Here is a 72,089-nt window from a genome sequence, read left to right on the forward strand (position 1 = left end):
GAATTGAACCCAGAACCCTGGCATTGCAAGTGCCATGCGCTACAAACTGAACAACACTGGAACAGACATGGTAATTGCACCCAGAAGGTAACCAACTGTTTGAATTGAAAAATAAATCGTAGTCAACTGTGATATTGATTGACATAACTACATACAGTACAAGTCACAAGTTTGGACACACCTACTCATTCAAGGGTTTTTCTTTATTTTTTACTATTTTCTGCATTGTAGAATAATAGTGAAGACATCAAAACTATGAAATAACACATATGGAATCATGTACTATCCAAAAAAGTGTTATATTTGAGAATCTTCAAAGTTGCCACCCGATACCTTGATGACAGACAGCTTTGCACTCTCTTGGCATTCTCTCAACCAGATTCATAAGGTAGTCACCTGGAATGCATTTCAATTAACAGGTGTGCCTTGTTAAAAGATCATTTGTGTAATTTATTTTCTTCTTAATGCATATCAGCCAATCTGCTGTGACAAGGTAGGGGGGGTATATAGGGCTATCTTCTATTTGGTAAAAGACCAAGTCCATATTATGGCAAGAAAAGCTCAAATAAGAAAAGCGTATTTGGGGCTTCCAGCGAGGCATTGATTTCATTGGCATTTTCAGGCTTGATTGTAGATCCTTCAACCCTAGTCATGAGATTGCGATTGACTGAAAGGGAACAGCCATTGGATATTTGCTGCGCGGGGTGCCTAATTGTGTAATTTCCGACTGTAGGCCTATACGCGCTCGTGATGTGACAAAACAATCCACCAATCCACCAATTTGTTTAAAGAAGCTATGGATCCTAAATTATGCTCTCTGGTGAAGTATTTTTTATTATTTCATTTAATTATGGAATTCAACATGTAAAGTGTTGGTCCATTGTTTCATGAGCTGAAATTTAAAAAAAAAAAGCTGATTTCTCTAAAATGTTGTGCGCAAATTTGTTTACATCGCTGTTAGTGAACATTTCTCCTTTGCCAAGATAATCCATCCACCTGACGTGTGGCATTTCAAGAAACTGATTAAACAGCATTATCATTACACAGGTGCACCTTGTGCTGGGGGACAATAAAAGGCCACTCAAATGTGCCGTTTTTTCACACAACACAATGCTACAGATGTCTAAAGTTTTGAGGGAGGGTGCAATTGACATGCTGACTGCAGGAATGTCCACCAATGTTAATTTCTCTACCAAAAGCCACCTCCAACATCATTTTAGAGAACTTGGCAGTACGTTCAACCGGCCTTGCAACCGCAGACCATGTGTATGGCGTCGTGTGGGCGAGCGGTTTGCTGATGTCAACATTGTGAACAGAGTGCCCCATGGTGGCGGTGGGGTTATGGTATCAGCAGGGATAAGCTACGGACAACGAACACAATTGCATTTTACCGGTTAGCAATTTGAATGCACAAAAATACTGCCACGAGATCCTGAGGCCCATTATGAGGCCCATTTTTTGAGGTATCTGTAACCAACAGATGCATATCTGTATTCCCAGTCATGTGAAGTCCATAGACTAGGGTCTAATGACTTTATTTCAATTGACTGATTTCCTCATATGATCTGTAACTCAGTAAAATTGTTTCAATTGTTGCATGTTGCGTTTATATTTTTGTTCAGTATATATTATTTGGCAAATTACATTTATCTGCAGCACTTCCAGCACCCCTTCTTGCGGCACACTATGTTTTCGCTGTGCTCTCCCAAAGTCCAAACAATCAACACTTATTTTTATTAATTCAATGGATTGTGGTCAGTAACCCTATATGAGGTTATTGTGTAGGTAGGCCTACTGTTACAATAATATTTAAAATAATGAAGCCTAACTACTCGAGCAGATGGAGTTCCACACAGCCACCTGTATTTTGTTTCATAAGAGCGTTGGGCCAGTAAATATAAATGTTTAAATCAAAGCCTATGGCGTGTCTTATTGAGTTCTGGCTGCATTTTTTTTAAATACGAATTTCAGCGCTATCATCCTAAATTGTAATAAGAAATGATGTGGTGTTTTTGGTCTAACAGTAGCCTAACATTATCTTTGCTATTATATTCGGTTTGTTATGTAGAATACTAATGAATCATTAAGTGATCTTGCAAGACATAGCACCATTCTGAGAAGTGGCGGAGCGTTGCTCCGTTGTGCACCTTTGCAACACTACACCTCTGATTGTAACGGTTGGATGACTTCAGGAGTTTCATGGAACCACAGCTCTATGAACTAAGCGCCACATTCAGTTGACCACACCATTGCAGCTAAAGCCCCAAAATCCAGTTCCTGGTGACCTCCCTGATGAATAGCAGACAACGTATTGGTGGCATTGCAGACGGCATCAACCAATAATTGTGTGCCGCAGTCGCGCATCACATCGCTATATTATATGTTGTGGTTATAAAAAATAGGTGTTTATATTAAACACCTATCCAAGCATTGTGAAATCTGGGGCTATTGAGGAGAATATTGAATAGGGATATGTCAAATTTAAGGGGTTCTTTTTGAATTAACAATCCAAGGCACACTTGCCTTTCAGAATACATTTTTAAAAATTCAGTCGAGATCCTCTCAAAAGCAAAAGGACACTAATGAATGTTAATCCTGCCTAAATATTTTTTTCTCTCTATCAGGAGTGGAATGAATTGTGGATTTTAGAGGGAGAAAATTCTTTACAGTACCTAAAATGCAATAGCCTATTCATTATAGAATGATTACTGAGCTAAATGTATTTTACTGAGGCAATTTGACAGCGTTAACCCTATTGAGAAAGTGTGTCCCTATCAATTGAAAATCCGAGGGATTATTGGAAGAATCGGGTAAAGTCTATCATTAGTCTATATCAGTATTCTCCTATCCTGATCATGGAGTGCCCGTGTAGTGTGCAGGGTTTTGTTCTAGCCTGACCCTAACGCACCTTATTCAATCATCAAGCCCTTGACGAGCTGAATCAGTTGTGTTAGTGCTGAGCTAGCTTCTTCTGAGTTCCCAACATCCGGATGTTCCGGTTTTCAGTTAAAATGGAAAGAGAGCCTGTGACACGGCTTCCGCTTTTGGACGTTAACAAGGCGACACTCCATTTTAACTCCTCCTCCACATATACTGAATTAGTTAAACAGTGCAGAATAGAACCTCCCCCCACAGTTTTGTTTTCTTCTCGTCAAGACCAGTATGTAGAGGATCTAGTTTCATGCGATTATTTTACGCCTGCTAAGTTAGGTTAGTGCTGAGCTGAAACAAATGCCTACACCTATGTACCACATTCAAATGAAGCAATCCCGAAAAGTTCAGTTGTGGCAAAGAATACACATTAGAATACACATTATTATTAGATGTACATTAGACCTACTACACAAACTCAACATACTGATACATTCATCTAGAGAGCTCTTCTCTAATTCTCTAGCTTTACACTAGCTACTGTTTTTACAATGGCACAGCACATGGAATGAGTCTCATACAAACTTATGGATTTCTATGTTCTCTCACCAAGCAATACAATTAGTCAGAGGACTTGTCCAGAGGGACTTACACAAGTTCTTATGTGTTTTCCGGCAGAACAATTACCTTCATTTCATACAACGGGTGGGTGTAATCTTGAATGTTGATTGGTTAAAACCGCATTCCAAAAGGTGTCTATTCCACAAGTTACCATCGGCTAAATCTATGACGGTAAAATGCCTATCTACTCTGTTCCATCTGACTGTGCAATCCACTTTCTCATCAACCCAGCCAGGCAATTTATAACTTGATCTCCACTATAAAAAGCATCTAGACATTATCTCACATTTCTTTTAAACTAATATTTTGTTTTCAACAGCGGAGATTTATATTAACCGTGCTGTCTGTCTCTCCGACATTTGCAACATTGTTTCAATATTAAAATTAGATATCTAGCTGTCCCATAGTAATGAACATGTTGGGACAAGACAGTCAGGCAGGCAGCGTTTCTCAGACAGTCGAAATCATGAATAACCCGGCATCATTTATATGGATATATACAAAGAAATTTCAATTGGAAAAAAAAGTCCAGCTAGTTTTCAGTCTTTCCAGCTTCAGTTTGAAGTGATTTTGTTAGCTGTGTTGTTGGCTAGCTCCTCTGAGCAACAGTGTCCTGGCGAGAGAGTACATTTTTCTATGCCAGGTGAAAATCACACCTCATTAGCTCATTGTTATGATGTGTCCACATAAAGGCCACTAGAAAACTGCTTAAACAAATTGTTGTTATTCTGGCTGCACTGTTTGCAGTTGCAGTTTAATTATGGGTCATTGCACTGGACAGAAGAACTGTTCACACAGAAAGAATAATAGTAAATGCAAAAGGGTCTCCAAGGAACTTGATTAAAGGTTCAATCCGGAACCGTTCGTGATGGGAGGAGTTACATTGTGAAACAGATGAACAGGAATGACATTTGCACCCATGGGTGGCTTATAGCCACGCCCTTACTAAGCCCGCCTCCAGTCCAGGGTTCCACCATGAACCCTTGCTACATTGAAACATTAGGTTCCTCCAATAACTCCTCAACTAACCAAAGGTGCAAATATGAACCAATGACCCAGGGGTTCCTTGAGGATCTCCAGGGTTCCTCGAGTGACAACTAATTATAATAGTTTAGAGGACAATGCAGGAAATTGCCAACGTAACCTTCTGGGTAATTTTATAGGTCCACAAATCAAAACCCAAGAATCAAAACCCGCTCTCTGTTTTCTGCTGTCCTGCTTTATTTGCCATACAAAAGTGAAATGATTTTGAATAATGCATAGCTATGTCCAATGTCATTCAGTAGCAATCAATTATTCAACGTTGTTTTTCTCCCACTCAGCGTGTTCCCTAATAGCACTAACCACTATCAGATTAACACTACTGACACTTTCCAAAAATATTATTTTCATTTAAGCTTATGCATAAGAAACTAAAAGAGCCACAACAAACACAAGACAAAGGGACAGAACTGGGACATAAATAATGTTTTAATTTTTCTCTGCAGTATGTGCATAGTGATTGCACAGCCACGGAGGGAGAATAGTTTTTATTTTTTTCTCCTGTGCTCGTCTCAACATTGAGTTGTTGGCTTGCTCATAGCATACCAGACTGACAGATCCCAGCTCTGAATTTGATGTATTCTTTATTAAAAAGGGAGGTTGGATGGATGGAGATTTATGCAGTCTGTATCACTGTAGAGAGGAACACACCCGGTTTAAGACAATAATACCATACTTCTCTAGCGACACAAACTCAATTTACTGGAAAGCCATACTTCATTGATTATCCCTCCAAAAAGTGAACATAATGTTTTAGAGTTTAAGCTGAACCTCTGAGCGAAGGACTGACATTGAATTTTCAGGTGGACAACAAGTACTCAACTACAAACTACTCTTTAATCTACACTCTTAGAAATAAGGACAAGGTTAGGGTACAAATTGTTCCCTGGGGTACAAAAGTATCAAAATACACAATGTACCTTCAGAGGTACACAGAATGATCTCACATGGTACTGTGTGGATAATCTAGTATAATGGTACATTTTTGTACCCAATATTTTGAATATAAAAGGTACAATCATCACAATAACTCATCACTCATAAGGTACAATTCTGAATGTTTGCCACTTAAAAGGAACTAACGGCTTTGTCACTGTGGTGGTACCCTGGAAGGCAAATTTGTACCATAATCGTTATCATATTTCCCAGCAAGCTCTACTACAGGGTGATTTTTGAAAATAGTTTTAATGGGCCCAGGGCTGGGTTTCTACTAAGCTAACATATGAAATTGTTTGAAGATGGTCACACCAAGGATCATTTAGCCATTTCATTTGGAATTTTATGACCCCTGTTGGTATAAAAAAAAAACATAAATTTTTTGATGAAACATTGAATTTGGCCTTACTGTTATATCAAAAGGAAGTGCTGTATATTTTGAAGTGTCTGTCCTATATCAAAGAGAAATAAGAAAGATGTATACTTTTTTCTGTGGAATGCTCTATTCACTTCCATAAATTTTACGTCCCGGTACCGGGTTACCTTCAGACGAGTCCTGTGACACGTGTGTGGGTCGTGAGTCTCATCTTTACATAAAGGGGTCATCAGGGCTCCCCCGCAAGGTCTGAGAAAGACCCCCCCCCCCCCCCCCCCCGTCTAGAGCCTGGTTGGCAGATTCCTGGAAACAGGAGGGAATAAGCAGGAAATCCGAAAAGTTACAGGAATTTTGCAACCCTACTTGCAGGCTCATTATAATGTCTGGAATGGAATTAATGGAACGGAGTCAAACATGGGGTTTCTATATGTTTGATACCGTTCCATAAATTCCATCCCAGCCATTCCAATGAGCCCATCCTCCTATAGCTCCTCCCATCAGCGCCCTCTGGGTCGAAAGTATTCCCATGCATAATAGAGACATACTGTATTTGTGAAAGTATACAAATGTAAACTATGTAAATTAATGTAATAATGTAAATTATGTTTCAATCAAATATTATAACCGTTCGGGCTTCTTGCAGTCAATTTGCAGTCTACAAATGATTTGTTATTATGTTCTGGCCCACTGACCAGCCGCTCTAGAAAAAAATTGGCCCGCGGCTGAATGTAGTTGATGATCGCTGTCTTATGAGATATGCACATTTATTGTCATAAAGATTGCAATTTGAATAATAACATTCTCCTAGGAACTCAAATTTAATTAAAAAACCATGTCTCTGTCACTAACAAATACAGTCAGGGGTGGTAACTCTACAATTCACTCAAAAAGGCAAAGTACAGTGGAAAATTATATTGGAGGCATGAATTAGTGGGGGCGTGGCTGTCAGTTAGTTATTTAGGGCCACCCATGAGTGGAAGTGTTGTACCAGTTTAAGTCGTCCATCCTTGCCACTAACAAGGAGTAAATAGCTTTATTACTGTGGTGAAGGTTAAGCTTATGGACAATATGAAAGAAAGTGAAAGGACCAACGCCGGACAGGAGAAGCAGGTACGGGGAGTCAAACATTTATTCAGGAACAGACATAGAACACGACAGGAACAGCATCAGCACACGGATAAACAAGGACATATGACGTGCCTACAAACTTGAATAATGGCATTGTTTACTTCGAACAACCAACGCATAGTAATCTCAGAACTTCTAAATGTTTGTTTTTCACTAATGTTTGTCATCATGCCCGTGTGGTGTTCTGTGCCTGGCTATGCTAATTACAAACAAGCACAAACATGTGTTACCTTTCACCGTTCTACCTACCAGAGATTCACCCTGAGTCTACTAGTAGCTTTCGACTATCAAGAATGATGCGATGACCAAAGATTATCAGAGGGATTTTCAGGCCCTTTACAAACATTTCCCACAGGATTCTTCTGCAGGAGTCCTGCAGGAAATCCCACAGGATTTTCGTGAAAATGTTCCTGTGGGACAGCCATCGGGATTCCTGCAGGAATTATTTTGTAGGACCAATTCTGCAGGATTCTTACTGGTCCTACAGGAATCCTACACATAATTCTTGCAGGAAGTCCCTCAGAATTTAGTTAAGACGATTCCTGCAGGAATGGTTTTGCAGGACAAGTTCTGCACGATTCTTACAGTTCCTACAGGAATCCTACACATAATACCTGCAGTCTGATCAATTCTGCACAATCATTTTATTTCTGCAGGATTCTAACTCAAATGTGTCCTGCGGGCCATCTACTTGTAATTCCTGCAGTCGGCCTATAGTATATATACTTTATATAGATAGGGGGAAAAGACAACACTGCATGAAAACTCAGATTGTGTAACGGTCGTCCTCCTCTTCGGAAGAAGAGGAGGAGTAGGGATTGGACCAAAGCGCAGCGTGATAGTTTGACATAATGAATTTATTAAATTAAAGACGAAACACGAAAACTCTAACACACTACAAAACAAATAAACGATGTAGACAGACCTGGACCTGAGAACTTACAAAATGACGAAGAACGCACGAACAGGAACAGACTACATACACGAACGACAAAACGAAACAGTCCCGTGTGGTGCACATACACAGACACGGAAGACAACCACCCACAAACAAACAGTGTGAACAGCCTACCTTTATATGGTTCTCAATCAGAGGAAACGTCAAACACCTGTCCCTGATTGAGAACCATATAAGGCTAATTACAAACGACCTAAACATAGAAACACAAAACATAGAATGCCCACCCCAACTCACGCCCTGACCAACTAAACACATACAAAAATAACAGAAAACATGTCAGGAACGTGACAGAACCCCCCCCCCCCCCCCAAGGTGCGAACTCCGGACGCACCACCAAAAGTCTAGGGGAGGGTCTGGGTGGGCATCTGTCCACGGTGGCGGCTCAGGCTCTGGGCGTGGTCCCCATCCCACCATAATAAATCCCCGCTTTTTTAGCCTCCTCCCAATGACCACCCTCCAAATTAACCCCACTGGATTAAGGGGCAGCACCGGACTAAGGGGCAATACCGGAATGAGGGGCAATACCGGAATGAGGGGCAGCACCGGAATGAGGGGCAACACCAGAATGAGGGGCAACACCAGAATGAGGGGCAACACCAGAATGAGGGGCAACTCCGAAGTGAAGGGCAGCTCCGGACTGAGGGGCAGCTCCGGACTGGCTGACGGCTCTGGCTGGTCATGGCTCGCTGACGGCTCTGGCTGATCCTGTCTGGCGGAAGGCTCTGGCTGATCCTGTCTGGCGGAAGGCTTTGGCTGCTCCTGTCTGGCGGAAGGCTCTGAAGGCTCATGGCAGACGGGCGGCTCTGAAGACTCATGGCAGACGGGCGGCTCTGAAGGCTCATGGCAGACGGGCGGCTTTGCAGGCTCATGGCAGACGGGCGGCTTTGAAGGCTCAGTACCGACGGGCAGTTCATGCGGCGCTTGGCAGACGGACAGTTCAGACGGCGTTGGGCAGACGGGCAGTTCAGGCGCCGCTGGGCAGACGGCAGACTCTGGCCGGCTGAGACGCACTGTAGGCCTGGTGCGTGGTACCGGAACTGGAGGTACCGGGCTAAGGACACGCACCATCAGGCTAGTGCGGGGAACAACAACAGGGCACACTGGACTCTCAAGGCGTACTATAGGCCTGGTGCGTGGTACCGGAACTGGTGGTACCGGGCTGAGGGCACGCACATCAGGGCGAGTACGGGGAGAAGGAACAGTGCGTACAGGGCTCTGGAGACGCACAGGAGGCTTGATGCGTGGTGCCGGAACTGGAGGCACTGGGCTGGAGACACGCACCACAGGGAGAGTGCGTGGAGGAGGAACAGGGCTCTGGAGACGCACTGGAAGCCTGGTGCGTGGTGTAGGCACTGGTGGTACTGGGCTGGAGCGGGGAGGTGGCGCCGGAAATACCGGACCGTGCAGGCGTACTGGCTCCCTTGAGCACTGAGCCTGCCCAACCTTACCTGGTTGTATACTCCCCGTCGCCCGACCAGTGCGGGGAGGTGGAATAACCCGCACCGGGCTATGTAGGCGAACCGGGGACACCATGCGTAAGGCTGGTGCCATGTAAGCCGGCCTGAGGAGACGTACTGGTGGCCAGATATGTAGGGCCGGCTTCATGACATCCGGCTCAATACTCAATCTAGCCCTGCCAGTGCGGGGAGGTGGAATAACCCGCACCGGGCTATGCACACGTACAGGAGACACCATGCGCTCTACTGCGTAACACGGTGTCTGCCCGTACTCTCGCTCTCCACGGTAAGTACAGGGAGTGGGCGCAGGTCTCCTACCTGACTTCGCCACTCTCCCTTTTATCCCCCCCCCCAAGAAATTTTTGGGGTTTACTCACAGGCTTCCTACCGCGTCGTCGTGCTGCCTCCATTCGCCGGTATCCCTCCTCGCACTGCGCCAGAGAATCCCAGGCGGGCTCCGGCACTCGCCCTGGGTTGATCGCCCACCTGTCGATCTCCTCCCACGTAGTGTAGCCCAAATCCTTCTCCTGCTTCCGAGCTAGCTCCTCGAAACGTCGCCTCTCTGCTTTCGCTGCCTCCAGCTCAGCTTTGGGGCGGCAATATTCTCCTGGTTGAGCCCAGGGTCCCTTTCCGTCCAATATTTCCTCCCAAGTCCACGAGTCCTGGTTCTTTGGCCGCTGCTGCTGGTTCCTCTCACGCTGCTTGATCCATGGTTGGTGGGTGGTTCTGTAACGGTCGTCCTCCTCCTCTTCGGAAGAAGAGGAGGAGTAGGGATTGGACCAAAGCGCAGCGTGATAGTTTGACATAATGAATTTATTAAATTAAAGACGAAACACGAAAACTCTGTAACACACTACAAAACAAATAAACGATGTAGACAGACCTGGACCTGAGAACTTACAAAATGACGAAGAACGCACGAACAGGAACAGACTACATACACGAACGACAAAACGAAACAGTCCCGTGTGGTGCACATACACAGACACGGAAGACAACCACCCACAAACAAACAGTGTGAACAGCCTACCTTTATATGGTTCTCAATCAGAGGAAACGTCAAACACCTGTCCCTGATTGAGAACCATATAAGGCTAATTACAAACGACCTAAACATAGAAACACAAAACATAGAATGCCCACCCCAACTCACGCCCTGACCAACTAAACACATACAAAAATAACAGAAAACAGGTCAGGAACGTGACAGATTGATGAGGGAAACGTTATTAATACAGCTATTTCAACGTGTGTATGAGTGCTTGTCCAGACACCATCTAGTCATGTAAAACAGCAATTCCTAGGAGACCAAAAAAAACTGCATCAGGAAAATTAGATATTGGTTTCAGGCCTTAATCAAATTTCAGTGTAAAAAAAAATGTATCTGCATTTTCTGATGAGATCATCGTTTATCTACTGTATATTTCCATGATGTCACAAGTTAATGTTAATGATTCATCTCTTCGCTTTAAGATGCAATGTCCAGAAACTAACATGCACCACTTGTGATAGACCTGCACTTTGCATTATAAAATCCCCACAAAAGAACACAAATGTGTTTATATAATTCCATTCACACTCCTTCTGCTCTGCAATATGGACACCCAGCAACTCCAGAAGGACGTTGCAGGACGTCATCTGGAACGAGGAAGGATAAAGAATGTTCAACCAGAGAAAGAAGGTAACAAGGTGGGTTTGGGACTGATAATCACTGCATGAGCTTTAGTGAGGGAGCTTTGGATGCTATAAACCTTATTTAGAGAAGATGGAGTGATAGGTCAGTATTGACAGTTTTTCTCGACTTTGTCACGACTTCCGCCGACGTCGGTCCCTCTCCTTGTTTTGGCGGCGTTTGGTGGTCGACGTCACCGGCTTTCTAGCCATCGCCGATCCACTTTTCATTTTCCATTTGTTTTGTTTTTGTTTTCTACACACCTGGTTTCTATTCCCCAATTACATGTTCATTCTTTAACCCTCTGTTTCCCACATGTTGGTGTGCATGTTTGTTTATTATGTTCAGGTTGATTCTTTATGGCTGGTATTGTTTGCCGGGTTCGTTTTTAAGCCCGTTATTTACGAGTGACCGGTATTTTCACGCACCTTCACGCACCTTTTGTTTTATACTGGTGCAGTTCGTGGAATAAACTACCTTGTACACTCATCTCTGCTCTCCTGCGCCTGATTCCATGCACCAGTCACCCACAGCCTGACAGACTTCCTCTCAGCTGCAAGAAGCCCTGTCCTACAAGATGATTGCAAAGTGCTGTTGCTCTTACCGCAGTTCAGACTTTTACTAGACCAGCTCAATCCTTGGTCTGACACCTTGAAGATAAGGTTAAAAACAATGAGTTAATCTGGTGCTTCTCTCTACAATGCAGTTTTCAAAAACTATTGGTACATTTTTTATTAATTATCACATTTTCTCATAAATACATTTTCCATCATGTCATTCTCAACATATCCCTAACAACAGCAAGTTACAATGTTTCCCTTTGTTTCCCTTTTCACACTGCATTGTTCTTAGGCCCAGGCTATCTTGACAGTTTTCTAGGCCTGAAGATATTTCAACAAGTCTGGATAACAGGCTACACTGAAAACTTGAGCTTGGTTCCCAAATTTCTAAACCCATCTTTGGTATAGTGTCGCCATAATATTTGAATTGAGGAAGTGTGGTCATAATAATTAGGATATTTTAGCGATCCACAGCAGAAGACGTCCTAAATACCTCCCAGCATTGAGATGTGAGCTAAACAGCACACTTGATATGCGTTTTTTTAGGCTAAGAATGAGAACGTGAACTCGTCATTTCCAAACATTTAGCCCAGTTGTATGCTGCTGCGATCTATTAACGTAAGGTATGCATTAAAAACAATGTATGATGCATTTGGCGATGTTCAATTAAATCGCACAAAACGTATAAACAAAAGCATTCACTGTGAAAGTTGATACATGTATTGTAGTTCCTTCATATATAGGCTATGTTCAGCACTCCCTTCAATTTACCAAATCAGTTGTTGTTTTCTTGCTCAAACCACGAACACTTGTCAAACTCAGACATTTCTCTCAAACCACAGGGATGTCAATTCGCACGGGACTAGTATTACGAGAGGAGTTTGGAGTTTGCCAAAAAACAGCAGGTTATTCTGACTGGAATAATTACTCTCCTGTCATGTAAAAGTTACTGACATGGCAGATTCAGACAGGACTAAAATTACAGATGTGGTGTTTTGTGCTCGTGCACATAATTATATTACCTGACCTCCTCCAGTAAATCAAATCCTGTCCAAATAGGGCTTGTCGACTTTATGGGAATTACTCTATACTCAATTTCCGCCATCCTAAATGGCATGCTATTCCCTACAGTGCACACTCAATATCAGCAGCCATAAGCCCTATTCACACGGAACTAGTATTACTATAGGACGTTGGTTAAGTAATTATTACCCCAGTATGTCCGTTTTTCCAGTGGACGATTTGGAAAGGATTAGTTTGACCAAACTGCCCCTGTAATTCTTTTTTTTCTTCCTGAAGGAGGCTCTTCTAGGCGAGAAGATATTTCAAATGTCTAGGGATAACCTAATATTGGCCTAATGACCTTCAGTTTGGAGAAAGTCAAAATAATAACGCATATCAATAAGAACCATGAACTGTAACCTATGCAAATCTGTCAATTTATCAATTCATTGGCACAATATCTGTCACACCCTGATCGGTTTCACCTGTCTTTGTGCTTATCTCCACCTCCCTCCAGGTGTCGCCCATCTTCCCCATTATCGCCTGAGCATGTATTCCTGTGTTCTCTGTTTGTCTGTTGCCAGTTCATCTTGTCTTGTCAGGTCTTACCAGCGTCTGTTCCCGTTCGCATGTTTCGCAAGTGTTTGTGTCCTAGTTTTCCCGGTTCTGACCATTTCTGCCTCCCCTGACCCCGAGCCTGCCGTCCTGTACCTGCCTGACTCTGACCTGATTATGAACCTCCGCCTGTCCTCGACCAAATATAATAATTTATTGAGAACTGGACTATCTGCCTCCTGTGTCTGCATCTGGGTCATATCCTCAGTCGTGATAATATTGTCCACTTCATCTTTTAAAAGAGAAGTATGGAACTAGGAAAGTGTATATGTGACAAAACAGATTATTCATCTGTAGGATATGTGCATAGCATTTTGTTTTAAGCATCAATGTGTTCCCATGTTCTTAACCAAACTGGGTGCAGCACCTGTTAAACTCTTTTAATATCCCTCAAAACCCAGGGATGACAATTAGGTTTTTAGGGTTGGGATATTAACCTTTTTTCCCCCCACCTTTATTTAACCAGGTAGGCCAGTTGAGAACAAGTTCTCATATACAACTGCAACCTGGCCAAGATAAAGCAAAGCAGTGAGACACAAACAACAACACAGAGTTACACATGGAATAAACAAACGTACAGTCAATAACAAAATAGAAAAAGTCTATATACAGTGTGTGCAAATGGTGTGAGGAGGTAAGGCAATAAATAGGCCATAGTAGCGAAGTAATTACAATTTAACAAATTAACACTGGAGTGATAGATGTGCAGATGATGATGTGCAAGTAGAAATACTGGTGTGTAAATAAAAACAATATGGGGATGAGGTAGGTAGATTGGATGGGCTATTTACAGATGGGCTGTGTACAGCTGCAGAGATCGGTAAGCTGCTCAGATAGTTGATGCTTAAAGTTAGTGAGGGAGATGTAAGTCTCGAACTTCAGCGATTTTTGCAATTCGTTCCAGTCATTGGCAGCAGAGAACTGGAAGGAAAGGCTGCCAAAGGAGGTGTTGGCTTTGGGGATGACCAGTGAGATATACCTGCTGGAGCACGTGCTACAAGTGGGTGTTGTTATGGTTACCAGTGAGCTGAGATAAGGCGGAGCTTTACCTAGCAAAGACTTAAAGATGACCAGGAGCCAGTGGGTCTGGCAACGAATATGTAGCGAGGGCCAGCCGACGACAGCATACAGGTCGCAGTGGTGGGTGTTATATGGGGCTTTGGTGACAAAACAGATGGCACTGTGATAGACTGCATCCAGTTTGCTGAGTAGAGTGTTGGAGGCTATTTTGTAAATGACATCGCCGAAGTCGAGGATCGGTAGGATAGTCAGTTTTCCAAGGGTATGTTTGGGAGCGTGAGTGAAGGAGGTTTTGTTGCGAGATAGGAAGCCAATTCTAGATTTAATTTTGGATTGGAGATGTTTAATATGAGTCTGGAAGGAGAGTTTACAGTCTAGCCAGACACCAAGGTATTTGTAGTTGTCCACATATTCTAAGTCAGAACCGTCCAGAGTAGTGATGCTAGTCGGGCGGGTGGGTGCGGGCAGCGATCGGTTGAAAAGCATGCATTTAGTTTTACTAGCGTTTAAGAGCAGTTGGAGGCCACGGAAGGAGTGTTGTATGGCATTGAAGCTCATTTGGAGGTTTGTTAACACAGTGTCCAAAGAGGTCCAGATGTATACAGAATGGTGTCATCTGCGTAGAGGTGGATCAGGGAATCACCAGCAGCAAGAGCGACATCGTTGATATATACAGAGAAAAGAGTCGGCCCAAGAATTGAACCCTGTGGTACCCCCATAGACTGCCAGAGGTCCGGACAACAAGCCCTCCGATTTGACACACTGAACTCTATCTGAGAAGTAGTTGGTGAACCCAGCGAGGCAGTCATTTAAGAAACCAAGGCTGTTGAGTCTGCCGATAAGAATACGGTGATTGACAGAGTCAAAAGCCTTGGCCAGGTCGATGAAGATGGCTGCACAGTACTGTCTTTTATCGATGGCGGTTATGATATCGTTTAGTACCTTGAGCGTGGCTGAGGTGCACCCGTGACCAGCTCGGAAATCAGATTGCACAGCGGAGAAGGTACGGTGGGATTCGAAATAGTCAGTGATCTGTTTGTTATCTTGGCTTTCGAAGACTTTAGAAAGGCAGGGCAGGATGGATATAGGTCTATAACAGTTTGGGTCTAGCGTGTCACCCCCTTTAAAGAGGGGGATGACTGCGGCAGCTTTCCAATCTTTAGTGATCTCGGACAATACGAAAGAGAGGTTGAACAGACTGGTAATAGGGGTTGCAACAATTGCGGCGGATCATTTTAGAAAGAGAGGGTCCAGATTGTCTAGCCCAGCTGATTTGTACGGGCCCAGGTTTTGCAGCTTTTCAGAACATCTACTATCTGGATTTGGGTGAAGGAGAAGCTGGGGAGGTTTGGGCAAGTAGCTGTGGGGGGTGCTGAGCTGTTGGCCAGCTGTAGAGAAATGCTTATTGAAATTCTCGATTATCGTGGATTTATCGGTGGTGACAATGTTTCCTAGCCTCAGTGCAGTGGGCAGCTGGGAGGAGGTGCTCTTATTCTCCATGGACTTTAGTGTCCCAAAAGTTTTTGGAGTTGTAGCTACAGGATGCACATTTCTGTTTGAAAAAGCTAGCCTTTGCTTTCCTAACTGACTGCGTGTATTGGTTCCTGACTTCCCTGAAAAGTTGCATATCGCGGGGACTATTCGATGCTATTGCAGAACGCCACAGGATGTTTTTGTGCTGGTCAAGGGCAGTCAGGTCTGGAGGGAACCAAGGGCTATATCTGTTTTTAGTTCTACATTTTTTGAAAGGGTTATGCTTATTTAAGATGATGAGGAAATTACTTTTAAAAAACAACCAGGCATCCTCTACTGACGGATTGAGGTCAATATCTTTCCAGGATACCTGGGCCAGGTCGATTAGAAAGGCCTGCTCGCAGAAGTGTTTTATGGAGCGTTTGACAGTGATGAGGGGTGGTCGTTTGACCACGGACCCATAGCGGATGCAGGCAACCTTCCTGCCAAGTGAAAATTATTGACATGGCAGATTCGGACGGGACTAAAATTACAGATGTGGTGATTTGTACTCGTGTACATAATTACAGTAACTGAGCTCCCCAAGTAAAACTTATCCCGTCCGAATAGGACTTGTCAACTTTCTGTGAATTAGGAGGGATAGAACGGAGGCTCTGCCCGACTCGCCAACCTTGCTGTGTAAGCACTTGCCACCTTTTGGACCCCTGTAGAACTGTAGCCTGTGTAGTAAACCACCGTCACGTCATAGGAGATGCGCCGCAACAAGCTGAGGTAATCCAGTGGGCAAAAACCTTCCCGAATCAACATTGTTTCCACGTCATTTCAACCATAAATATATGTGATGAAGTTGAATCAGTGCGGAAAGCTGATTGGATTTTCAAAAAGTCGTCAACGTAAGGGCATTGTCTTTTTTCACTCAACTTTTTGTCACGTGTGCTCCCTCTCCGGCCTCTAGGTCACCAGGCTGCTCATTATGGCGCACACCTGTTACCATCGTTACGCGTACCTGCGTGCCGTCAGATTCACCTGGACTCCATCACTTCCCTGATTACGTTCCCTATATATGTCACTCCCTTTGGTTTCTTCCCCAGGCTTCATTGTTTCTGTTCCTTGTCTGTGCGGTGTTCATGTTTTGTACTATGTTACATTTATTTATTAAAACACATTCCCTGAACTTCCTGACTCTCAGCGCACTCGTTACACTTTTAACCTGAATCCAATGACATGGTGACACTAGTTTGTGGATTTCATGTTGAAGTTGCATTAGTTGAAACTAGACGTGGAACTGAAGTCTGTGCCCAGTGTGAAATCACCCCATCCCTGGCCCCTAAATCTCCTTACAGAGAGCCAAGGTCGGAGGTCAGGGCCATCTGCATTTTAGAACAGATGAAATTACATATTAATGACCCACGAGCGGACGGCTTGCTCGCTCTTTTGTTTCTTTAATTAAATCTGTATACCCTGTACCTGATGCTCGGGAGTATGCGACAGGCATACAGATTGAACGCGGAACCGTGCAGTGAACATTTGCAATGTTAATGTGGGTATATTTTTGCTGTTTTTCTCTCAAAGGAGAATGTGGTCAATTGGATTCTTGTTGATTTAGGACTAATTTCAGGCTTTAGTTCTTCAAAGTGGGATAAAAAAAACTATCAGTGTGACGTGAACGGTATGCATAAGCAGAGGGAATACTATTCGTTTTTATAGAGCAATGCTTGAGCTCTGGATCCCCTGGTGTGAATTTGGAATAACTTCAAAGATTGCCTCTTGCACAAATAATTGCTGCATTAAAATTCACATCCAAAATTTGTATTCATGTAATGCAATGTATATTGAATGGAAGCACATGAATCGGAGCATGGCCAACATTGTCCTTTTTCCCCTTTTCCTTCGTTCATATATGAATTATAAAAATGGTTTAGGGACAGCAAGCAATATGACATATACAATTAATGCATGACAATTAATGACATTAGTATGACTTGATGAATGTTAATAATGTTACATTTACCCTTGAATGAACCTTGATTGTATCTAGTTTTTCTAGGTTCTTTCAGTCATTCACCTGCCCTTTTCAAGCACTTAAATTCTCTGGTTCTATGACCTTTTGACTTCTTCCTTTGTTTGTTGGTTCATTTGCATTTCAAATAACTGCAGTTCCTGCTATTTTGTTATGGTGACCTTCATGCCCCAAGCCCAAGGTCTTTGAACTCTGTAGAAAGGAAAGAAATCAGTGGAAGTTGTATTGACTACAGGCTTTATTGACCTTCAGTGTGTCTTTTCCTCCTTCCACTCAACGACATGGGGCGCTTTACGGTTAATTTCCCCTTCGACCAGGGATTTGCCTGTGGTGGCATCTCTAGCTGTCAATGGGGGCACTTACAGCCCTCAGAGAACTTTAACTCTGAGGTCAAAACCCACTTAATGGCACAGAAACAGCGAACCTTAGATGCTATCTTCACCGATTTTCCCACCACCACTTCAACTGGGTTGCACCTTCGGCATCGATGCCATAACATGGTGCATGTCGAGGAACTGACAACTAGAACCTTCAGGCGAAAGTCAAGGACTCATGGTGTGACAGTTTCCAGTATCTTACATCTGACGAAACAGCAGCTTCGTGACTTATTCATTAAAGCATGACGCGAAAGGGAAAGAAAGTAACCTTCGGTATGCAGCAGTGCACGATTTCTATAATGCTCGCCAGATGCATTTTCTCTGTTCCACTGTAGTGTGTTTGGACACTGGCAATATACAGTATTTCCCAGAATGAATAATACAGTGTGGTAAGTTATGGGATGCTATTTTCTTTTTTTGTAAAAATGTAGTATACAACAAATTATGTTTTAATGATTTGGTAGGCTATTGTACTAGCATGCTGTACATTCAGTAGAATTTAGGAACCCGGTTACAAAAATCACTCCCCTTTCCCAGGATAAATAACTGAGAAACCGGTAAATTATAATCAATTATTTATTTGAACAGCATGGCGTGAAATGGAACTGTTAAATTATATGCGATGTCTAAAATCTGGCTTCTCTACGGCCTCTGCATGATGAATCAATGCTCAGGGTGAGGACCAATTATGGAGCGCAGTTTACAATGCATGTAGACCTATCATCTCATCATGGTAACTTTTTGTCTTGTGACAGGTAGGAATACACTTGCTGCAGCATAGCCTATGGTGCAGTAATATAAGGACTGAATGCACATCTAATTTACCCATCTCCATCTGGCTCTCGGGGGTCACCTTATTTTTTTATTTTAAAGACTTGTATTTTTTATTGCAGCTGCAGAGTTTTAAAACAGCCTATCATTTGAATATTGTTGCTTTAAACCAGTGCACGTGTGAGCACTCTCTCGCAGTCTTTCTCACTCTCCATCAACTCCATTCAAAATGCATCCAAAATAGATAGTCCTGTTCTAGATTGATATATAGCCCTATATATGTAGAAGTCCTAGCCTACTTCTTTCAGGTAATAAATTCAATGCAGTATTAGCCCTATATTTAGCTAATTAATGATGGGTTATGCATAATAAGCTTCTAACTTGTAGCCTCTGTCTCTTGTGCAATACTCACGCACCTGTGCTCCGCTGGCCTCTCTTCTTAAAAAAAAAAAACGCTCCTTAGCTCCTGGAGTCCCATGCAGGAAAAGCTAGACTAGAATAACTTGTTGGACTTCTTTTTTTTTTGCATTCCTTACCAAAATACTATTCGAAGAGGGACGCAAGCTCTTATTTGCTGAATGTTAAATACAGCAGCCAATAAAACTCATGGGTAGTTTGAAAGAAGAGCGAATGCGCGATGGCGGTAGGCTATATCAGTTATTTATTCAGACCCATAACCATTAAGTCTTTGTGAAGAGAAGTGAAAGCCGTTTGCATCTAATTCTAGTCCTATTATTATTCAAGCATGTCATTCGAATGATGAAGATAAGGACAACAAAACTTATTTCATTTAACTGTTGAAAGTCAGGAAGGAATGTAGCAACAATTGAGAGAGAAAGAGGAGGTAGGCTAATAACATTAGGGAAAAGACGTATATACAGTGCATTCAGAAAGTATTGAGACCCCGTTACTTTTTCCACATTTTGTTACGTTACAGCCTTAATCTAAAACGGTTTAAGTAAAAATGTTTCATCAATCTACACACAATACCCCGTAATGACAAAGCGAAAACAGGTTTTCAGAAATACAAATAAAAAACAGAAATACCTTATGTACATAAGTATTCAGACCCTTTGCCATGAGACTTGAAATTGAGTTAAGGTGAATCCTGTTTCCATTGATCATCCTTGAGATAAACTTGGAGTCCACCTGTGGTAAATTCAATTGATTGGACATTATTTGTAAGGGCACACACCTGTCTATATAAGGTCCCACATTTGATAGTGCATCTCAGAGCAAAAGCCAAGCCATGAGGGCAAAATATTTTTCAGTAGAGCTCTGAGACAGGATTGTGTCGAGGTACAGATCTGGGGAAGGGTACCAAAACATTTCTGCAGCATTGAAGGTCCCCAAGAACACAGTGGCCTCCATCATTCTTAAATGGAAGAAGTTTGGAACCACCAAGACTCTTCCTAGAGCTGGCCGCCTGGCCAAACTTAACAATCGGAGGAGAAGGGCCTTGGTCAGGGAGGTGACCAAGAACCTGATGGTCACTCTGACGGAGCTCTAGATTTCCTCTGTGGAGGTGGGAGAACATCCAGAAGGACTACCATCTCTGCAGCACTCCACCAATCAAGCCTTTATGGCAGTGGCCAGACGGAAGCCACTCCTCAGTAAAAGGCACGACAGCCCGCTTGAAGTTTGCCAAAGGCACCTAAAGACTCTCAGACCATGAGAAACAAGACTCTCTGGTCTGATGAAAGCAAGATTAAACTTTTTGGCCTGAATGTCAAGCTTGACGTCTGGAGGAAACCTGGCACTGTCCCTTCGGTGAAGCATGGTGGTAGAAGCATCATGCTGTGGGCATGTTTTTCAGCAGCAGGGACTGGGAGACTAGTCAGGATTGGGGGCTCCCAAGTTGCGCAGCGGTCTAAGGCACTGCATCTCAGTGCTAGAGTCGTCACTTTCGATTCCAGGCTGTATCACAACCGGCCGTGATTGGGAGTCCCATAGGGCGGCGGACAATTGGCCCAGCGTCATCTGGGTTTGGCCGTTGTAGGCCGTCATTGTAAATAAAAATGTGTTCTTAACTGACTTGCCTAGTTAAAGGTACAGTTTTTTTTAAATAAAAAGATGAACGGAGCAAAGTACAGCGAGATCCTTGATGAAAACCTGGACTTCAGACTGGGGCGAAGGTTCAACTTCCAACAGGAAAACTACCCTAAGCACTGTTAGGTTCTAATTTATGAATAAATAACTCACGGACACTAGAGAAGCTTAACCAAGTTTAATTCTTCCCAAAGGGTCGATAGAGCTGTAATTCAGACAAAACAAACATTTCACACAAAAGCACTGATATTTAGCCCTTTCTCCTACGCTGAGTCTCCTCCTCCACAACTGAACAGCTAATGCATCTCTGCTGCTTGACAGAACCTTAGAGATATCTGTTCTTCCTCACTTCATCTAACCTGACCTCTACCCCAAAGTGCTCACTCCTCCCCAACTCAAGGCTGTCATTGTTATTGATACCAGACTGTGTCTCTTCTCCTCCTCCTTTGAGTCAATTGGAGGTGAACCTGTGGATGTATTTCAAAGCCTACCTTCAAACTCAGTGCCTCTTTGCTTGACATCATGGGAAAATGTAAAGAAATCAGGCAAGACTGTGCAGCAGCCTGAACATTTGATGTCCCTACACATGTGCTTTTGTAACTGGTAGGATTAGAAACTGGGTCTCCCACCAGAGAAACCAATGTCTTGACCTTTCGACTACTACACTTTCACATGTGCATGTTCACATTTAAATCTTAACTAGGGCTGTCAAACAATACAAAAATGTAATTGCGTTTATCACGATTAATCCCTAATTCATAATTTGCTCAAATTGAGCTGCATTTTTTATAAATATATATACAGTGGGGAGAACAAGTATTTGAAACACTGCTGATTTTGCAGGTTTTCCTGCTTACAAAGCATGTAGAGGTCTGTCATTTTTATCATAGGTACACTTCAACTGTGAGAGACGGAATCTAAAACAAAAATCCAGAAAATCACATTGTATGAAGTGTACCTATGATAAAAATTACAGACCTCTACATGCTTTGTAAGTAGGAAAACCTGCAAAATCGGCAGTGTATCAAATACTTGTTCTCCCCACTGTATATACAAAAAGCAGAATATTGCCGTTTAGACTTTGTCCAAAGTAAAAGTTAGCAAAACTACGTACATTGTTTTGGGATGTTTTCTGTGTATTTTGAATGTTTTCAGACAGTGTGATAAAAGAAAATGAGTGTACTAAAACTACAAAACAGCTTGAGTTAACTCTGACCTCGCTAATTTTAAAATGTTAAAAGGATAAATAAGGACGCATGGAGTGCTAGCTTCTCTGATCTTTTCACTGGGCACTTATCAAAGGTCACTGGTCAATATGTGAGGAAGAGAGGCATGCACCTGCAGCAGAAACTCTCCGAATGGATGGCTCAGAAATAATAAATGATTATTTCTAACTCACTTTTTATACTCAGGCTGTTACCTTTTTACAAAATGGAATTACAGAATTTGCAATTCCATATGTGGAAACAGAGCTACTGCAATACTACCTTTTCACATGTAAGGAGAATAACACTTTCATCACAACATGAACTTGCAATTCCACATGTGAATGTTTCTTACATGTGAAACTGCAAATGTGATTTTTACGGGATTGTTTTTTACATGTGAAAATGCAATTCTATATGTGAAAGTGAGATTTTCACATGTGGAGTTTTCTTACCTGTGTCACCGCAAAGAAGATTTTCACATGTGATTGATTTTCACATGTGAAGTTACAATTCCAAATATAAACGTGAGAATTTTCACGTGAGAGTTTTTCAAAATTCACGTGCAACTGCAATTCAAATGTGAGGTTTCTTCTCACATGTGAAAAGGTGGTGTTAACATGTGGACTCATGTGGAAATAATATGGTTTCACGTTAAATTTAAGCTCAACATGTGAAACTGCAAATTTGACATGCGTTTTTTTTGTAAGGGAGAAGATGGGCAAGGTGTGCCGTTGTCTCAACAAGCACATGCCAAGAATACACCACCGATCCATGATTCTAATTTTAACTTTGAAGGCAAGCTGATAGCAAAGTGGGGAGAGAAAACAGAGGCTGGATTATTTTTACAGCACCTCAGACAGGATGGTTTGTTGTGATATTTTAAGGGTGGAAATGTCATTAAAATACATAGTCAGTCTTATCAAAATACAAATGTGATCCAATAATCCCAATAATCTCTCATTTAAAAAATGAATCCTACTTTATAAATGCAGGGGCTGCAAATCCAATACATTCTGGTGGACTAAAACCACTGGTCGATATCCCGAGAAAGAAACTGTAGCTCATTTTCTTCTTTTTTTATGCTTGGTTTGATATTCCTCACCTCCGTGATGGAACAGTGCGTGGATACGGCCTGCTGGGTAGGTAAGGGCTTGCTGCCGAGGTCTGACGCTGCTCATGGCATCACACGGTGGGCATCCGTTTAGGTGTGGTCCCTGAAGACTATGGGTGAACCTCAATTGTTTGTCCTTGATTCCTTGCTTCTTCTTTGATGAGGAGATCCAAGGGGAGGAGCGTGTGCTTTGAGAAGGAGACGAGGGAGGGCGTGAGGAATTAACAAAATATAATTGAGAATGACTCTCTCTGTAACTCTCCTTAGTGGAGGCTAGTGTCAGGCATTTTGGATCTTTTTAAAGTGATGCTCCATTCTGACATGGTGTTCTTATCTCCTGTACTGTCTGTGTAAGGCATTCCAGTCAAGTTTCATCTAACTTGTCTGTTGGTCTCAGAGGGAGCCATCGTGGAGATCCTCTTCCCTCGTTGGCTCTTACCACTCCCCACAAAGCCAAAGAAGATAAGTCCCTCTGGTCTCCCTCTGTTATCCTCCTTGTATCCCTACTACCCTCAAGGGCAGGACCAACCAGCTTGTTGTGACTGTTGGCTTTTTCCCCAGGAGTGTAGGTTCTGCATTGAGAGCCACAGAAAATGACCATGTCACACATAATCTGATCCCCTTCTGTGTTAGCAGATGTAATGCTTATCCCAGATCCCCATATGTCAAAGAAATGTGAAAATATAATTATTTATCAAATTTCCATTATTGCTTAGGGGTATATCGAGTTCCGTTAGCCCCTATCACCCCAATCATCCATGTTCAGTGCTGGAGACTGTACAATAGATTCAATCCAGGTTAATGGGACCCGCCGAAGTATACACAGCACTTCCTCAGCTGGGAATTGAACCTCTAACCTTCTGTTGACAAGCTGCTTCTCTTCCCCCATTACTCTATACGTTGCCAGTCATGTGCATGCACAATCGCTTCCTCATTAAATCCCTGTCTTTACGAATTGTGCCATCCACAGTCTCTGGTGTGTTAATGGTTCAGTCACTTAATCTCCCCTCTGAATCCCTAGGGGGCAGAAGGCAGGGGAACCGGGAACGATGGGAAAGCGTGGTAGTCAGCGCACAGCCTGGGGGAAATAGAGCAGTAATCATTCTCCCATCACCTGTGTGGATGAAAGGATGCACAGATGTAGGGTCAGTGAGTTCTGACCCTATGGAGACGGGGTGGGTTCTGACCCTACGGAGACGGGGCGGGTTCTGACCCTGCGGAGACGGGGCGAATTCTGACCCTGCGGAGACGGAGCGGGTTCTGACCCTACGGAGACGGGGCGGGTTCTGGCCCTGCGGAGACTGGGCGGGTTCTGACCCTGCGGAAACGGGGCGGGTTCTGACCCTGCGGAGACGGGGCGAGTTCTGACCCTGCGGAAACGGGGCGAGTTCTGACCCTGCGGAAACGGGGCGAGTTCTGACCCTGCGGAAACGGGGCGAGTTCTGACCCTGCGGAGATGGGGCGGGACCAGGAGATTTTTCCTGACTACCTCAAGGTGGAAGACACCCAGGTTAGGACAAGTAATGCTTTAGAAAATAAACAGTCATGGATGACTAGCATAGCTGGTCCCTTAGTTTAGAATTATTTTCCGTCTTTCTAAACCTGCATTCCTTGCTGTTTGGGGTTTTAGGCTGGGTTTCTGTACAGCACTTTGTGACATCAGCTGATGCAAGAAGGGCTTAATAAATACATTTGATTGAAATTTGATTGATGTATTGGCTGCAGCAGTGGATGTCTCCTCCACCCCTGTTACAATCCTTCTTCCTCCTCCTCCCACCAGCCTCCCAGCTTGTGTAGTAGAGACACCCTCTATCTCCCGTGGTGGGTGCCCCACCGACATGTCTGGCCTGTGTGAGAGGCCATGTAAAGAACATCCCTGCTGCACTGTTTGCTTAGCGAGGTCTGCACACCAATACGGGACACCGGGGGTGTATTGATAGATCAGCATGTGGGCGGCCCAATATGGTGCAGTCGACCGTAAACAAACGCAACCTCCTCCACCGCAGAGAGCCGGAGGCTATGTACACCCTGGGTGTGTGCTGTGGGCATCCCCTTACATCCACTGTCTCCTGCTATGTATGTTTGGCAATGGAGATCGCTATAGCTGGAGAGAGTGTATTGATATGATGCATTCATTAGGATAAGTTGTCATGGTTCCGACGCCAAAATAAAAGATAACCACTCTTATTCTCATGCCTGCTATGTTGAACTTCAGGGAGGGGCAGACAGGACGCCTATGTATTCACATGCATGTACACTCAGTGACCAGTTTATTAGGTACACCCATCTAGTACAGGGTCAGATCCCCCTTTGCCTCCAGAACAGCCTGAATTATTTGGGGCATGGAAACACTGCTCAATTGATATCAAGGGACCTAACGTGTGCCAGGAAAACATTCCCCACACCATTACACCACCAGCCTATACTGTTGACACCAAGCAAAATTCGTCGGACCAGGTAATGTTTTACCACTCCTCAATTGTCCAGTGTTGGTGATCGTGTGCCCACTGGAGCCACTTCTTCTTGTTTTTAGCTGACAGGAGTGGAACCCGGTGTGGTCATCCACTGCATTAGCCCATCCGTGACAAGGACCGACGAGTTGTGCGTTCCATTCTGCACAACACTGTACTGCGCCGTTATTTGCCTGTTTGTGGCCCACCTGTTAGCTTGCACGATTCTTGACATTCTGCTTCCACCTCTCATCAACAAGCTGTTTACGCCCACAGGACTGCCGCTGACCATTCTCTGTAAACCCTAGACACTGTCATGCGTGAAAAGCGCAGGAGGCCAGCCGTTTCTGAGATACAGGAACCGGCATGCCAGGCACCGACAATCATACCACACTCAAAGTCGCTTAGGTCACTCGTTTTGCCCATTCTAACGTTCAATCGAACAGTAACTGAATGCTTCAATGACTATCTGCCTGTTTTATATGGCAAGCCACGACCGTGTGACTCACTGTCTGTAGGAGTGAACCATTTTCATGAGCAGGGTGGTGTACCTAATAAACTGGCCACCGAGTGTATATTGGTGTGTTGTCAAGCTCAAGTCCCAAAATAAGATAAGCCCACAGCTTAGTCCATGCGAATGATGAGTTGTTGCTCGTTCCATGTTTCATGAGTGCTTACGGGTGCATACCGATCTAATTTTGCCTGTGGAGGGATCCGCAAGGTCCCCACATGCAATTTATCTCCAGGTCACCTGCGGGCCTCCGTTCTTCCAGAAGACATATGGATGAAGTGGTCACGAATAGTAGTCCATGTGGTTTTCAAGAGACTTTGAGTTATGAGCGCACCTGTCAATAAACTCTGGAAGGCAATACTTGCTTGAAGTCACACTGGGTTACTGACCATAGAAACACCATCACCGATCATGAACACTTGTATTCAGTTGGATGGAGGGGAGAGATTGAATGGGAGATTTATCAGATGTATCCATTGCCATAGTCAATAGGGGAGTTTTATTCAAGCTTGTCACATTGATTGGATGTGATGCCGAGGAGATGTGTAGCCTATTGCATATTTAGGAAAAAATCCACACATCGCATTTGTTTTGCATGGTGGCGGGGTTGCATGAAAATTATGCAATGCCTATGAGTAGCATTTGAGCGTCCGGAATCTTTTAGAAGTTGAACTTCTATGATTTCAAATACAGTAGCTTGTGACCTTTTGGGCTTAAACCATATTCTTACTCTCTCAACAGTAGGCTACATAAGGTATTTTCATGCGGAAGGAAGCATTGTATTGGGATCCTTTCAGGGATCAGCCCCTGGTTACCTACCACCTTGATTTCCTTAAACCCTCCCCTGGATCCGTACAATCAATCAAATGTAACATATAGGCGAGGATAATCTATTTGTTCGCCAGTTACATTCCAATAAAACTCCCCACAGACCTTGATTACCCGTGTGAATTGGATTAAAGTAATAGATCATCCTGACAAATTTGACCTGTTCCAATGAAACCCGAAAAATTGTCCATTCCAAATCTGCTCATCGATGGAGGAACCTGTGGCTCGAACAAATCCACTAACAGAAGGTGACATTTTAAGTGACATGGTCTTTAAATGTCTATTAGTTTCATTCAAGATGTAATGTTTGATTTACAAAATCGGCACCATGTGGCTGATGCTCAACAGAGTCAGACGCAGTACCTATGAATAAAATATAATAAGGTCTGTTAAAACAAGATGATTCCTCTAATGTGGTTTGTACTGGCCAGCGAGTGCAGTGCCCTCTCAGCTAAAACAGACACACACAGCCCAGGCTACATAGCCATCAAGTAGTGGAGCTTATAACTCCACAGCCTCCTCAAGATTTTAGCTGTGTATGAATATCACCATTCAGACCTTAACTACTACTGTGTTGTGGATACATTAGTGAACAGTTGCATTAGTGAGTACAACTTTGTCGATTCCATTAAAGCAGTTTATGTGGGAAGCATATACACTTTTGTCTTTTTTCTCTCTCCATCAGACCAAGTAGCTCTATAAAACCATTGTCATGGCCTGTTCTCTGCCTTCTTCCACACTTCTTAAAATTAAATGACACATTTGCGCATTGTACTAAGTAGCTACTCACCATCTTGCACCGACAAACACAGTCCTATCAAACTTTGCAGTATTATTTTTTTGTGTGTTTTATTTCTTACATTATTTGCTCAGAACTTTTCTTGTATTATTAATTATAGCCGGAAATAACTTTTGAATACTAGATCGGTGGTCACTCACCAGAAATTTGACTTCCCTGAACTGGATATATATGATTTGTTTGAACTTCACAAGGCAGCTCTATTCCTCCCGGGGGCTGCACCAAAACGCAGCAGAAGAGGTAGAAGGAGTGGGGCCCTAGTCAGACTCAGACAGCATGCATACCGTACCATCCAAATCAAATCAAATGTATTTATTTAGCCCTTCTTACCTCAGCTGATATATCAAAGTGCTGTACAGAAACCTAGTCTAAAACCCCAAACAGCAAGCAATGCAGGTGTAGAAGCACGGTGGCTAGGAAAAACTCCCGAGAAAGGCCAAAACCTAGGAAGAAACCTAAAGAGGAACCAGGCTATGAGGGTTGACCAGTCCTCTTCTGGCTGTGCCGGGTGGAGATTATAACAGAACATGGCCAAGATGTTCAAATGTTCATAAATGACCAGCATGGTCAAATAATAATAATCCCAGTAGTTGTTGAGGGTGCAACAAGTCAGCACCTCAGGAGTAAATGTCAGTTGGCTTTTCATAGCCGATCATTGAGAGTATCTCTACCGCTCCTGCTGTCTCTAGAGAGTTGAAAACAGCAGGTCTGGGACAGGTAGCACGTCCGGTGAACAGGTCAGGGTTCCATAGCCGCAGGCAGAACAGTTGAAACTGGAGCAGCAGCACGGCCAGGTGGACTGGGGACAGCAAGGAGTCATCATGCCAGGTAGTCCTGAGGCATGGTCCTCCAAGAGAGAGAAAGAGAGAAAGAGAGAATTAGAGAGAGCATACTTAAATTCACACAGGACACCAGATAAGACAGGAGAAATACTCCAGATATAACAGACCCTAGCCCCCCAACACATAAACTACTGCAGCATAAATACTTGAGGCTGAGACAGGAGGGGTCAGGAGACACTGTGGCCCCATCCGATGATACCCCCGGACAGGGCCAAACAGGCAGGATATAACCCCACCCACTTTGCCAAAGCACAGCTCCCACACCACTAGAGGGATATCTTCAACCACCAACTTACCATCCTGAGACAAGGCCGAGTATAGCCCACAAAGATCTCTGCCACGGCACAACCCAAGGGGGGAGCCAACCCAGACAGGAAGATCACGTCAGTGACTCAACCCACTCAACCCACGCAAGTGACGCACCCCTCCTAGGGACAGCATGGAAGAGCACCAGTAAGCCAGTGACTCAGCCCCTGTAATAGGGTTAGAGGCAGAGAATCCCAGTGGAGAGAGGGGAACCGGCCAGGCAGAGACAGCAAGGGTGGTTCGTTGCTCCAGAGCCTTTCCGTTCACCTTCACACTCCTGGGCCAGACTACACTCAATCATATGACCTACTGAAGAGAAGAGTCTTCAGTAAAGACTTAAAGGTTAAGACCGAGTCTGCTTCTCTTACATGGGTAGGTAGACCATTCCATAAAAATGGAGCTCTATAGGAGAAAGCCCTGCCTCCAGCTGTTTGCTTAGAAATTCTAGGGACAATTAGGAGGCCTGCGTCTTGTGACCGTAGCGTACATGTAGGTATGTACGGCAGGACCAAATCGGAAAGATAGGTAGAAGCAAGCCCATGTAATGCTTTGTAGGTTAGCAGTAAAACCTTGAAATCAGCCCTTGCCTTAACAGGAAGCCAGTGTAAGGAGGCTAGCACTGGAGTAATATGATAAAAAAAATGTGGTTTTAGTCAGGATTCTAGCAGCTGTATTTAGCACTAACTGAAGTTTATTTAGTGCTTTATCCGGGTAGCCGGAAACTAGAGCATTGCAGTAGTCTAACCTAGAAGTAACAAAAGCATGGATTAATTTTTCTGCATCATTTTTGGACCATTTTCTGATTTTTGAAATGTTACGTAGATGGAAAAAAGCTGTCCTTGAAACAGTCTTGATATGTTCGTCAAAAGAGACGACTGTACAACCATCAAGATTAATTGTCAGATTCAACAGAAGATCTCTTTGTTTCTTGGGACCTAGAACAAGCATCTCTGTTTTGTCCGAGTTTAAAAGTAGAAAGTTTGGAGCCATCCACATCCTTATGTCTGAAACACAGGCTTCTAGCGAGGGCAATTTTGGGGCTTCGCCATGTTTCATTGAAATGTACAGCTGTGTGTCATCCGCATAGCAGTGAAAGTTAACATTATGTTTTCGAAATGACATCCCCAATAGGTAAATTATATAGTGAAAACAATAGTGGTCCTAAAACGGAACCTTGAGGAACACCGAAATTTACAGTTGATTTGTCAGAGGACAAACCATTCACAGAGACAAACTGATATCTTTCCGACAGATAAGATCTAAACCAGGTCAGAACTTGTCCGTGTAGACCAATTTGGGTTTCCAATCTCTCCAAAAGAATGTGGTGATCGATGGTATCAAAAGCAGCATTAAGGTCTTGGAGCACGAGGACAGATGCAGAGCCTCGGTCTGACGCCATTAAAAGGTAATTTAATTTAATCAAACGTTCAGTCCCTGGGCAATAAAGAAGACAAGCTCAGGGCAAGGATTTCCTTCTGGAGAGACATCAGGGACTGTAACATACTCTTGTTTTACAGAATCATGGCTCTCTCAGGATGTATTGTCTCTGTCCATCGTGCGGACAGGAAGAAAGAACTCTCTGGGTGATTGCGGTAACGTACAGAAACTCAAGTATTTTTGTTCTCCCGATCTGGAATACCTCACCATTAAATGCCGACCACATTTACTCCAGAGATCATTTTCTTCATCATCACTACCGAAAGTCTACCAATACATCTCCTTTGCTACACATGCAACATGGACCTTGGATCACTGCTTCTCTCCCTTCTGGGACAGATATAAGGTCCTCCCTTCGACAAATCAGATCACGCTTCCATTCTGCTCCTCCCCACCTATAGGCAGGGACTTAAACATAAAGCTCCCATGGTAAGGACTGCTCAACATTGGTCTGAACAATCGTAATCTATGCTTCAAGATTGTTTTGATCACGCAGACTGGGAAATGTTCCGGGTCACCTCTGAGAATAGTATCGACGTATACGGGTCTTTCTATAAACTAGAGTATCAGTGAGGATTCCCTACACAGGACAACTTGTTACAGCTGTTGTAATAACTAATTGTTAATAATCAGCTAATTGTTTTCATGTCATTACATTAAGATATAAGACGGAACATAGCTAGAGTCAATAAAATTCATGAGTTGATTTAAAATCTATGTTTAACCCTTTCTCATGATGGGTGTTTTTGACAGATTTGTCCAAAATTGTGTGACATAAAACATAACTTTTCTGTCCATGCATTTATGGTAGTGTAAGTTGTTGTTATATCATATATTAAGCATTAAGCAGTTAAATTAGACATTGAACTTGAACCCTGTAAGATTCCTGGACAGTTTTTTATAAAGAGATCTCAGAAATGCAGTGTAACTACGTAGCATTTCGTATCTCCTTATGTTACGGCGTGAAAACAGGTTTCATGGTCACACAAACCCAAAATGATGTATCCAATAGCAAAATCGAATACTTTTAATAACTGAACGAGTCACTTTACCATAATACTTAAAACCTAAATCAATAATGTTACTAACGTGGTTCTTCAATAATTATATATAATATTTGTTGGATGCGGATTTGGTGTCGGAGTGGTTTAATTACGCCATGATATTTTCACACATCTGATCCAGGAAGGAATTTTCTGAATGACATTGAAGTGACGAACAGCTGTTGAGATAGCGCATGCGATGCAACAACAGCCCAAGTGCTAGAAAAAAGGTGTTCGCAAGGAATGTCCAGACTATTTTGTTGTATCATTTGCAGTGGTTTAAAGTAAAAATACTTTGAAGTACTACTTAAATCATTTTTTGGAGTATCTGTACTTTACTATTTATATTTTTGACAACTTTTACCCCACTACATTCCTAATGAAAATATGTACTTTTTACTTCCATACATTTTCCCTGATACCTAAACGTGTTGTCATCCCTACTGCTTTCCGATCTGGCGTACTCACTAAACACAAATGCTGCGTTTTGTAAATGATGCTAGAGTGCTAGAGTGTGCCCCTGGCTGTAATTTTCTTTTTTTAAATGGTGCCGTCTGGTTTGCTTAATATAAGGTATTCAATATATAGCATTTACTTTTTTCTTTTACTCACGTACGACAATTTAATACTTTTTTCACCACTGCACTTAAAGCTGCAAATTCACATAGAAATGTGAGTTATAGATCTGTCATTCTCATTGAAAGCAAGTCTAAGAAGTGGTAGATCTGTTCTATGTGCGCTATTTCTATGCTTGCCGTTCTTAAGTTTAGTTTTTGCGTCTTTTAGTTTTGCTTTTGTACACCAGCTTCAAACAGCTGAAAATACAATAGTTTTGGTTATTGAATAGATATTTCACAGCGGTTTATATGGTACAATGATTCTGTACACATTGCTTTTTTTGTCACATGAACTGAAATTAGAATTTTAGTAACCAGGAAATGGCAGAGCGATATCTGCATATTGTAATATTATTATTATTTATTTTTTTCCCCTTTTTTCCCCCAATTGGTAGTTAAAACCCCGCTTGTAAGAAGTGACAAAGAGCTCTAATAGGACCAGGGCACAAATAATAACAATCAATAATTTTGCTCTTTATTTAGCAATCTTACATATAAAACCTTATTTGTTCATTGAAAATTGTGAATAACTCATCACAGATTAATGAGAAGGGTGTTCTTGAAAGGATGCACATAACTCTGCAATGTTGGGTTGTATTGGAGAGAGTCTCAGTCTTACATCATTTTCCACACAGTCTGTGCCTGTATTTAGTTTTCATGCTAGTTAGGGACGAGAATGCCAAGGCAGGATACTCTGAGCGCAGCCTAATCCAGAAATCTGGCAGTGGATTCTGATTAAATACAATTTCACAGAACCGCTTGTTGCAATTTCGATGAGACTCTCTTATTCAGATATCGGTAAGTGGACTGGAGGCAGGGCATTAAAGGGATAACGAATCCAGTTGTTTGTGTCATCCATTTTGGGAAAGTACCTGCGGAATTTCTTCGATATATAACATTTGACATTGTCCGTAAGCTTGAGTTCATTTGCACACAAAAAAATCATACAATGATGGAAAGACTTGTGTGTTGTCCTTGTTAATGCAGACAGAGAAGAGCTCCAATTTCTTAATCATAGCCTCAATTTTGTCCTACACATTGAATATAGTTGCGGAGAGTCCCTGTAATGCTAGAGTCAGATCATTCAGGTGAGACAAAGCATCACCCTGATAGGCCAGTCGTGTGAGAAACTCGTCATCATGCAGGTGATGGTGAAAATGATGGTCAGAAAAGTTTAAACTTGTCTCTCTTTTTTTTTTTTTACGGGTCAATACTTTGCCCCTTAATAACCAGCGCACCTCTGTATATTGTAAAAGCGTTACATGGTCGCTGGCCGTATCATTGCAAGGTGCAGAAAATACACGAGAGTTTAGGGGCCTTGCTTTAACATAGTTAACCATTTTCACTGTAGTGTCCAAAATGTCTTTCAAGCTGTCAGGCTTTCCTTTGGCAGCAAGAGCCTCTTGGTGGATGCTGCAGTGTACCCAAGTGGCATCGGGAGCAACTGCTTGCACAGACTCCACTATGTCTCCCTGTCATGGCTTTGTGCCATCAGTACAGATACCAACACATCTTGAACCAAAGTCCATTTGATGTCACAAAGCTGTCCAGTACTTTAAAAATATCCTCTCCTGTTGTCCAGTGGTTTGCAGAAGAGAATGTCTTCCTTAATTGACCCCCCATAAACGTAACGGACATATACCAGGAGCTGTGCCAGGCCCGCGTGCCAGGCCGGCCGTCCACATTTTTCTCCTGCCATTTTTCTCTGTTTCTAAAAGAGATTTTCATCTCTGTCACATATGGAACCGTTATCAGTTGCGCTGTTTAGAATGGTGTTTTCCCGTGAATTGCATTTTGGCAAATGTTTTTATTGGCTGCTTCATTACATGACTAGGATTGTGCCTCTGGCTTCTGGCCAACAAAAGAAAGTTGATTTGAAAACCAGTAGAACAGGAGAAAAATGGCATAGCGGTGGGTCCAATAGGGAAGTAAATGGAAATATATTTGCCCAAATTATATATTTACTCCTGTCTATACAGAACAAAAATGAAATCATTCAAAATACTTCACCAGAAAGCAATAGGCCTAGCTGATTATTGAGTTGCAGTTGTCAGTGAAAAGCATCAAAAAATATGTGTGAAGATGTGTCTTGAGTATAGTTGTAAATGTTTTTGACAAGAAGGAGAGGGCTGTGTGGCGAAGATATAGGCGAGTCTCTCTCCATAATGGCTCCGCTTGTCATCGGCAAGGATTAGAGTTTTTTTAAATCAAATTTAATGGAATTGAGCTAAGCACAGGCAAAATCCTACAGGAAAATCTGGTTCAGTCTGCTTTCCAATAGACACTGGGAGACAAATTCACCTTTCAGAAGGACAATAACCGAAAACACAAGGCCAAATATACACTGGAGTTGTTTACTAAGATGATATTGAATGTTCCTGAGTGGCCTAGTTACAGTTTTGACTTAAATCGATTTTAAAATCTATGGTAAGACTGTCTAGCAATGATCAACAACCAATTTGACAGAGCTTGAAGAATTCAAAAAATATGTGCAGATATTGTACAATCCAGGTGTGCAAAGCTCTTAGACACTTACCCAGATACTCACAGCTGTAATCGCTGCCAAAGTCGATTCTAACGTATTGACTCAGAGGTGTGAATACTTATGTAAATTAGATATTTCTCTATTTCATTTTCAAGAAACAAACATGAGTTGTGGAATTCAGTAGAAGGACATGGCTTTACAGTTAATATTACTGAAAATGTATGAATTGTGTGTGTTAGTAGTTTTGAATATTGTTTTTGTCCTAGGGCCTATATGATCAGTACTATGTTCTAAGATAACCTTTTTTAACATTAAACCCGTCTTCTCTTGAGATTAAAGTAATATTTACAGTTTTACTGCAAGACATGAATGCAACAATGATGTCTGTTCTTCAAATTAGGTATTTTATTGGCTCTACTGCTGTGGACACTTAGGGTAAGGCAAATAATGTCCTTTTTTTATTTGGGTGAACTATCCCTTTAACAGTTTGTTCTGTCAATCAATCACTGTGGGTGGGATTGTCAGGAGAGGGGTCAGGATGTTTGTGAATCGCAGAGTTGGTAGGGTTTAAAACCTGCCAATCAATCACTGTGGGTGGGACTTTGAGGTGAGGTGGTAGATTAGTAATCTATTCAGAAAAACGACTCTAATCCACTCTTTAATTTATTGTGGCAAAAACTTAATCTAGTCTTTCAATTTCGTTTATTGTGTAAAAAAACTAAGAAAAATGGTTGTGTTCTGTCAAGTAATCATGGATTCCCTTTTGAGAAACAATATAGAATTGCAGGATATATTTTTTTAAACGCACACATTTTCAAGGAGAGGACCCCCAGACCCCCCGACAGATTGTGCACCCCCAATTTTATCCAAAGTCAGGTGCTCATGAATAGACCTACGGGTATGATTGAAGAATAAAGCATGTGTTAAACATTGTCTTTGCTACACAGGAAGCAGCAGTTGACTACTCCGTTCACATGACCGTTACGGGTACTTTGGTATACTGTACCTAACGATCCCGCCCCTTTTGGGGGGTAAACAAATGCAAGATGCCATAGACGTCAATATAATTTGACATATTTTACACACCGGTATTTTAGTAGCCCGAACACATAAATAAATGACTATGTGCAACAGACATGTCGAGTGATTACTTTGCAACGCTGCCTGCTCTTGAGCATTCGTGTTACACAGAAAAGTTACGATTGATCCATCTTCCCTCATGTCCCTTCAGTCTCCCTACTTCAAACTGGAGCAATGACCCTACACAATGGCCAGAAATGTCCTATCCGGACATCTATTCCTACTTGATAGAATTTCCAGGTATGTTATCAGCTATAAATGTCCATTCCTGGTGCTATATTTTTTGTTTTATGTCTGTCACTGAGATTCTTGATTTTTCAGGTTTGGTTGGCAGTCCTGTTTACTGATGTTACTAGCTTGAGTGGGTGGCTGCTTTGACAGTGGGATGCATAAACCATTTAGCTGGACAAGACCTTGACAAGACCTTGAGTACAAAGGCCTTGTTACCAAAATGAAATACATTTTAATTGGTTTTACAGTTTAATGCTACATGAATTCAAACTCCAAATTAATTAGTGCAGACCTACATTTTTACTTGGACTAGTTAATGATAGTTTCATTTTTATTTCCATAAAATAGGGATATATACACAGCAAATAAAATGAAGAACTACAGATCTCAAGTATACTTCTTTACCAGTGGATGGGTGCAGGTGATTTGCCATGTAGAACCTGAAACATCTGACTGCACTATCTTCAAGACCCAAGTTACGCCATCCTGGAGGGTTACTGAGAAGCCTCACAACACCTGGGTGGCTGTTAAAAATGATGGGAAGATAAAAGTTGCTCACTGTGACTGTATGGCAGTCTAAGCACAAACAGTAATTACATACCTTTAAAAGTGCACTTAAATCCAGAAAATATTAATGCACTGACTTCATGTACGGGGTCAATTCCATTTCAATTCCAAAAATGTTCTACCTGAAAGAGCAGTACTTTTTGAGCATTGGAACCTGGATTGATGGAAATGAAATTGAATTGGCCCCATAAATGACTGCCTTCATTAATTCTTTAGACTAGGTGAAAGCTGTTCACATTTTGGTGCTGTCCTGTCCAAATTGGAAGCTTCTGTCCACCTGGGTTACAGGAGTGTGGCATGTACCAGCACTGCCTGTGCCTGGAATAACATATCCACCAAAACAGTAGAACCAGCAATGATTAAAGATATTGAATTCTACACAGAAAAAGTAAAAGAAACTAGGAAGAGGATTGAGGAGACCCATCTCCAAATCTTCAACTTCACAGGAAAAGCAGCTGCTCCAGATGTTCTCAGTGACACAGGAATGTCCCATTAGCCTCAGTATATTCAAGAACCACGCTGATGTTTTCACCACCAAACCCTGGTTCAATAATCTAGAAGGTTTTACAGATGAGCAAGTTTCTCAGGTGGGGGAGGAAACTAAAAGAGCAGGCTGCCTGTAAGGCTTGGCACCAACATAGAGCAGGACAGACCACAGGGTTATTCACACATAGCTGGAAGAACCATCCCAAGCACATATTAAAGACAACAGCAAAAGTCAATCAGTTGACAACCAAATCATTCTATGGGGCAAGGACCATGAGGTGGATGCCATAGACACGTACACATATGCATTAGGCCTGAGCACTGCCATATCACATACCTCTACTACGATATTAGTATCAGACCAGGTATATACAGTGCATTCAGAAAGTATTCAGACCCCTTGACATTTTTCATATTTTGTTGCGTTGCAACCTTATTCTGAAATGGATTCAATAGTTTTTTCCCTTATCAATCTACACACATTAGCCCATAATTGTTAAAAATGTATAAAAAAATGTTTAAGTGAAATATAACATTTACATAAGTATTCAGACCCTTTGCTATGAGACTCGAAACTGAGCTCAGGTGTTCCCCTGTTTCCATTGATCATCAGTGACATGTTTCTGCAACATGATTAGAGTCCACCTGTGGTAAATTCAATTGATTGGACATGATTTGGAAAGGCACACAACTGTTTTTATAAGGTCCCACAGTTGACAGTGAATGTCAGAGCAAAAACCAAGCCATGAGGTCGAAGGAATTTTCCGTAGAGCTCCGAGACAGGATTGAGTCGAGGCACAGATCTGGGGAAGGGTACCAAAAAATGTCTGCAGCATTGAAGGTCCCCAAGAACACAGTGGCCTCAATCATTCTTAAATGGAAGAAGTTTGGAACCACCAAGACTCTTCTGAGAGCTAGCCTCCCGGCCAAACTGAGCAATCGCGGCAGAAGGGCCTTGGTCAGGGAGATGACCAAGAACCCGATGGTCACTCTGACAGCGCTCTAGAGTTGGTCCTTCCAGAAGGAAGGACCATGGTTGTCCAGAAGGACAACCATCTCTGCAGCCCTCCACCAATCAGGCCTTTATGGTAAAGTGACCAGACGGAAGCCACTCCTCAGTAAAAGGCACATGACAGCCCACTTGGAGTTTGCCAAAAGACACCTAATGGACTCTCAGACCATGAGAGTGTAGACATTGTTAATGTTGTAAATGACTATTGTAGCCTGAAACGGCTGATTTTTAATGGAATATTAAATTCCAATAAAACTTAAAATCATCTTTTAACCGACTAATACATTTTCGATTTATTCTGTAGTTCCAACCAGCCGAGGGTAAATGTGCCTTGACAGAATCTGTTGATGGTGTCCAAAGCCTTTTTGATTAAATCCTCATCTCGGAAGATGGAAGATGACGCTTTGCTGGGGGGTCCAGGTGATAATCAGCATAGCCTGCATGACAGACCAACATCTGCAGCTGCACCTGTGAAGACCCTTGTATGTACCTAAATGTTTAATATCCATCATTTTTATGATTATTTATTTGAATTGTGCGCCTTCCAGTTTCACCGGAAGTTGTCCCACTAGCGGGATGCCAAGCCCAAACAGGTTATTATCTATGCATAGTCACTTTAACTCTACCTACATGTACATATTACCTCAATTACCTCGACTAACTGTTGCCCTCGCACATTGACTCTGTACCGGTACCCCCTGTATATAGCCTCGCTATTGTTATTTTACTGCTGCTCTTTAATTATTTGTTACTTTTATTTTTTACTTATCTATTTTTTACTTAACACTTATTTTTCTTAAAACTGCATTGTTTGCTTAGGGCTTGTAAGTAAGCATTTTACTGTAAGGTCTACAGTACACCTGTTGTATTCGGCGCATGTGACAAATACATTTTGATTTGATTTGATTTGCTGGTAGATGAGGGAGATGCTGGTACATGCATTACGTCAATCATAACAGCTGATTTATGTTAATTGACTAGGTTGACCAGGTATACTGCTTTGATTTTCAACTTCAGGTTTTACTTTCAATTGAGCTCTTGAATTAGGAGGCTGGACACTACCCATCCCCCAATCTGTTCTTGTTGAACACCACACTTGCTGACATACACTGAGTATACAAAACAATAAGAACTTTCCATGACATAAACTGACCAGGTGAACCCAGGTGAAAGCTATGATCCCTTATTGATGTCACTTGTTAAATCCAATTCAATCAGTGTAGGTTAAAGATCAGTCTGCCTTGAGGCAATTGAGACATGGACTGTTTTTGTGTGCCATTCAGAGGGTGAATGGGCATGACAAAAGATTTAAGTGTCTTTGAATGGGGTATGATAGTAGGTGCCAGGTGCATCGTTTTGTTTCAAGAACTGCAACACTGCTGGGTTTTTCACGCTCAACAGTTTCCCGTCTGTATCAAGAATGGTTCACCAGCCAAAGGACATCCAGCTAACTTGACACAATTTTGGGGAGAATTGAAGTTAATATGGGCCAGAAACCCTGTGCAACGCTTTCGACGCCTTGTAGATGCCCCGACGAATTGAGACAGTTCTGAGGGCAAAAGGCAGGTGCAAATTAATTTTAGGATAGTGTTCCTAATGTTTGGTATACTCGGTGTATTTACCAAAGCTGCACACATATGCAACATTTTATAAATTGTGGCCACCTCCCTGTTTTCCATTTTGGCCCGCAGAGACTTCACAAACTGAAGTGGAAGTGGCACATCAACAATATGGAAAACACCCCTTCAAGACGTAATCACCCGCTCTGTAACAAAATGCATCATGAAATAAATATTGACTTGCTCAGCAGTGTATAATACCGGTATACTGGTTTGTAACTAATTTATTGGATTCATATTGTGTTGTACAGATGCTTATCTTTAATATGATGTATTGCATTACGAGAAACAATGTACAGGGACTGAGCGTCAGCTGTCGTTCTACCCAAACAGTTTCCCTTAAGACACTGAGGCAAACATGATGTGGCGCTATCTGCCATAGAGGATAGCAACACTATGGGGCTACGGCTTTACAGTTATGTGTAAATTATGTGGCCGAGCTAATCTGATCTTTGATTCCACTTTTGTCATTTTATTTCCTTTTTGTTCACAAATTTCATCCAGGTATGTACACAATGTACACATTCTTGGTAATATATTTATTTCTGAATGTTATTGTTTTTTACCGGAATATGTGAGAAATATACTTGCCAATATGAAACCGAACTTTGGATTTGACTATGGATTCTTCAACATCTCTCCCTGGGAGCTGTTTCCTGCCAAGGGTGAACGCTGGGGTGAGTAGATTGGCACCAATCAGGGCAAAGTCATATTTAATGTTAAACCCCAGATCAACCAAGATCTGAATGAAAGTAATGAGTAGAATACAACCCAAATATTTAGTTTAACTGTAATGATTTTTCGGCATGTCCTTTTCATCTTGCTTAATGCTATGTAGTATGTGACCCTGGCCTAAAGTAATTGGTTTTGAATTTAGGAGAGCGTGAAGATCAATTAAATCACTGTCTACATTACCTGGTCCCCAGGATGGTGGTACAGTGGTTATATGAAGCCAGACTCTCTGACAATCTTTACATCAGATGCTCTTCCACCCCAACCTTTTGTCAGGAATGTGATGCTGCCAGCAGGACTGCAAACTATGAAATATTTAACTGTTGTCCATTTCTTGTAGTTTGAATATGATTTTGCCCTGTGGAAAAGGAAATTGGGACATGGAAAGTTCATGTTAAAAGGCTTTTTTTTATAAATGTGAAAATTATCCACCTTTGAACATTTTATGGTTTTACCTTGAACTTACCTGGCTTTTAGCTTTTTGGAATGTTCAATGCAAATGTCTAAACAGTCAGCAATGGATGTAAGATGGCATACATCAAATTCAGCAATCTCGAAAACATGTCCTGTATAGTGGTTTTTCCCAGGTTCGGTATTTGGCACAGCAAGGCTAAGGGTGGATTCTGGTGTAACTTCAACAGGCAGAGTTGGTCATGCATGGACAATTTGATGTCCTTGTGTGGTGACTTGATAAACTATACATTATATTAATGCAGGCAAAAAAACACTGTCCAACTGAGCCCAGTCATAGCTTTGCATGCCTTGTCATTCCCTTTCCCAGCATTGGCAGACAGTTGCTCTTTTGTCCAGTTCTCCTTTGCAGCATCTCTCTCGCTTCTCACCTCATCTCTCTCTCTTCTTGAATAATATCTCTCTCTTTTTAGATTTTCCATTTCAACTGTCACCTGGGCCCGTTCACTTTCTGTAACAGGCCATAGGAAACCCACTGAGATACAGTGAGCTCCAAAAGTAACATTTTTGGTTGTTTTGGCTCTGTAGTTTAGCACTTTGGATTGGAAATGATACAATGACTATGAGGTTAAAGTGCAGACTGTCAGCTTTAATTTTTGGGGTATTTTCATATCGGGTGAACCGTTTAGAAATTACAGCACAAAAATATACACAAATAAACATTATCTGATGAAATTGTTTTAGAAAGGGGCACAAGACAGGGATGTCTCCTCTCTCCCCTTCTGTTTGCACTGGCTCTTGAACCGCTTGCAGAAAGAATTAAACAGGACCGAAACGTAAATGGTATCAGTATTGGTAAACATGAATACAAACTAAATTATTTGCAGATGATCGCCTGATATACCTGACCAATATTGAAATCGTAATGTCCCCTTTGCTAAAAATATTAGCAGAATACTTTAAAATCTAAAGATATACAATTAAAAAATTATAAAAATGGCAATAGGACAAAGAAAAAGAATAACTCATGATCTACAGCAATTCTTTAAGTGGACCATAAAAAATATGAAATACTTAGGATGCTTAATGAGTTACAAACAACAAATATATAAAGATAACTTTATTCCATTACTCAACCATATGAAAGCAGATCTAATTATATATAATAATCTTCCCAGAAATCTTACAGGCTGAATAAACCTCTTTAGAATGACATGGTTCACAAAGTTTCTGTGTATATTTTCGATAATAACAATTACCCCATCGAAGACATTCTTTAAAAAATATACTCGGTCATAAGACATTATATGGGCTAATTAAAATTCATTGAATAAAAAGGAAATGTTTACATCTTCCTAAGTCTGAGGTTGGTTTTAACCTTCCAGACTTGGAATTGTATCAACTTCCTACACAAGGCATATAGTTAAATGTACTAAAGAGGAACAATGGGTACACATATTCAAGATCCGCATGTTCATCCCCAGAATCTTTTTACATTTCTATTTTCAAAGGATAAAGCTAAGAATGTTAACAACTGAGAAAGTTACAGAGGCATAAATATCATACCGCCCCAAAAAATGCTAACCTGCCCTGTTATTGTTATGGGGTGAGGTTAGCGTGTCTTGTGGGTATGATATTTGTGAGTCCGTAACTTTCTCACTCATCATTATTCACGATTCATGCAGGAATATCCGTAATCATGGTAGCATCCACATTAATGTAGAACTGTTTAGAAACATATTCTATTCTTATGTCAAATAAAATGTGACTGTAGCCAACCACAGTGCACAAAAATCACACAGGTACCGAGAGGCAGGACAGCCAGCAGACTGACAAACCAGCAGTGTTTCCCTGTCATCGCTTTGTGACTGACAGGCACCTGTCCTATCAATAGATCACTGGAAGATGCATATTGTTCATTCTAGCGAGAGAAGGCTATACAGACTTTTCTGACGAGCAAATTTAAAACTTTAAAATGAAAAGAAACCTAGTTAATTAAAGTGGAAAAAGTAGCCGGCTAACAATGAGTCTTGGAAAACATTGCATAAATTGGTGTTCACTGCCCTGTGTTGTCCAGGAGCAGGAGGGAGGGGGCGGCCATCTTGATGTTTACGATCAGTCATGCTTTTATTAATCATCTGATTTCTCTCCCCGCAGCAGTACACAACAATCTGATCCGAAACCAATCCAAATGATGAATCTGGGCAAACTGAATCCTAATCTCCAGCATCTGACACCTGACAACAGTGACTAACCGCTTAAACATCGGTATCGACTGTTTCCAGAGGGCCCTCTCTATTGATGGACTCGAGTTACAAACTGCAGCAACTTTTCATTAGGGGAGAGCGAGACCTTGATCAGTGTGTGATTGCAGAGTGTTGATGGTGTGTACCAAGAGGGGCGATGGTATTGGAAAAAGTGTCACATGATCACCCGTCTACTTAATCTAGAATTAAATATTTATAAGATGCATTCATTTGGTTATTTCTTGGGGCTATAACCGGCAATGTTATTATTGACTTAGGATGTAGGGATGGAGTGATGTCATGCACTTTGGCCAGCCCACCTCCTGGTGAGCTAGGGGTATGCAGGCTTTTGCTCGAGCACTGCCTCAGAACACACCTGATTCAACTAATAAAATTCCTGAGTGGGAGTACCAGGCCACCCGTTTAAAGGGTTCATGAGGCTATACCTGTGGCATCGATTGACACAAAAAATTGAACAATTATTCAGTCTGATTGGTTATTAGATATGCCCATCAAACAGATCAAATCAAAGTTATTGATCGCGTACACAGATTTGAAGATGTAGTGAAATGCTTCTGTTTCTTGCTCCAACAGTGCAGTAATACTTAGCAAATTTGTATTATTTTTATTTAACTAGGCAAGTCTGTTAAGAACAAATTCATATTTTCAATGACGGCCTAGGAATAGGGGGTTAACTGCCTTGTTCAGGGGTAGAACGACAGATTTTTACCATGTCAGCTCAGCGATTTGATCTTGCAACCTTCTGGTTACGAGTCCAACACTCTACCTGGCCTAGTGGTTAGAGTGTATAAATATATTTTACACAATACACACATAATCCCCCCCTAGAAAAATATGCAATGTCAGAGACCACAATATGAATATATACTGTATATACAGTACATAAATTGTGTATAAATATATTCTGACCAAAAATATAAATGCAACATGCAACAATTTCAAAGATTTTACTGAGTTACAGTTCATTTAAGGAAATCAGTCAATTGAAATAAACTATTTAGGCCCTGCTTCATAAAATCACACTCTCAGCCCATAGTCATCTGAACAAATAATGTGTTGTAAACATTTCTCTGTGTTATTAGCCTTTCCTTTATGATTGCAGACTACCCATGTCTTGGTGGCAGCTACGGGGAGGAGTGTGTGTGTGTAACTTTGTATTGCCACATACAGTATGTGTCCATCTGCCGCACTATTATGTCCAGGTGCTGTGCTGAATACGTATCTGCAGGGGAAAATGTCTCTCCCTCTATGTGCCTAAGGTTCCCCATTAGATATACTGCTGGATTTAACCGAGCCCTCTCTCTCTCCCTTTCTCGCTCTCCCTCCCTCTGATTCACTCTGCCGCTAAACACACTGCTGGGTTTGACTGAGCCTCTCTCTCTCTCTCCCTGTCTCTCTCCCTCCCTCCCTCTTTCCGCCGCCTGCATGCCAAGTGGTTCTCTGAGCCCACAGGCACACGTCTGGGAGAGCTCCAGCAGGCTCTGTGCACAGCAGCCCCTGAGTGAGTTTCATCTGTTCCCCCAGAGGGATGGGGAAGAGGATGAGTGGGTTAAAGGGTTTTCTCCAGTATTTGTTGGATCCCGAACTGGGCATTTGCTTTTTTTTTTACTGAGCACCCCAAACGCCACTAGCACTCTCTGCCCTGCACTTGTTGTTGTTGGCTAATTAGTTATTATTACCGATTCTGAGGATTGTCCCCGTACTGCTTGTGAGAGAAAGCACAGTGATCAAGTGAGTGTTAGAAATGGGATGGCTTGCTGATAAGGGTGTTGAAGTAATCAGGCTTCACACTTATACACCTGGGATTCGATGCGCTGCATGGCCTGTGCTGCTTCGCCACACTAGCTGAGTGGGTGCTGATGCTGTATTTGACATATTCATGAGATCACATTTGACTCACCCATTAGATGTACTTTAGCATAAAAAGCATGTTGGTCTAAATTAAGTTAGCTCATATATGATTGCCCACTACTGTGAAGCCACCAGGACATTTCATACCTACAAAGCAGTTTGTTTCAAATCCTTTGATAAAACTCAACTAGGCCTATACATTTAAACCTTTGTGTCTTTCTGTGAGCATCCTCTTTGAGTTCAAGAGCATTTCACCTATTTTTGATGAAAGTCAGGGGGTGTTGTCGATGTTAGCCATAATGCTAACCTTTCTGTGACTATACTGAACAACAGACTCAAAGACCTGAGGGCCAAATGGACTCTTGACATATGTACCTTTGCATCCACACATCTGCCATGATTGAATTGATTGGCCACAGTATGCCCAGGCGGGGGTGGTGAGGTCAAACATGGTGTATGTTTTTTAGGTGGTTGCATATGACATAATTGGTTGGCTCCCTTCTAGCATTTTGTCCCGTCTTTCCCACAAGGACTGATGTTACTGTTGTTCAATGTTAAGACAAGTAATGCATTGAACATGCAGCAAATGTTTCCCCGGACAACGCAATTAAAGTAAAAAGAAAACAGCTGGTGAGGTAATATTGAGACTGTTCAAATTTGAAGTAATGAGCTCAACGAATGTAGAGAGTTTCAATAATGCCAAATATTGGACGTTATTCAAGGTAGAGCATCTCACTGTCTGTCACCCATAAAGTAAACCCAAAGTTTTGGGGAGTTTTTGAATAAGGAATGTGAAAATGGGTATTGAGAAAGGGTTTTCGCTCCAGGTTTAAATGTTTCACCAAGACTTTAGAGTTTCACACATCAATGAGATAGACACTGGCACAGTCTGCTAAAAATGAAAATGAGACAAATAGATGCGCCACAAAGACAAACCTCCTACTGTGACTTTGTCACAACAAGGAGAGCACTAGTTCCTGTGCATGCTTTGATGCCGCTTTCCAACCGTCTCAAAGCTTTGATGGGCTAAAGTTATATTTGACTTGAATCAAATAGGTTGCAATCCTCTCATCATGTGTGGTTTGCTTGGATTTTATATTTTAAGTTCTTGCACCCCTTATGTTTTAATGGAGACCATGCAGGCTAGTCTCTGCATGTGTATCCACGTGTGTAGAACTCAGAAATAGGATAAACAAATGCAAACTCCAAGTACTGTATGTGTATATCGGTAATATCATTTATAACTCAGCTGGAGATTCATAAAACTTTACCTCTATTGGAAATGTAGGACTTGATTTTCTTTTTGCCCTCACCATGAAAAACTAAACCCATTTGGTCTTATATGACATTTTACTAAATGTCTGCTTGGAAAGGGTACACGATTTGGTCACACTACACATTCATATTTATTTGTCACACACAACCACCTCAATTTAAAGTCCATGTAGCAGATTATGGACCCTATCAGATATATATGTAGTTGGTGCTGTATATTTAAGCAATAATGCACAAGGGGGTGTGGTATATGGCCAATAAGGGCTGTTCTTAAGCACGACGCAACGCAGAGTGCCTGGATACAGCCCTTAGCCGTGGTATATTGGCCATATACCACAAACCCCCGAGGTGCCTTATTGCTATTATAAACTGGTTACCAACTTAATTAGAGCAGTAAAAACAAATGTTTTGTCATACCTGTGGTATACGGTCTGATATACCATGGCTGTCAATCAATCAGCATTCAGGGCTCAAACCACCCAGTTTATAATAATTAATATACGAAAAATCTTTGTTAGTTTACAATTATACAATATATTCTCCCCGCATGTAAAAACCACAAAGACTGCCGGATAGCCCCAAACGCAAGATCGTCAATTCAATAGGATGCTTTGAATAGATGTGGACGACAGCGTGTTCCAGTTCTCGCCAATATCCAGCAACTTCTCACAGCCATTGAAGAGGAGTGGGACAACATTCCACAGACCACAATCAACAGCCTGATCAACTCTATGCGAGGGACATGTGTCGGACTGCATGAGGCAACATATTGCCTGTGGCCTACTGTACATGGTAAGCTGGTACGCAACGAGTGGCACTTCACAACCGCCTATAGGATTTTTCTACAATATTCACAATTACAATCTTTATCGAATAAAAATCTAATTGCATCAAATACCTGCGGAAAAAAGTATTTGAGTGAACGTTAGCAAGCCAGCAGCAGATGAAAGTGAATTATCTCCTTCTTTTCTCCGGTTTTAGTTTGCTGCTATCACTGTCTAGCTGGCTAGGATGAGGATATTTACTAGCCCATGCCAGTGACAAACGTAGCTATGTTATCGACATAGGACAGTACAGAAACAAATCTAGCTCGCTTATTTAGCAAGCTAGTTATAGCTAGCTAACATTAGCTTCTACCTCTCCAACAATAAGCTACTGTGACTAGTAGGGATGTGACAAATTGACAATTTTGCTAAACGTTTAAACTGCCATTCTTTTAATCGGTTTTCCGTTAAAACCATAAGAAAATATCATACAATTCTTTGTTCATTTACAATGCAGAATAATGGTTCTATTAGGTATGTATGACCACTAGGGCCGGGCAATTAAGTTATATCTACCGCAACCCTTTACAGACATAGGATGCAGCTACAGTAACATGTCGATAACGACAATTGATCACTTTTCAAACAATCAAAAAAGTGCTGGATCAGGTCTGTACCTTTTCAGACAGTAGAATTCTGCTCAGGCTTAAAATGTTCTCTATTTTACCTGAGAACAATAAATGTCACTGATTGACGTGCTGCTGTTGGTTTTATGCAGTTATGGTATGGTAGCTAGATGTGTTTTATTTTTACTAAATGTCTTGGTAAGTCATGGTATTTAACAACTTTAAAGTGCTTTTTTAGGAGAGTGTGGTCTGCGCACAGGCAGCAGGCAAGCAGGCTGTGCTCAGTAGCTTGAGATTATTTGATTGACAGTTCTGGTTGCATAGTGATAGACTTTAGTCCAGCTTCAGAAGCGGCATTCCTTTGCAGACAAGTAAAATGTCCTTTCATAACTTCGTATCACCTGAGAAGGTTTCCTGTCAACATTTTAAAAACAGTAGTGTAGCCTAGCCGAAATGTGGTCGGAGGCGCCATGTGGAGGGTGTGACGGAATTGCGGAGCCTCCAGAGGCCAAATTGAGCTCCCTACCGCATCGCCGTGCACCTCCCACATTTTGTAACAATGTGGAGGGCTTCATATAGTTCAGCATAGCTCCGCACTGATATGATTTGTTGACAGTAGGTGGGGGCGGGAGGTCCTGTATAAACACAAACTCACTTCCTTGACAAATTCCTTCATAAAGGCTCTGCTCAACTCCTCCGTGAAGCGCAAAATGGAATGAATGCCCTGACTTCTACAGAGGCCGTATCACCATAAATACTGCACAGCCAATGCAGACATCAGATTGACAATGCAGCACCTTTTACAGATAGACAAACAAACATTCCATAGCGGTGGTGCTTTCAGGAGGCCACATTCCATTGTCTGAAAAGCTTAATCGATACAGGCTACCGGTAGCCTACTGTTATTTCATATGAGGCAAAAACAAAGAGTAGGCTACCCCATGCTCGGAAGACTGGCCCAAAGACAAGAGAGCACGAGCTCTTCCGGACGACTGTGTGATCATGCTCTCCATAGCTGAGAGCAAGGCCTTTAAACAGGACAGATTACCAGGACGTGTACTCAGAGCATGCATGGAGCAACTGGCAAGTGTCTTCACTGACATTTTCAACCTCTCCCTGACCGAGTCTCTAATACCTACATCTAACACCTACACTACCGCCCGGTAGCACTCACGTCGGTAACCATGAAATGCTTTGAAAGGCTGGTCATGGCTGACATCAACACCATCATCCCGGAAACTCTAGACCCACTCCAATTCGCATACTGCCCCAACAGATCCACAGATGACGCAACCTCAATTGCACTGCCCTTTCCCACCTGGACAAAAGGAACACCTACAGTGTGTGCGAATGCTGTTCATTGACTACAGCTCAGTGTTCAACCCCATAGTGCCCACAAAGCTTGTCACTAAGCTAAGGACCCTGGGACTAAACACCTCCCTCTGCAACTGGATTCTGGACTTCTTGACGGTCAGCCACCAGGTGGTAAGGGTAGGCAACAACACATCTGCCACGCTGATCCTCAACAAAGGGGTCCCTCAGGGGTGCGTGCTTAGTCCCCTTCTGTATTCCCTGTTCACCCACGACTGCTTGGCCAAGCACGACTCCAACACCATCATTAAGTTTGCTGACGACACAACGGTGGTAGGCCTGGTCACCGACAATGATGAGACAACCTATAGGGAGGAGGTCAGAGACCTGGCAGTGTGGTGCCAGGACAACAACCTCTCCCTCAACGTGATCAAGACAGACAAAGGAGCTGATCATGGACTACAGGAAAAGAAGGGCTGAACACACCCCCATTGACAGCAACGGGGCTGTAGTGGAGCGGGTCGAGAGCTTCAAGTTTCTCTGTTTCCACATCACCAACAAACGATCATGGTCCAAACACACCAAGACAGTCGTGAAGAGGGCACGACAACGCCTATTCCCCCTCAGGAGACTGAAAAGACTTGGCATGGGTCCTCAGATCCTCAAAAAGTTCTACAGCTGCACCATCGAGAGCATCCTGACCCGGTTGCATCACCGCCTGGTATGGCAACTGCTCGGCATCCGACGGTAAAGCGCTACAGAGTGTAGTGCGTACGGCCCAGTACATCACTGGGGCCAAGCTTCCTGCCATCCAGGACCTCTATATTAGGCGGTGTCAGAGGAAGGCCCCAATAATTGTCAAAGACTCCAGTCACCCAAGTCAAAGACTGTTCTCTCTGCTACCGCACTGCAAGCGGTACCGGAGCGCCAGGTCTAGGTCCAAAAGGCTCCTTAACAGCTTCTACCCCCAAGCCATAAGACTGCTGAACAATTAATGAAATGGCCACCCGGACCATTTGCATTGACCCCCCCCCCCCTCCTTTTGTTTTTACACTGCTGCTACTGGCTGTTAATTATCTATGCATTGTCACTTTACCCCTACCTACAGTACATGTTACAAATTACTTCGACTAACCTGTACCTCCTGTATATAGCCTCGTTGTTGTTATTTTATTGTGTTACTATTTTTACTTTAATTTATTTTGTGTAATTTTCTTAAAACTGCATTGTTGGTTAAGGGCTTGTAAGTAAGCATTTCATGGTAAGGTCTAAACCTGTTGTATTCGGCGCATGTGACAAATACAATTTGATTTGATTTGATTTTACATCAGTGACATGAAAAGGCTATGAAGAGACAGAGAAGGCAGAGCAGGCAGGCCAGCGCGAGAGAGGGAGAGAGAGGCACCAAGTAGGCTAAAGTTAGTCTCTTCCGCTCTGGTTTTATTTGAATTACACAACTTCCCCAGGCCTTTATAGCCTATTGGCTATAAGATGGAAAATAATATTTTTTGTGATAACTGAACTATGATTTTAATTAAGTGGGGGAAAAAACGGAAGACATTGTTTTCTGGTAAGGATTTTTCTTAAAGTGAAGTATCCCAACTTCCTTTAAATGCTTTAACTTTCACACTAGGATTGCACATTTTGGGGAATATTCAGAGGTGGAAACTTGCCGTGGGAATTAATGGGAATATATGGGAATTAAAGTAAATATATGCAAATTAATATTAATACCATTTAAATGTAGATGTTTTTTGCATTGGAAATATTTATCATATCATATGGAGACAGAAACATAAGCCTTACACCTTATCATAAGTAGACATAATTGCAAATTATTAAATCCTTCTAATAGAAAAAAAATAGAAAAAATGTGTTACGAACTGAACTTTAATTAAATGAGTTGACTCTTCACATGGGATGATTTCACTGAACATCAAAAGAAAGGGAATATTGAATGATCCCTAACGATCCATCGCATCTCCCAAAAATGTTTTCAGCATACATTGGTAAAATTATAGTCTAGAAACTAAATATTTTATTGTCTTCCTCTCAGGCTTCCATGTCTTCTCCCTGGATCTCCTCAATGTCCACCTCTTGAACATCAGACTCTGACGCCTCATCTTCACTGTCACTTTCCAACCTTGTTGAGGATGGCTCGTTGTCAGGCTCAAAATCCTCAAATTTGCCCAGATGGCCACCAATTTTTCAACCCTTGTATTGGTTAGCCTGTTGCGTGCTTTGTTGTGTGTGTTCCCAAACAAGGACCAGTTGCGCTCTGAGGCGGCTGATGTTGGTGGGATTTGGAGGATGATGGAGGCAACAGGGGAAAGAGCCTCAGATCCACAAAGTCCCTTCCACCAGGTGGAATGTTCCATGAGATATGTTGGCACGACTGTCATATTGCATCTCCATCCCAAAGCCCTTGCTTGGAAGTGTACTTCGCTAGAAGTACACTTGCCCTCATCCAGGATCTGTTACACTTGCCCTCATCTGTACACTTGCTCTCATCTGTTATTATCGATATGGTGTCTGATCCATATCGATAGCAACAGCTCATGGTCCTCCTGGAATCAGACGTTTTTTTGACTCAATGGATGAACAAAGTCAGAGAAATGCTGATGAATGTCTTGCTCGAGCTGTGTATGCAACTTGTTCACCTCTGATGCTCAAATCGAAGTAGAGGGACTTTTGTCCGAGGTTGCTTGTTGTGAGCGCTGAGGAAACTTTATGCACTTGGCCAGATGATTCTGCATCTTTGTTGCATTCTTCGCATATGATTTGGCACAGTATTTGCAAATGTACACAGCTTTTCGTTCTACATTAGCTGCAGTGAAATGTCTCCACACATCAGATAGTGCTCGTGGCAATTTCCTGTAAAGATTAGGAAAAAAATAGTTTAAAAAAACAAATACAATTCCATGCACAGATAAATAGTTGTGCAGTTAGATTAAACAACTCATTTGTAAGATAAATGTTTTAAAATTAAACATGTATGGAAACAGGTGAATTAACACTCAGTTAGCAGGTTCAAGCAAGTTAAGACCCACATGGTAGCAAAAACTAACTAGCAGAAATTGTTAACAAGTTAGAAATTATTTAAAAACACTTTGCTGTAGGCTACTTTTTACTAGTTAACAAAAAATCATGTATGTCGTATAAAATATATTCACCCCACCCAGTATTGTAATCAAAACTTACCAGAAAGCATGTAGTCCTTGTAGTGACAGTGTAGTAGTGTGGGCTCAAAAGCATCTCATTAGTGTGCAAGATCTTGAGAATCAGCTGTACTGTACATGTGATGGAAGAGTGCACTGCACATGTGAAGAAAGAATGCACTCTACACACAGAAGGTTGAATTCCATTGAATTGGGGATAGTGTAACCAAAATACGCCACAAGACCTAGAATTGCCGTATGTGTATCCCACAAAAAAGGTTCACTTTTATAAGCTAACTTTTTTGATGAATTTATACAAAATTTACCTAATTCCAGGGCTTAACTTCCCATGGAAAATGTCAGACTCTTTACAACCCTAGTTCACACATTGACCCAAATATATAAAGTATAAACGTTCCCATTGAGCAAAATCCACAATCGACCCATCCGAAGAAAGCATGGCTCCGGGGGCCTGTCTGTCACGTTCCTGACCTATTGTTCCTTTTTCCTTTTATTTATTTAGTTGGTCAGGGCGTGAGTTGGGGTGGGTTGTCGATGTGTTTTTTCTTGTTGGGTTGTTTGTGTTCGACAGGGTATGATTCTCAATCAGAGACAGCTGTCAATCGTTGTCCCTGATTGAGAATCATACTTAGGCAGCCTGTGATTCACGTGGTGGCTGTGGGTGGTTGTATCGCGTGTCTGTGTATGTCGCACCACACGGGACTGTTTGCGGTTTGTCACGTTTGTTGTTTTTGTATGTTAAGTGTTCAGTCTGTATTCATTAAATAACCATGGACACTAACCACTCTGCATATTGGTCTGATCCTTCTCGCCTCTCCTCCTCGTCCGAGGAGGAGGATTACGACGATCGTTACAGAACCACCCACCTTTCTAGGACCAAGCGGAGTGGAGAAGGGAGGCGACAGCAGTGGGAGAAAACCCAGGACTCCTGGACTTGGGAGGAGATCCTGGACGGCAAAGGACCCTGGGCTCAGCCAGGGGAATATCGCCGTCCCAAGGCGGAGCTGGAGGCAGCGAAGGCAGAGAGGCGCTGGTATGAGGAGGCAGCGCGGCGACGCGGTTGGGAGCCCGAGAGTCAGACCCAAAACTTTCTTGGGGGGGGGGCACACGAGGAGTGTGGCAAAGCCGGGTAGGATACCTGAGCCAACTCCCCGTGCTTACCGTGGAGTGAGAGAGCGTCGTACTGGTCAGACACCGTGTTATGCGGTAAAGCGCACGGTGTCCCCAGTACGCGTGCTTAGCCCAGTGCGGGCTATTCCACCTCGCCGCACTGGTAGGGCTAAGTTGGGCATCGAGCCGGATGTCATGAAGCCGGCCCAACGCATCTGGCCTCCAGTGCGTCTCCTCGGGCCGGCATACATGGCACCAGCCTTACGAATGGTGTCCCCGGTTCGCCAGCATAGCCCAGTGCGGGCTATTCCACCTCGCCGCACTGGCAGGGCTACGGGGACCATTCAACCTGGTAAGGTTGGGCAGGCTCGGTGCTCAAGAGCGCGTGTCCTCCTTCACGGTCCGGTATACCCGGTGCCACCTCCACGTACCAGTCCACCGGTGGCAGCCCCCCGCACCAGGCTGTCTCTCCGGGTTCTCTCTCCAGCTGCTCCCACCTGTCCAGCGCTGTCAGAGCCTTCCTCCTCTCCAGCGCAGCCAGTGTCTGAGCTGTCTGCCTGCCCAGCGCTGTATGAACTGTCTGCCTGCACAGCACCGTCAGAGCTGTTCGTCTGTCCCGAGCCGTCAGAGCTGACCGTCTGTTATGAGCCGTCCAGCCAGGACCAGCCAGAGCCGTCCAGCCAGGACCAGCCAGAGCCGTCCAGCCAGGACCAGCCAGAGCCGTCCAGCCAGGACCAGCCAGAGCCGTCCAGCCAGGACCAGCCAGAGCCGTCCAGCCAGGACCAGCCAGAGCCGTCCAGCCAGGACCAGCCAGAGCCGTCCAGCCAGGAGCTGCCAGAGCCGTCCAGCCAGGAGCTGCCAGAGCCGTCCAGCCAGGAGCTGCCAGAGCCGTCCAGCCAGGACCAGCCAGAGCCGTCCAGCCAGGAGCTGCCAGAGCCGTCCAGCCAGGACCAGCCAGAGCCGTCCAGCCAGGAGCTGCCAGAGCCGTCCAGCCAGGAGCTGCCAGAGCCGTCCAGCCAGGAGCTGCCTGAGCCAGCCAGCCAGGAGCTGCCTGAGCCAGCCAGTCAGGAACTGCCTGAGCCAGCCAGTCAGGATCCGCCTGAGCCAGCCAGCCAGGATCCGCCAGAGCCAGCCAGCCAGGATCCGCCAGAGCCAGCCAGCCAGGATCCGCCAGAGCCAGCCAGCCAGGATCCGCCAGAGCCAGCCAGCCAGGATCCGCCAGAGCCAGCCAGCCAGGATCCACCCCTCATTCCTGTGTTGCCCCTCAGTCCGGTGTTGCCCCTCAGTCCGGTGTTGCCCCTCAGTCCGGTGCTGCCCCTTAATCTAATGGGGGTTATATGGAGGGTGGTCATTTTGAGGAGGCTACGAAAGCGGGTAGTGACTAATGTGGGGTGGGGACCATGACCAGCGCCAGAGCCGCCACCGTGGACAGACGCCCACCCAGACCCTCCCCTAGACTTTATGCTGGTGCGCCCGGAGTTCGCACCTTAAGGGGGGGGTTATGTCACGTTCCTGACCTATTGTTCCTTTTTCCTTTTATTTATTTAGTTGGTCAGGGCGTGAGTTGGGGTGGGTTGTCGATGTGTTTTTTCTTGTTGGGTTGTTTGTGTTCGGCAGGGTATGATTCTCAATCAGAGACAGCTGTCAATCGTTGTCCCTGATTGAGAATCATACTTAGGCAGCCTGTGATTCACGTGGTGGCTGTGGGTGGTTGTATCGCGTGTCTGTGTATGTCGCACCACACGGGACTGTTTGCGGTTTGTCACGTTTGTTGTTTTTGTATGTTAAGTGTTCAGTCTGTATTCATTAAATAACCATGGACACTAACCACTCTGCATATTGGTCTGATCCTTCTCGCCTCTCCTCCTCGTCCGAGGAGGAGGATTACGACGATCGTTACACTGTCGGAAATGCCACCAGATCTGATCGATGGCCAAGCGTTGCATTTCAATTCATCCAGCACTCAGCAGACCATATGGAAAAATCCCAGGGAGCCACAGAACGTCCGAATTACCGCAATGCGCAGCCCCCCACAAACACCTTTAAAACTCCAGTTTCCATATTCCGTTCCTAAAATCTGCCCTCAGTCCAGTGTAGGGAATATCTTTGAGATGCCATAGCCCATAGCAGATGCCATAAAATTCTGCTGAAGGTGTCGCAACCCGCGCGGATCCATCCAACAAACCATTCCCGCAAACACAGACACACACACACACACACACACACACACACACAAACAGACAGACAGAGCCCGAGTGCAGACAGCCTGCGGCTCCCAAAACACAACTTAGGGCGAGCTCCAGAAATAAACCTTCCCATTGAGCAAAATCCACAATCCACCACTCCAAAGAAAGCATGGCTCCGGGGCTTCTCCAAAATGTCATCAGATTGGATCTATGGCCAGAGCATCACATTTCAGTATAGCCGCACTAGGCAGGCCTTATAAGAAAAATCCCCCTGACCCACAGAACGTCCACCTTACCTCAATGTGCAGCCCCCACAAACACCTTGAAAACTACTCTTTCCTATAGGCTTGTACCATCTATGACAGCATCAGCAGTTAGCTACCAAGAGCTGGCAGACATGTTTACATTTGGTTAGTTTTATCTGTGTTATGCCTTGGCTCTTTAGCTAGCTAATGTTAGCATAGAGGTAGCAAGCTAGCTCTTTCACTTACCTTGTTCACTTCCATGCCCACTGAAGCCTATGATAATGCTCGGTCTCTGCTGGTGCTGCTAGCTGTTTGAGATGCTTTAGAAGCCAGGTTGATGGTAATGACATCCCCCTCTTCATTTGTTGATAGCCGACTCATGGATGAAATGTGCCCTTTAGATTGATCAGTAGATACCCAATTCGCCTGCTTCATTCTCGCAAATGTTCCCCACATATTACAACGTTTTTAATTCATTGTGTGACTGACCCCAGGGCATTGTGTGTAACGCTTGTCGTCTGGAGGAGAAGAAGAGGACCAAGGTGCAGCGTGGTAAGTGTTCATATTCTTTAATTAAAATACGTAACACTAAACCAAAACAACAAACACGACAAACAAACAGTCCAGAAAGGTGAAACAAACACTAAACCGGAAACAACCACCCACAAACACAGGTGGGAACAGGCTACCTAAATATGATTCTCAATCAGAGACAATGATAGACAGCTGCCTCTGATTGAGAACCATATCAGGCCAAACACACAGAAATACAACACAAGGACAACATAGAACACCAGATATAGAATTCCCACCCAAACTCACGCCCTGACCAACCAAAACAGACATAAAAAGGATCTCTAAGGTCAGGACGTGACATTGTGGGGAGAAAACCTCAAACCCCAACTGTTGGAACAACATTACAATATTATAACAATTTATTTCACAGTTTGTAATTTGTGAATATTTTAATAGGGTGCTCTAAATTACTATTATATGCGTTTATGGCATTGAGAAATAGGTACACTCCCTTTAATTACTTAATATGTGTTTTTACTTTGTTGCTAACTGCATTAGAAATGTTTGTAGTGTACATTAGTAGTTTCCCTAAATACATACACTGTGTAATGAGACAATTATAATTCCATGTTACCTTCGACAACTGTTATTACTTAACCATTAAGGCTTGAGATCCCGGGTATTATTGTGTGATAACTCCCGACTAGGCAAAGACAAGGGCCGGGTTATCACAAAATAATTCCCAGGTTTGAGGGCCTTATTGCTTTTATAAAACGATTGACAAGACATAAAATAAAGAAGAATTGCATGTTTTCATTAAGCATGTTCTTTTAACGAGTACATTTGTTTAATTTCATCCTTCCACCAGATGATATACACCGAGTGTACAAAACATTAGGAACATCTGCTCTTTCCATGACGTAGACTGACCAGGTGAATCCAGGTGAAAGTTATGATCCCTTATTGATGTCACCTGTTAAATCCAATTCAACCAGTGTAGATGAAGGGGAGGAGACATGTTAAAGAAGGATTTTGAAGTCTTGAGACAATTGAGTTGTGGATTGTGTACGTGTGCCATTCAGAGGGTAAATGGGCAACACAAAATATTTAAGTGCCTTTGAACAGGGTATGGTAGTAAGTGCCAGGCACACCAGTTTGAGTGTGTCTAGAACTTCAACACTGCTGGGTTTTTCACACTCAACAGTGTGTATCAAGAATGGTCCACCACCCAAAGGACATCCAGCTAACTTGACACAACTGTGGGAAGCATTGGAGTCAACATGGGCCAGCATCCCTGTGAAAGGCTTTCAACAAATTTTAGTCCATGCCCGACGAATTGAGGCTGACTCGGCCCTCACTACCATGAAAACTAAATAGAGGCACAGACTGTGTGTGGGAAAGGATTTAATTAAGACTCTCTCCAATACAACCCAACATTGCAGAGTTACTGTATGTGCATGTAGGGAGTGCGTACTGGCGGCAGAGAAGTCAGGCGCAGGAGAGCAAAAACTGATTTACAACGGCGCAGTTTGATAAACAAAACCACCGTAAACAGAACACTAAATCAATGGGTAAACAAAACCCGTTACACACCAGCATAACGTGCAAAAGCACTACAATAAACAATTCCGGACAAGGACATGGGGGGGAACAGAGGGTTAAATACACAACATGTAATGATGGAATTGAAACCAGGTGTGTGGGAAGACAAGACAAAACAAATGGAAAATGAAAGGTGGATCGGCGATGGCTAGAAGATCGGTGACGTCGACCGCCGAACGCCGCCCGAACAAGGAGAGGGACCGACTTCAGCAGAAGTCGTGACAGTGCATCCTTTCAAGCACACCCTTCTCATTAACCTGTGGTGAGTTATTCACAATTTTCGATGAACATTTAAGGTTTTATATGTAAGATGGTTAAGTAAAGAGCAACATTATTGATTATTATTATATTATTATTTGTGTCCTGGTCCTAAAAGAGTTCTTTGTCACTTCCCACAAGCCGGGTTGTGTCGCGATCGTCATAATGAGTAGACCAAGGCGCAGCGTGCGTAGAGTTTCACATAATTTAATAAATTGAAACTCACCAAACAAAACAATAAAGCACAAGAACAAACGAAACGTGAAGCTCCTGGTGTGCACACAGGCAACTATCTGTAGACAAGATCCCACAAAAACAATGGGGAAAATGGCTACCTAAATATGATCCCCAATCAGAGACAACGATAAACAGCTGCCTCTGATTGGGAACCATATCAGGCCACCATAGAAATACAATTCACCTAGATGACCCACCCTAGACACTATCACGCCCCAACCAACATAGAGAATAAACAGCTCTCTATGGTCAGGGCGTGACAGGTTGTGACAAAAACTCACTCTGTGTGTGTGGCAGGCTTACAATGATGGCAAAAAACATTTGAGTGCGCTGACCCTGGTGCTAGAGGGGGTACGCAGCTGGAGGTTGAATGTTTGAAAGGGTACGTGACTATAAAACGTTTGGGAACCACTGGTATAGATAATATACTGAGCAAAAATATAAACGCAACATGTAAAGTGTTGGTTACATGTTTCATGAGCTAAAATAAAAGATCCCAGAAATGTTCCATACGTACAAAAAGCTTATTTCTCTGCAATGTTGTGCACAAATTTGTTTACATCCCTGTTAGTGAGCATTTCTCATTTGCCAAGATAATTCATCCAGCCGACAGGTGTGACATATCACGAAGCTGATTAACTTTTACCGCCTCAGAAACCCGGATCCGGGATCACCCCCCACCCCCCCCACACTGATTAGCATCGCTAGCATAGCGTCACAATTAAATAGTAGCATCTAAATATCATTAAATCACAAGTCCAAGACACCAAATGAAAGATACAGATCTTGTGAATAAAGCCACCATTTCAGATTTTTAAAATGTTTTACAGGGAAGACAAAATATGTAAATCTATTAGCTAACCCCGTTAGCAAAAGACACCACTTTTCTAACTCCATCAGTTTCTTACTCCATCAGGTGCTATCACCAATTCGGCCAAATAAAGATATTGATAGCCACTAACCAAGAAAAAACCTCATCAGATGACAGTCTGATAACATATTTATTGTATAGCATAGGTTTTGTTAGAAAAATGTGCATATTTCAGGTATAAATCATAGTTTGCAATTGCAGCCACCATCACAAATCTCCCCAAAGCGACTAGAATTACTACAGAGAGCAACGTGTATGACCAATTTACTCATCATAAAACATTTCTTAAAAATACACAGCTCACAGCAATGGAAAGACACAGATCTTGTGAATTCAGACAATATTTCAGATTTTCAAAGTGTCTTACAGCGAAAACACAATAAATTGTTATATTAGCATACCACATTTGCAAACGTTACCCGAGCATTGATTCAAGGCAAAATGGGCTATAGCGTTATCATCACCAAAATACATTAATTTTTTCACTAACCTTCTCAGAATTCTTCCGATGACACTCCTGTAACATCATATTACACAATCCATATAGAGTTTGATCGAAAATGTGCATATTTAGCGGCACAAATCGTGCTTACACAATGGAAATAGTGTCCAACTACTCAAGCAATCTGCCCGGCGCCATTTTGAAAATACAACTATTTTTATCGAAAACTATTCATAAACTTGACTAAAAAAATACAGGTTGGACATGAAATGAAAGATGCATTAGTTATTAATGCAACCGCTGAGTTAGATTTTTAAAATTAACGTTACTAGACATACAGTGTGCGTTACAGCCAGACTAGTGCCGCAATAATGGCGTCACTAATCGCCATTATTGAGTTTACATTTTTCCACATAAAAACGGAATAACATCATAAATAGCTCTTACTTTTCGACGAGCTTCCATCAGAATCTTGGCCAAGTGGTCCTTTGTCCAAAAGAATCGTTGCTTGGTTGTAAAACGTTGCATTCAACTTCTGATATAGCAGCTAACAATAGCTAACAATAGCTATTTTGCCCCAACGTGTCCAAATCCTCAAGACGCAATACTGAGGAAATTCCGAAAAATAGCAATATACTCGCATAATCTGATATAACTCGGTTTAAAATAGCTTCGTTATGATGTTTCTAACACCTATATCGAATTAAATTACAGACGGATACATCTAACGTTGATAACTGAGCGTTTGAAAATGGCATCCTGAGGTCCCTTTCTGCGTAATGGTCAGCGTCGAAAAGAAGGCTACCCTCACTCCTTGGCCTTTTATAACCTCTGAGAGCTACGTAGCAAGCCCATTCCACTTCTCATTGGTTACTGACATCCAGGGGAAGGCGGGTGCAGTTCATGTCGTTCCATAGGATACACACAGACCTTTAAAACTGATCTGAGACCAGAGCTTCGCTCTCAGACCTTCGCAGTACCTGTCATGGATTTCGCTGTAGAAAGAGTTCTGGGTCACCCACAGACATAATTCCAACGGTTTATGAAACTAGAGAGTGTTTTCTATCCAATAGAATTAATAATATGCATATTGTACGAGCAAGAATTGAGTACGAGGCAGTTTAATTTGGCAACACCCAGAAAAAATAAATGCTAACTGCTCCCCCTATTGACAAAAGGTTATTAAACAGCATGAACATTACATTGTGCAGGGGACAATAAAAGGCCAGTCTAAAATGTGCAGTTTTGTCACACAACACAATGGCAGATGTCTCAAGTTTTTAGGGAGGGCGCAATTGGCATGTTGACTGCAGGAATGTTCACCAGAGATGTTACCAGAAAATGTCATGTTCATTTATCTACTATAAACCGCCTCCAATGTCGTTTTAGAGAATTTGGCAGTGCGTCCATCGGGCCTCACAACCGTAGACCACGTTTAACCACGCCAGCCCAGGACCTCCACATCCGGCATCTTCACCTGCGGGATCTTCTGAGACCAGCCACCCGGACAGCTGATGAAACTGAGGAGTATTTCTTTCTGTAATAAAGCCCTTTTGTGTGGAAATACTAATTCTGATTGGCTGGGCCTGACTCCCAATGGGTGGGAGCCAGGCCTGAGACTAAGAGCATACACCATTTTCTTTACAATTAAAACTAAACTGTAAATTTGCTCATCTAAAGCCATAATATTGAGTCAAATGACATTCATTAGACCTATGTTTCAATATTCATTACAGCTAATGCTAATGTAATGTAGGAAGTTAATATTTTAGTTCCCGAAATGACATAATAAACAATTTTTACACATGACATTTGCATTGAAACGTTATTCTACAAGCAACTAAATTTGAATGATTTTTTAGGGAAAATGATAAGGACATATATTAAGCATAACATTTACGTGAGCATTATAATATGATTACAACCCAAAAGTAATGACAAATGCAGTCATAATGGCAATATATTTAGTCTACTTTGCTAAGACATTGCTAACCAGCCAGCAGCAGCCCTGGACGGAGCATTGCACTCTGCGAAATGCACTCTGGGAATCGTAGTTTACTGTGTAGACTAGGGCAATATAGAAGCTAAAGAAATGTGCTTGAAAGGGATCAATCCTGCAGTGTGACTAACAAAAATGATAGAACATAGACAATTTCATCAAATCTTACAGTAATGCATTTAAACTAACAGCATAATAACTAGAATAAAAGCATAATAACTCATAACTGCATAACAGTTGTGTCAAAATCCTGCACGAAGCCTTCACCGTGTGCTGCAACTTCAGTCAGGAAGGAGGAAATAAAGGTTCCTTGATTGGTGAAGCGTAGTTCAGGGAATGGGAAATGGTGGCTAGTAGTGTAGATGAAATGGAGGAAATGGAGAAAATGTTGCTGAAGCAACAGCTGTAATGGAATGCAAACAATATGGGTGTCAGTTCTGACAGTATGGAGCGGGAGGATGAGGGTCAAGGACCGGAATGGTCGGTAGTGGAAAGACATAGGAAGAAGAGAGGTCATGATACAGAAAGCAGTGGAGCATCTGGTAAAGAAAGCATAAAGAGGGCCGAGGTAGGAAGCAAGAGTGGTGATAGTGTTTGATGAGACCACAGGGCCTCACTTACACCCTAATGTGACTAACTAATGCTGCAAAGAAAGAGGTAGGTGAAATTAGCTCGGTTCATTGGAAATGGTAGATCGTTAATATTGTGTGGTAGCCAGGCTCAGCAAGAGAATTTTTTTTAAATGGAAAAGCTTAATGGGAAGAAGATTAAAAGCCATGTCCCTGGTGTGTATCCTAGATTGAAGGGAGTCATCACTGTGGTCCCAATATCTATGTCCAGAGATGATATTAAAGAAAATGTGAAGGGAAGCAGAGTGATGGAGGCCAAAAGGTTGATTAGTAGGAGAGAGGGTCAAAGAAGTGAAAGCTTATCAGTGATGATGAGGTTTGAGAAAGTCTTGCCGGGAAAAGTACAGATAGGATTCCTTGGTTAGGGAAATTGTGCTGCCTAGTGTTAAGAAAAGAAAATATGCGTAAAGGGGCACATGATTACGATGAGCAATGTGAAGCTAAAGTGCTGTTAATGTGGTGCAGCATTTGGTGGATGCCAGGTACAGAGAGAGGCTCAGAGATATAGGATCAGTCATGATGTATTGTATGTAGAAGTACAGAATTGGGTAGATCATGATTGATTGTACATTCCGGCAGAGTAGGTGGCAGCATGCACTTAACCATTGTGTGGTGTTCATGTTTTTATTATTCACCCGATGTTCGCGGGTCTGATGGACCCACAACATTATTGGGTTTTGAAAACAATACAGCCATAACAATTTACATAAAAATAATTAATACTTAGATGTTGACTTATATCAATTACAAGCAATATAGACAGCATACGTGGTTCAAACTTCTTATGGATAGGGGGCAGCATTTTGACGTTTGGATGAAAAGCGTGCCCAGAGTAAACTGCCTGCTACTCAGTCCCAGTTGCTAATATATGCATATTATTAGTAGATCTGGATAGAAAACACTCTGAAGTTTCTAAAACAGTTTGCATGATGTCTGTGAGTATAACAGAAATCATATGGCAGGTGAAAACCTGAGGAAAAATCCAACCAGGAATTGGGAAATCTGAGGTTTTGTAGGTTTTCAACTCTTGGCCTATCGAATACACAGTGTCTATGGGGTAAGGCTTCCACTAGATGTCAACAGTCTTTAGAACCTTGTTTGATGATTCTACTGTGAAGTGGGGCCTAATGAGAGGGGATTGAGTATGGTCTGCCATGAGCTGAACATGCGCTGACCATGCGCGTTCACGTGAGAGCGAGCTCTGTTCCATCGCATTTCTGAAGACAAAGGAATTCTCCGGTTGGAACATTATTAAAGATTTATATCAATCCTAAAGATTGATTCTATACTTCGTTTGACATGTTTCTACGGACTGTAATATGACTTTTAGTCTGAACTTTTGCCTGGACCTGCCCGCGCGTCGTGAGTTTAGATTGTGTACTGAACGCGCGAACCAAAAGGAGTAATTTGGACATAAATGATGGACTTGTCACGCGGGACTAGGTGGGTGAAGGAATCAGACGCAGAGAGAGATCCACTTGGAAAAAATATTCCTTTTACTAATGCACAAAAATTGATAAGCCCAAACATCCAGGGCGCAGAGAACAACTTGATAACCCAAAACACAGGGTACCAAGTAAATAGAAAAAATAATACACCTCTACCTAAAACACACACACGTAACATAAAGACAATCCCGCACAAAACAAGGGCGGGTCTACCTACTAAATATAGGGAAGCTCATTTACGAAAACAACAGAAACACAGGTGAAACTAATAAGACAAAACAAACAGACAAACGAAAAAGGGATCGGTGGCGGCTAGTAGGACGGTGACGACGACCGCCGAGCACCGCCCGAACAGGCAGGGGAGCCAACTTCGGCGGAAGTCGTGACAGGACTTTATGGAACAAATAAAACATTTATTGTGGAACTGGGATTCCTGGGAGTGCATTCTGATGAGGATCATCAAAGGTAAGTGAATATTTATAATGCTATTTCGGACTTATGTTGACTCTAACATGGCGGATATCTTCTTGGGTTGTGTTGGTCTTTGAGCGCCGTACTCAGATTATTGCATGGTTTGCTTTTTCCGTAAAGTTTTTTTGAAATCTGACACAGCGGTTGCATTAAGGAGAAGTATATCTTTAAATCTGTGAATAACACTTGTATCTTTTATCAATGTTTATTATGAGTATTTCTGTGATTTGATGTGGCTCTGTGCAAATTCACAGGATGTTTTGGAGGCAAAGCCAAATGTAAACTGAGGTTTTTGGATATAAATATGAACTTGATCGAACAAAACATACATGTATTGTGTAACATGTCCCGGGAGTGTCATCTGATGAAGAACATCAAAGGTTAGTAATTAATTTTATCAATATTTCTGCTTTTTGTGACTCCTCTCTTTGGTTGGAAAATCGCTGTATGCTTTCTGTGACTAGTTGCTGACCTAACATAATGATATGTTCTGCTTTCGCCGAAAAGCTTTTTTGAAATCGGACACTGTGGTTGGATTAACGCGAATTGTATCTTTAAAATTGTGTCTAATACTTGTATGTTTGAGAAAATTGAATTATGAGATTTCTGTTGATTGAATTTGGCGCCCTGCATTTTCATTGGCTGTTGGCGAGGGGTTCCGCTAGCGGAACGGGGTTCCCAGTCCACGGGCCGGAACCTCCTATGCCGGTCCACGGTCCGGAACCTCCTGAGACGGTCCACGGTCCGTAACCTCCTGAGACGGTCGGCGGTCCGGAACCACCAGCGACGGTCGGCGGTCCAGAGCCTCCTGTGAGGTTTCCCAGTCCGGAGCCTCCGGCAACGATCTACGGTCCCGTTCCTTCGGCGACGATCCACGGTCCGGAGCCCCCGGCGACGACCTACGGTCCAGAGGCCCCGGCGACGACCCACGGTCCGTTTCCTCCGGCGACGACCCACGGTCCGGAGCCCCCGGCGACGACCCACGGTCCGGTTCCTCCGGCGACGGCCCGGAGCCCCCGGCGACGATCCACGGTCCGGTTCCTCCGGCGACGACCCAAGGTTCGGTTCCTCCGGCGACGAGCCACGATCCGGAGCTTCCGGCGACGATCCCCGCACCAGAGCCACCATGGAAGATGACGTATCTGCGAGCGGAGTGGGTTCTTCGCCCCGCACCGGAGCCGCCCCCGACGGTAGATGCCCACACGGACCCTCCCCTATTGAGTCAGGTTTTGCGGTCAGAGTCCGCACCTTTAGGGAGGGGGGGGGGGGTAATGTCACGCCCTGACCATAGAGAGCTGTTTATTCTCTATGTTGGTTGGGGCATGACAGTGACTAGGGTGGGTTATCTAGTTGATTAATTATCTATGTTGGCCTGTTATGGTTCCCAAACAGAGGCAGCTGTTTATCGTTGTCTCTGATTGGGGGTCATATTTATGCAGCCATTTCCCCATTGTGCTTTGTGGGATCTTGACTATGTATAGTTGCCTGTGAGCACTATAGCAGCTTCATGTTTCGTTTTGCATTTATTGTTTTCTTTGAGTTTAACTTCAAAATAAAGAGGATGGAACCACACGCTGCATCTTGGTCCACTCATTATAACGATCGTGACACTCTGCTAGATCACATTTATCAATAAAAGCGCTATTTGTGAAGAAAAATCTATTATAATCAAGACATGGGTTGAATAAATAATTTTTATCTTGAACAAATATAAATGAAACAAGGCTTTCATCACTATTGATGTTTATTGCTTTGAACTGAACAAATTGGAAGGACAAATGTTACATACAGTATTTTATGGAAATGATAAATGAGCCCCATTGAACACAAATGAAGGCCGGTCTACACACCACATGAGGGACAGAGTTTTACTGGTTGTGTGTTGCAAATGTATTTATTGCACTTGATGCATGTGTACTGTGTCTTCCTGTCCATCTTGGGTCCACACACATTGCAGCGCTTCTTCTTGTTGCTGCCGTCTGTCGTGGTAATTCTAATCAAAGGGAAGAGAGACTGCAGATTCTTTTAAACAACACTTTATTATAAGATTTGTAAAAATAGAGAATCAACCATCCATTCAACAGTGCATAGTTGAAAGCTCAACGAACAGAGTTGTCTCTCTCCTCTTATAGAAAAAAGTACAACCTATGTCACATACTGAAGTCGCACCCAAACGGCTCTTATCTGTACACCCAGACTTATGACGAAGTCATATAAGACAACAAGTAAAAAATCCTAACATAACATTGGACAATTTTCAGGGTAAAAACAGCATAGTATGTCAAATTAAACAACATAGTAGGTAATTACATAATGTCCTCCACACATCTGCAATTTAGAATGATGAAAACAATTAATTCAGTAATTATACTAACATCTCACTCACTGACTCACATATATAGTTACAGCAGGCCATGGTAGGAGAGTCAGACACACACACATGCAACAACATCACTCAGACTTAGTTCCGGTATAGGAGTTGTTAGTTATTAGGGTCTTGCGGATGGGGCACCAGCATCCTCCTCCTGAATCATCCTCACAATGGCTGCAGAAGCTGGGGTCCTTGGGATATGTTACCTCCTCTGGATTTGAGGTCTTACCAATGCCTTGCCCAGCTACTCGAGAAAGAGCCGTCTCCTCTGGAGCTTCCCTCTGTTCCAATCTGGGTTCAACGTCATCCAGATGACAAACGTGTTGTGCACTGAGATGTCCAAGATGTTGAAGAATATCACAAGTGGCCAGCGTAGGACTCTTCTTTTCAGATGTAGCCAGTCACCAGCTTGTCTAAATTGTCCACCCCTCCTTTTGTGGTATTGTAACCTAAAGGAGGGCCGGATCTTCTTTACGATTAACAGCATCATGTACGTTGTCGTGGTACGACAACAAGTGATTCCTTCAATCAACAAGACAAGATTTAGAGTATGAAGGTCTGGACGAACTTCTTCTCAATAGGGGGTGCTGTTTGCACTTTGTAATAATTTCGTTCCCAAATTAAACTGCCTCGTACTCAATTCTTGCTCGTACAATATGCATATTATTATTACTATTGGATAGAAAACACTCTCTAGTTTCTAAAACCGTTTGAATTATATCTGTGAGTAAAACAGAACTGGACTTAGAGCAATTTTCCCATGAGGATGTGAGAATGCTGAAATCTGCTTGCTGTTCTGAGATCTGTTTATAAATCTGCCTGTCTTCTATTGGTTGAGATGCACTGCATACGTCTTCCCCTGGGTGTCAGCGAATAGTGAGAATTGAAATGGAGTTGCTAGGCAGAACTGAGAGGTTATAAATGGCCTGGCAACGTGGGGTTCCCCCTTTCTCCTCTTCGCCCTGACGCAGAAAGGAGCTCTGGCTGTGGCTCTAGAACGCTCCGGTTATAGGCCTTAGATATATCCGGCTCTGTTTTTATTCGTTATAGGTGTTAAAGACATCATAATGTTGTTATATTAAACCGAGTTATATCAGTTTATATCGGTATATTGCGATTTTCGGATATTTATTTGTCCTGCGTTTTAGTGAGTCGGACACGTCTTTGCCACATGGCTAATGTTTACTGCTAATTCGAACGTTGAAGAGGACAATCTACAACCAAGCAACGATTATTTTGGACAAAGGACACCTTGCCCAAGATTCTGATGGGAGTTCATCAAAAAGTAATAAGTATTTATGATGTTAATTCGTTGTTCTGTTGAAAAATGTAGAACAGATATTCTGCCAATAATCTAGGTGCGGTCTCACTTTAACGCACGCTGTATGTTGTAGTAACGTTAATTTTAAAAATCTAACACAGCGATTGCATTAAGAACTAATGTATCTTTCATTTGCTGTCCAACCTGTATTTTTTAGTCAAGTTTATGATTAGTTATCGATTAGATTAGGTGCCTCTCCCAAGATTTCTCCCGACATATTGTTGGCAGCCTGGCTACTTTTCTCATTGTATAACCACGATTTGGGCCGCTAAATATGCACATTTTCGAACAAACTCTATATGTATTGTGTAATATGATGTTATAGGACTGTCATCTGATGAAGTTTTGAGAAGGTTAGTGAAAAATGTAATATCTTTTGCTGGTTTATTCGCTATCGCTAACGTGCATGAATCAATGCTGCTGTGTGGTTGGCTATTGTAGTAAGCTAATATAATGCTATATTGTGTTTTCGCTGTAAAACACTTAAAAAATCTGAAATATTGGCTGGATTCACAAGATCTTTGTCTTTCATTTGCTGTACGCTGTGTATTTTTCAGAAATGTTTTATGATGAGTATTTAGGTAATACACGATGGTCTCTGTAGTTATTCTAGTTGCTTTGGTGAGAGTTGTGATGGTGGCTGCAATGGTAAACTATGATTTATACCTGAAATATGCACATTTTTCTAACAAAACATATGCTATACAATAAATATGTTATCAGACTGTCATCTGATGAAGTTGTTTCTTGGTTAGTGGCTATTTATATCTTTATTTGGTCGAAATTGTGATAGCTACCTATGCAGGAAAAAAATGGTGGACAAAAAAAGTTGTGTCTTTTGCTATCGTGGTTAGCTAATAGATTTACATATTGTGTCTTCCCTGTAAAACATTTTAAAAATCAGAAATGATGGCTGGATTCACAAGATGTGTATCTTTCATCTGGTGTCTTGGACTTGTGATTTAATGATATTTAGATGCTAGTATTTACTTGTGACGCTATGCTAGGCTATGCTAGTCAGCTTTTTTACTGATGGGGGTGCTCCCGGATCCGGGATTGTGTGGAAGTTAACCTAGTCAAGTTTTCTCACAGTGTGGTTTTTGCCCAACCCAGAAAACACAAGGATATTGCTCCTGATTGATTTTTTCCTTGCCCTGAAGAATCCATAATACACTGTCCGCTCTCGACTCGTTCAGGAGTGGGTTTGAAGTACTGGCCACACACTTGATTCTGATTGCCAGTAAACAGCACCGTGTGCAATTCATTTCTCTGTCCCTTTCTGCCCTTTCCCTTTGCTCTTTCTCCCCCTCTCTCTCTCAGATCATCTTAGGCTCTCAGTGTGAGATTAGTGTTAGATAAGGAAGCAACAACCCTCAGAACAAACCTTGTCTTATCCAAAATAAAAAACTTCAGATTGGGATCCAGAGGTCTAATATAACAGTAGGTGCCACATTTGTGGTTGTTTCTTTCTGCTTCTTCTACAACGTTTAAATATATGATGTACTGTATCTTTACATTAAACAAATGTCCCGCTACTTTTTTTGTGTTAACCAATTTTCAGTGATTTTCTTGTCTCTTACAAAATCATATTTGAAAATATGCTATTTCACTGCACCTACCAGCGATTAAAGTTGGGATCAGATATGTTTGTCTTCTCCTAGTGCAGTCTCTTGAGGGGTGTGAGTGACATTGGAGCAAAGCTGTCAACAGCAGATGCCTTTGATAAATGTTTGACACTGTATATCTGGCAGTTCCATCAGGATCAAACTCCTCTCCAGTCACTACCTCCTGCAAGGCTTCAACCAGTGTCCTAGTAACCTCTGTAAGCCCTCAGCTGTAGCTTGTTTCATACTGTCAAATGCAGAATGGACCTGCACAACCACATTTTCAAATATAAAACCATTTGCAGGCAGTTGATTTTTATACCGACTGTATTAACTGTGCTTAATGTTCATGAAGGAAGATGTAGTCTGAATGAATTCAGCTAGTCTAGGCATGTTTAGGAGGTGCCTGAGTCATCCACAAAATCTCCATGGAATGCAGCCACAGACGGCCATAAATATGTTACTATAAGGCCTGAGGCTCTGCAAACATGTAACTGAATGTGTGTGTCGTGGTTGCTAAGCGAAAGAGTTTGGCTTGACAATGATGCAATCACTTTACTTTCTCACAAAGTTCCTGCACTCCCGTTCAAATTAATTTAACGAAGCACAACAAAGTTATGCCCCTTTAACGATGCCATCAAAATAACGGCATCTGTTATTCATGACTTTTTAAGTGGGGCATCGACCAAGGCGTCTCATTTTAAGAACGCAGGAATTATTTTTGCGGTGACAGTAATCAGGTAGCTACATTCGGTCTTGAAAGAAAGCGCTTGAGGTAAAGAAAAGTTCCTGCAGAACCTGTGCTGTGGAAATGTAAGAGAGGAAAACTTTTCCCTCAGAGAAACACAGAATAGCATAAATTAGAGCCTGTTGAAGCAGGTTCAGAAACCTTAAAAGTCTTGCCTGTGGGATGAGGTGGGAGAAGTTGTTGTTCAAGGCATTGTTTCTCTGCTCTTTCAGACGGAAAGAAAGCGAGAGCTAGGTTTTCTAACAAGCAGAGTTGTTTACTGGCCTTGAGGGAGGGCCTACATAGAATGGGGAAGGATAAGCTTTGTCCCAGACCTCGGCCCCCTGAGCAAACAGTTGACTGCAAGGATTCTGGCGTAGAATATCAAATGGAAAGACTATGCTCAGGGGAATCGAAATGCTGCCTCTTTAGGCATCTGTCCAAATGCCTGGCACAGACTCAGACACCGTAGAGGGACTCATCATAAGGAATGAGAAGAAACTGACCAATGCAACTGGAAGAAGCATTTGGTGGATTTCCATCTGTGTGTGATTACAAACATTCAGTGTGGGCTTGCGCTTGTGACTCCAGCCAACACCCTCCATAACTTTGATTTACTGACCCTTTCAATGACATTCCATTCTACATGTACAGTGCATTCGGAAAGTATTCAGACACCTTGAATTTTTCCACATTCTGTTATGTTACAGCCTTATTCTAAAACAGATTAAATATATTTTTTCACTCAACAATCTACAGACAAAAAAAACGGATTCGGACATTTTACTTTGTTGAAGCACCTTTGGCATCAATTACAGCCTCAAGTTTTCTTGGGAATAACGATACAAGCATGGCACACCTGTATTTGGGGAGTTTCTCCCGTTCTTCTCTGCAGATCCTCTTAAGCTCTGTCAGGTTGCTGCAAACACAGCCTGGAGGTGTGTTGGGTCATTGTCCTGTTGAAAAACAAATGATAGTCCCACTAAACGCAAACCAGATGGGATGGCGTATTGCTGCAGATTGCTGTGGTAACCATGCTGGTTAAGTGTGCCTTGAATTCTAAACAAATCACCGCTAGTGTCACCAGCACCTCCATACCATCACACCTCCTCCTCCATGCTTCACGGTGGGAACCACACATGCGGATCATCCGTTCACCTACTCTGCATCTCACAAAGACACAGCGGTTTGAACCAAAAGGAAGATTTTCACCGGTCTAATGTCCATTGCTCGTGTTTCTTGGCCCAAGCAAGTCTCTTCTTCTTATTGGTGTCCTTTAGTAGTGGTTTCTTTGCAGCAATTCCACCCCAAAGGCCTGATTCACGCAGTCTCCTCTGAACAGTTGATGTTGAAATGTGTCTGTTACTTGAACTCTGTGAAGCATTTATTTGGGCTGCAATCTGAAGGTTGTTAACTCTAATGAACTTATCCGCTGCAGCAGAGGTAACTCTGGGTCTTTCTTTCCTGTGGCGGTCCTCATGAGAGCTAGTTTCATCATAGCTCTTGAAGAAACTTTTAAATTTCTTGACATTTTCTGGATTGACTGACCTTCATGTCTTAAAGTAATGATGTACGGTCATTTCTCTATGCTTATTTAAGCTGTTCTTGACTTTATGGACTTGGTCTATTTCCAAATAGGGATATCTTCTGTATACCAACCCTACCTTGTCACAACACAACTGATTGCCTCAAATGCATTAAGAAAGAAAAAATTCCACAAATTAACTTTTGACAAGGCACAACTAATTGAAATGCATTTCAGGTGACTACCTCATGAAGCTGGTTGAGAGAATGCCAAGAGTGTGCAAAGCTGTCATCAATGCAAAGGGTGGCTACTTTGAAGAATCTCAAATATAAAATATATGTTGATTTGTTTAACACTTTTTTGATTACTACATGATTCCATATTTGTTATTTCATAGTTTTGATGTCTAAACTATTATTCAACAATGTAGAAAATAGTAAAAATAACTTTGGACTGGTGTACTGTATGTTAACATCAATAGGTGAAAGTAAATCCCCAAAAATATTATATTCCGCAATATTTATTCCAC

This window comes from Salvelinus namaycush, chromosome 28 (genome assembly GCF_016432855.1).
Source record: "Salvelinus namaycush isolate Seneca chromosome 28, SaNama_1.0, whole genome shotgun sequence".
Taxonomy (NCBI): Eukaryota; Metazoa; Chordata; class Actinopteri; order Salmoniformes; family Salmonidae; genus Salvelinus; species Salvelinus namaycush.